The sequence below is a fragment of the Notechis scutatus genome, chromosome Z (genome assembly GCF_049901735.1).
Source record: "Notechis scutatus isolate UNSWTSFEM ecotype Mainland chromosome Z, rNotScu1.2, whole genome shotgun sequence".
NCBI classification, from domain to species: Eukaryota; Metazoa; Chordata; class Lepidosauria; order Squamata; family Elapidae; genus Notechis; species Notechis scutatus.
The window spans coordinates 119526019-119597578 of NC_142025.1; the positions used below are offsets into that span (position 1 = coordinate 119526019).

Here is a 71560-nt window from a genome sequence, read left to right on the forward strand (position 1 = left end):
GTTTCCCAGAATTCAGCATAGATAGGACAAGAACAAATGTACCATTTTTTTTTTAATTGGAATACTTTCTTAGTAGATCATGGGAATGCGGTAGATGTAATATACCTTGTGTCAGGGTTCCAACGGAAGCCCTAATCAAATCATGAGCCTCGAGCCAAACTTCAAAAGAAATCCAATTGTTTATTAGGAGCAACATGGTATTTATCCTAATGAAGCCAGCTTTGCCTCACATACTATGCCCTGTTTCCCCCCTCCCCCCTTGGGTATGTCATAAATCACCTTCTCCAGCCAGAGCATCTTCATGGCTGATATGTCATAAATCACGTTCTCCAACTTTTAACGACTTTCGCAGGCTCTAGAGACCACGCCCCTCCAACTGGATCGGTCACCTCGGAGACGCTTTGGTGAGGTATACCCCCCCCTCCCTATGGCAACTCGAAAGGAGGCTAGGAACGCTTTACGAGTTGACACCTTGATTTCAGCCAAGTTAAAAAAAAATAAACCATGACAAATTAAATTGACAAACGAATTAGAGGCAGACTAGATGGTGTGACAATTAAATGGGAAAGTAATATGCTGACTGAGGAATCCTGGGAGTTGAAGTCCACGGGTTTTAAAAGTTGCTGGTGTTAGATACGCTGCTCTAAGGCATTCAGGGGAGCTTAGACCTCACCATCTTGTGCTTACATAACGAGTCCAGGCTACTTTCCCACTTGACCCCTCTTCCCAGCTGGTGTCAGGATTCCGGCAGTTACCCCCAGCAATTAAATCATGAGTCTCGAGCAAAACTTCCAAAAAGGATTTATTGGGAGTAAATAGGTCTGGCACTGGTGCAGCCGACTCTGAAACCCATCATTCATTGTCACCCTTGACCCTGGTTTCCCCACCCCCACCCCCTGGGTGTATCGTAATTCACATTCCCCAATGGGACACATCCATAGCCCAGAGCCATCAATCATGCTCTCCAGTTAGATCTTTGCGGGGCAAAAACTTCAGTCACCTATTTACTATCTCTGAAAAGCTATGTATGGAATGCACTTTCGGTTTCCCAGCTGCCGCACTGCTCTTTCAAACCCCCTTTTCTGTTGGCAATTCTAAAAAGACCATAGGAATATTTTATGAGCTGAAAGCTGGGAGTCTAGCTCTCCCACAGAATTATTTCTCTTCTAACATTGGGGTGGGATCTGCCGTCCCCTAATTTCCATCCACAGTTCTGGGTGGAGACAGGTATCGATGCAGGTATTGGAGACAGGTACCGATGCAGTCAGGTTTTCCCACAAACCAGGAGCGCTGCACCATCGTGCTCCTCCTCCGCAGAGGAAGGGTTAACCTTGACCAAGAAAGTCTCCTCTAAGGCTTCCTTGAGCCCCCATCCCTGCTGGGCCCAGCCTGCAGCCTCTGAAGCCTGAAGCTGGTTTTTTGGTGTGTGTGTGTGTGTGTGTTTTTGTCCCACCCCGCTGTGTGACCAACAGGGACGGGAAACCTGTAAAGCTTGGATAAACAGAACATAGCACAATGTTCTCTTGTGTTGAATTGCCTTCGTTTGCATAAACTTGGTGCAGTGGGGTGCCAAAGCATTACGAGTCGACTCAAAAAACCCTGGCCCCTTCCGAGGCTCTTCGCATTTTAAAGTGAGAATTTAACCTGGAACGAAGGAGAAAATCCCAGCCAGAGAGAACAACGTCAGGCTTAATTGGACTTAAAATCACCACCACGGTTCAGCTCCCAACATTTCTGCCGCTAAGCGAGACAGCTCTTCGGGGAGTTTTTCAACTTTCCTTGCCGCCGTCGTTAAGGGAATCGCTGCCGTCGATAAATTAGATGGTTGTTAAGTGAATCTGGGTCGTCGTCCCCCCCCGGACTTTGCTTGTCAGAAGGTCACAAAAGGGGAATCACGTGTGATACCGTAGATGCTGCAACAACCATCATAAATATAAATCACTTGCCAGACCTCTGAATTTTGATTATGTGACTGCGGGGATTCTCCCAACGGTCATAAGTGTGAAGAAAAGGGTCATACGTCACTTTTTCAGTGCCGCTGTAACTTTGAATAGCCACCAAACAAGATTGTGAAGTGAGGAGTAAATGTAATCCGTGGAACTGCTTGCCACCAGAAGTTGCGGGTGCCCCCCCTCACTGGAAGTTTTCAAGAAGAGATAGGACTGCCATTTGTCTAGAATGATATAGGGGTTTGGACTAGAAGACCTCCAGGGTCCCTTCCGATTCTTTTGCAGGTACTCCTCAACTTATGATCACAATTGAGCCCAAAATATCTGTTGTTAAGTGAGACATTTTGTTAAACGGGTTTTGCCCCATTTTACGATTGTTCTTGCCACCGTTGTTAAGTGAATCCCTGCAGCGGACAACTTAGTCATGTATCATCACAAAATCTCCAGAACCGTAAAGCCTACAAACTTGACATTTGGCACATCTGTTCCTCTTGGCTTCTAGGGGCTCCCTAAGAAAGGATTTTTCCAAATGACCCTCAGAGCATTTAGAGTATTTCCTGTATGATTATCATTACTGTTATTATTGTTGTTGTTATTGTTATTATTATTATTATTATCAAGCTCCCCCTCCCCACCTGAAAAGAAATCTCTTCCAAAGGCAAAACACAAGCAGAGGAGTTTCAGTTTCAAGCACCAAGCAGCTTTAGTACAGAACAGTTGAGCTAAGCCACGCCCAGGCTCCTTGCTGTCTCCTCCTTGCTCACACAGCAAATACTCTTTCAGTTTCCAAACAGCCCTCAACTCTCTCACACACTGACAGGAGGCTAGCCAGATAAATACCAATGGATGCTGGTAGGCAGAGGCAGAATTTTCCTCCCACAAAACTAAGCCCAACCACATAGCTTTGTAGGGAAGCATAGGTATAGAGCTAGAAATATATGTAGAATAGAATAGAATAGAATAGAATAGAATAGAATAGAATAGAATAGAATAGAGTAGAGTAGAGTAGAGTAGAGTAGAATAGAGTAGAATAGAGTAGAATAGAGTAGAATAGAGAATAGGAATAGAATAGAGTAGAATAGAGAATAGGAATAGAGTAGAATAGAATAGAATAGAATAGAATAGAATAGAATAGAATTAGAAATACTATAGAATAGAAAAGAGAATAGGAATAGAATAGAGTAGAATAGAATAGAATACAGAATAGAGTAGAGTAGAATAGGATAGGATAGGATAGGATAATATATAGAAAAAAGAATATGGAATGGGATAGCATTATTGTCATTTTGAATGTCCACTATTCAACATACATTAAAATGAAATTTCGTGGCATCCAGCTCTCAAAGGGTCACCCCTTCCAATATAAACTACCTGAACATGACCAAAATCAATCAGTCAATATGCCTATGCCCACCTGCCTTATATGACCCACAGCGACCCGTATTCTGTATCCCGTAACAGCATCTCATCCTCCCTCTCCCTCCCTCCCTCCTCCCTCTCCCTCTCTCTCTCTGCTCCTCATGCCAGGAATTCAAGCTGATGTATGGGATGCTCTTCTCCATCCGCTCCTTCATTAGCAAAATGAGTCCTGTGGATATGTATCCTTTCTTTTTTTTTTCCCCACCCCACCCCACCCCTCTGGGCAATCTCGGGGGTGAGGGGAGAGGTTTTCCTTCCTAGTACCCCCCCAAAGCCGCGCCGGCAAGGCTTTTGACGCCTGGCGGGCTGGCGAAGAGGGTGTTTCCTTAATGTCCCGCTCCACAGGAAGGACGGCTTCCTCTCCTTCCAGACCAGCAAGTACAAGCTGCACTACTACGAGACGCCCAGCGGGCTCAAGGTGGTCATGAACACCGACCTGGGAGTGGGCAACATCCAGGACATCCTGCACCAGATCTACAGCTATGTGAGGATTTGCGGGTTGCGCGTCCCCTTTAACAGCACAAGGGGGTCCTCGTCTTAAATGACAAGAACCTGGGGCCCCGAATTGTCCAGCCACTAAGCAAGCCGGCCGCTTGTTAAAATTGAGCCGTCGCCCAACGTAATGGCCGGGTTATTGAAAGCCTGAAAAAGAAAACTCAGGTTGGCTGTGGGAAATTTTTGCCGGTGATTGCTTCCTGTTTTTCCTGTGGAAATCGAAATCGGCCTCTTTCTTGTTTAAAAAAAGAAATGAAGTCTCAGCAAGTTTAGGAAATATTTTTGCACTGTCATCTAAAACAACTAGAGAATCTTAATAAGAGGAATGGAAAAAGGTTCCGGCGATAGAAGGAAAATATTTGTAGCTCAGGGTTAAACAGGGGCCCTTTGTGCTCTCTGAGCTGGGTGGTTTTCTTGCGGACGTTTCATGACCCAACTAGGGAACATCATCATTGCTAGGAGGGGGTGGTGGTGAGGAGGAAGAACTATGGGGTCCTTGATGCTCTCTGAGCTGGGTGGTTTTCTTGTGGACGTTTCATGACCCAACTAGGGATTCTCATCAGTGCTAGAAGGGAGTGGGGTTGGAGGAGGAGGAGGAGGACGAAGGAAGGAAGGAAGGAAGGAAGGAAGGAAGGAAGGAAGGAAGGAAGGAAGGAAGGAAGGAAGGAAGGAAGGAAGGAAGGGGGAAGCGGAGGAAGATTGTAGGGTCCTTGGTGCTCTCTGAGCTGGGTGGTTTACTCTCTACAGAGCAAACTGATGATGTTACCTAGTTTGGTGGTGAAACGTCTGCAAGTCAAAGGTTCCTTTTCATTCCTGCTGGGGCAGTTCTGCACTATAAATGCCTGCTTCATGGGGAGAGACAACAAATTGGACCCTTTGAAGGCCACAATCCTGCTGCATTTTTCCTCTCTCCGGGGTTGGGGGTGGGGGCCGCGTTGGGTGGGCTCGTGGAGAAGGAATCCTGCTTACTGCCCGCCTCTGTTTCTCCCCCTCTGGCTTAGATTTACGTGGAGTACGTGGTGAAAAACCCCCTCTGCAGCTTAAACGAGAGCATCCAGAGTGAGCTTTTTCGGAACAAGCTGGACAGCTTCATCCGGGCTTTGCCCTTCTTCTCGGCTCGCGCCGGCTAGCTCTCTTTTTCTGAACCCACCCACCCACCGACCCGCCGCTCCCGGACTCCACGGAGCACGAACAGTCCAGAAATAGCAAGCCGCATCACTTCCCGTGAGGCTGCCGGGCGTTTGCACTGACTTGTATACCTTTCACCAAGAATTGCACCCTCTGGAGACAGCTGTTTCCCCTCCGAGGAACTGCATCTGGATGTTGCTCCATCACTGGGTATCGCTCTATGTATAGTGGAATATTACGATGATTTATTTTTTTTTGTAATAAATTGGATCTCAGTGACTTCGGGATGTTGTGAACCTGTCCTTCTCGTCCTGCGCCATCTTGGCCCGTCCGTTTGGGTTTGCCTTTGAGAAGTAGCCGTAAGTGTCTTCGTTCAACGTTTAGATCAGGGGTCGCCAACCTTTTGGACCTCAGGGACCACCAAACTCATCATTTTAAATCCCACGGACCAGAGACCCTGGGAAAATCCCCCAAAAAGTCTGCAGGAAAATTCCCCACCCCATTTTCCTACGATCGATCCTTCTTTATTTGGGATCTCAGGATACTGTCTCCATTCTCGGGGGGAGGGAGAGAGAGAGAGAGAGAGACTTTTGGCTTCATGCAAGAAAAGCAGCAGAAGCCCCAGAATTCTTTTTATCTCCCCCAAACTCCGCCATGAAGTGAGTCTTTGTGAGATTTGTCACACCAGCGCAGCCTCTTGGAGCAGGAGGCCTTGCAGGGTCCCAAAGACTCATTTCTGGCGGAGTTTGGGGGAGAGAAAGAAAGATTTTGGCCGCTTTCCTTGCGTGCAGCCAAAAGCAGAAGAAGGAAGAAGCGGAAAGAAGCAGCCCGGTGGCCAGTCCAGGCGCGTGACTAATTGTTCCACTGGTTAATTGAATATTGCCCTCCCCCCACTTGGATCTGAGCCTCTCTCTACATGTTACCCCCTTTTCCTCTTCCTCCCTGCTGCACCCCCTGCAATCTACCCCAAACGGGCCCGGGAGCATTCAGCCAAGAGCCAGGGGGTGCTCTGCTCCCACTGGGAAGTGTTAAATTTTCCACAGTCCCCCATTTTAATTCCTCTTCCAAAGCTCCAGATGTGAAATTCGGCTGACAGTTGGATTCGAAATCTACACTTAACGCTGGCAATGCTAGCGTTAAGATTAGATTTCCCCAGAGCCACTTTGGCTCATGTAGAATTGCATCTGTTGCACAAGCCCGTCTTCGACTTATGACCATCATTGAGCCTGGAATCACGGTCCTAAGTTATTGCGGCCGTTAAGCAGGTCGCCAGGGGGGCCGCACTGCCCGGTTTTATGACCTTGTGTGTGTGGTATTAAGCGAACGTGGGGGTCATTAAGCAAATGCGTTTGATCCCCTTGGCATTTTTGCTGGAAACCAGAAGGAAACACACACACACACACCCAAAAAACCTCCATCAAAATTGTGATTACAATAGAAAGGTGCAGTGGCCTAGAGGTGGTGCTATCGCAATCAGGTGGCTGTGAGTTTGATCCTAGGTAGAGGCAGATATTTCTCTCTCTGGGCACGGTGAGAATATATCTGCTGAACAAAACTCCGCATTGGCGACAGGAAGGGCATCCGGCCAGTAAACACTCAAAACTCCATTCAGTTGCCCAAGACTCCACCCCGCAAGGGATTATGGGGTCATTAAAAGAGGATGATGGTGGTCAAAATTTCATCTAAACTGCCACTGTATTTGGGTGAAGGTTGCGGCTGTCAGAATATCAACATCATGTCGGCGGCGTCTTCCGCTTCCGTCGCTCAGCAACCAGTCGTTAAGAAAGGACTACCTGCTGTTGCTTAAGCGAAAGCCACTTTTATCTCCTGTGATCCTGCACAAATCTCTTGTCTGAAAACACAAGTAGGCCTCAACTTAACAGTTCATTTAGTGACAGTTCGAAGTTACCACGGCATTGAAAAAAAGTGACTTGGGACCGTTTTTTGCATTTAACCACCATTGCAGGATCCCTGCGGTCGTGTGATCAAACAAATTAAGATGCTTGGCCAGGAATCCAGGAAAGTTCAAACGCTGGCACTCGGCGCTCTAGGAATTCAGGGTTTGTTCCCGACAAATGCCCCTCCCCGCAGCCTCTCCTTACGTCTCAGTCCCCCCCAGGTGTGCCTTGTGGAGAGGGGCGGGGCGCTCTCCTCCCGAGTAGCCGGGTCATTCTGCGCCGTTCTCGCCTTCTCTCCACTCTCCATGCTCTTGGATCAGGAGGGGGGCGGTCCTTGCTCATCGCCTGAGCTCTGTCTTCTCCTGCCCCCCCCCCATCCTCCCTGCCCACAAGCCTTGCCGATCCTAAAAGGCCCTGGCCTGACTCAGCCTGCTCCTCCCCCACTTTCCTCCCAAGCCAAGGAAGCCGCCCCTTGGATCTCTGCAGGATCCGGTTCCAGGACACCCCGGGGAAATTTCCAGAAAAGAGCAGTCAGGATATCCGGCGAGATTTTGTACCTGGGACATAGCTGCCCCCATGCACGGTTTGCCTGCGGCTGGCATCATCAGACCCCTTTTCTGATCAACGTGCAAAAGGACCCCCCAAAAATCTGAGGAAATTAATCACCCCACCACCACCCAAGAAAAGTGTGCAGCGGCAGCCAAAAAAGCCAATGCAATCCTAAATTGCATTAACAGACGGATACAATCGAGATCAAGGGAGGTGCTAATACCCCTCTGTAAAGCCTTAGTAAGGCCACACCTAGAGTACTGCATCCAGTTTTGGTCACCACACTATAAAAAAAGATTGTTGAGACTCTAGAAAAAGTGCAGAGAAGAACAACCAGGAGGATGAGGGGACTGGAGGCTCAAACATACGACGAACGGTTGCAGGAACCGGCCTGGCTAGTATAGTGAAGGGGAGACAGGATGGCAATGCCCCAATATGTGAGGGGCTTCCCCAGAGAGGAGGAAGGGGGTCAAGCTATTTCCCAAATCCCCCAAAGGCCAGACAAGGAATAATGGATGGAAACTGATCCAGGAGAGATTCGACCTGGAAATAAGGAGAAACTTTCTGACAGGGAGAACAATCAACCGAATGAAACAGAAGTTGCCTTCAGAAGTTGTGGGAGCTTCATCCCTGGAGGCTTTCAGGAAGAGATTAGACTGCCTTCTGTCAGAAATGGTGTAGGATCTCCTGCTTGGGCAGGGGTTGGACTAGATGATTTCCAAGGTCCCTTCCAACTCTGTTTGTCGGTTACCTGTTAAAAAAGGGGGATTAGGTACCGGCCGGCGACCGAAGGCTGCGAGGGGAGGGGAAAGGCGAGGACCCAATGGAAAACACCAGCGCAGAGACCACACTCAACAGCTGCTAGTCCCACAAATCCCCCACGTGTTCCCCTCCACCCCACCCTGCAGACTGGGGGGTGGGTGGGAAACACAGCCCAGAGAAGCCACTCGGGTTGTTCCGTGCAGAGGCTCCGTTCTCGGGCTGCTGTCCTTCCCTGTGGCGGTTTTGCCCTTTCCCCCCCCCCGCCCCCCCTCCCAGCCATGTTTGCTAGTTCTTCCCGCGGGGGGCCGGCCCCTATGGGCCGGGGGTCCATGGGAGGAGGGGGCAAATTCAGCCTGGAGGAGCTCTACGGCCTGAACAAGAAGAGCAAAATGCGCGGTGGTGGGGACTCCGGCCAGCGCCGAAGCCCCAAGAGACAGGGGGTCCCTCTGGGCCCGGATGGGGAGGCCCTGAATTGTCCCCAGGGAGTGGAGGCCACCAGGTGTTGCCTGGAGAAACGGCGGATGGAGAGCTACCTGATGGAAGCCGGGATGTTGGTGGAGGAAGCCGAGAGGAGCCAAACCAGCATGAGACACAGGTAGGGTGTGTGTGTGTGTGTGTGTGTGTGTGTGTGTGATGGGAAGTGCAGTCCAACTCGCTAGAAAACTCGCCAGCTGAGGAAAAGACCAATGGAGATCTAAGTAGGGCCCCCAAAATGACAGCTATTTGGGTCTTAGAGAGACAGACAGACAGACAGACAGACAGAGACAGACAGACAGAGACGGAGATGGGACGGAGAGAGGGAGAGATCATAAAATCATAGGGCTGGAAAGGACCTTGGAGGTCTTCTAGTCCAAACTTTAGGGGCCCCAAAGCTGGGGTCTTTTATCATCCTGGACAAATTGTTGTTCAATCATTTCTTTAAGATACATAGCAGACGGAGAGAGATCATAGATAGATGGTATATAGAGGTGAGATGAGATGAGATGAGATGGGATGAGATAGATAGATAGATAGATAGGTAGGTAGGTAGGTAGGTAGAGAGATAGATGATATATAAATGATAGATATGGATAGATAAATGATTGATACAGACAGATGATAGAGATGATAGATAGATATAGATAGATAGATAGATAGATAGATAGATAGATAGATAGATAGATAGATAGATAGATAGATAGATAGATAGATAGATAGATAGATAGATAGATAGATAGGCAGGCTGGGATAGATAGATAGATAGATAGATAGATAGATAGATAGATAGATAGATAGATAGATAGATAGATAGGAAGGCAGGCTGGGATAGATAGATAGATAGATAGATAGATAGATAGATAGATAGATAGATAGATAGATAGATAGATAGATAGGAAGGAAGGCTGTGATAGATAGATAGATAGATAGATAGATAGATAGATAGATAGATAGATAGATAGATAGATAGATAGATATAGATAGATAAATGATTGATACAGACAGATGATAGAGATGATAGATGATATAGATAGATAGATGATACATAGAGATAGACAGATAGATAGATAGATAGATAGATAGATAGATAGATAGATAGATAGATAGATAGATGATATATAAATGATAGATATGGATAGATAGATGATAGATACGGATAGATAAATGATTGATACAGACAGATGATAGAGATGATAGATGATATAGATAGATAGATGATACATAGATGATAAAGATCGTTAGATAGATAAATGATAGATAGACAGACAGACAGCGAGACAGAAAATAATTCTGGTGTCCCCCTAGGCTGCAGTTGGCTAGGAAGCGCCTTTCCCCAGCTACGATTCCTTCCACACAAATCCAGAATTGCCTTTTGCAGTCAAAACAGTTTGGTTTGTTGCTTTGCTTTCGTGAAGGGACCAGTTTCGGCTGCTGGTTTTGGATCTCGTGCGAGGATTGCAAATGTTTGTGTGTGAATGCATGACAGGGGTTGCTGTTTGAACAGAGGGTTGGACTAGATGACCTCCAAGGTCCCTTCCAGCTCTGTTTTTCAATGATTATAGATTTTCTTTTTCCTAAAAAAAATCTGATGTTGGGAAAAACACCGATTCTAAGGTACCAATGCAGCCAATGCATGGCTGGGGGATTCTGGGAGTTGAAGTCCATCCATCTTCAAGTTGCTGAGGTTTAAATCCATCCTTGCTACAAAAGCTCCTGGTGTTGCTTTCCTCTCAACTTTAGCAACTTGAAGTTGGATGGACTTCAACTCCCAGAATACCCCAGCCTTTCTTTCTTTTTCTTTCTTTCTTTCTTTCTTTCTTTCTTTCTTTCTTTCTTTCTTTCTTTCTTTCTTTCTTTCTTTCTTTCTTTCTTTCTTTCTTCTTTTTTCTCCTATTGCTTTTTCTTTCTTCTTTTTCTTTCTTTCCTTTTTTCATCTTCCTTCTTTCCCTTCTATCTTTTCTTTCTCCCACTTTCTCCTCTTTTTTCTCTTTTTTTCTTTCTTTTTTTCTTTTTCAATATTCCCAATATGTTAGATTAACAGAGTTGGAAGGGACCTTGTAGGTCATCTAGTCCAACCCCACCCCACCCTGCCCAAGCATAAACCCTACATCATTTCTGACAAATAGCAGTCCAGTCTCTTCTTGAAAGTCTCAAGTGATGAGACTTTCTTTCTCTTTCTTTCTCTTTTTTTAAATATAATTTTATTCAGTTTTCCAACAATTTAAAAACATTAAAAAAAAAACAATTGCATCAGCATTGAAGACATGATTTACATTTCTTAACCATATTCTTATACTTAATTTTCTATTACATTGCAATTATTACATATTACTTTTTCTATTAATTCTCTATTCCTTACTCCTTGCTTATACCACTTGTTACTGGGGTTTCTCTTTAAATCGTATGAAATATTTCACCTTTCTCTTTCTTTCTCATTTCGTTCTTTCTTTCTTTTTCCTTCCTTCCTTCCTTTTTTCTCCTTTTTCTTTTTTTCTTGGGGGGAATTTGAAGAGGGGAAGAGAAATGAGGAGAGGAATAAATAAACAAGTAATATATTTTGAGAAGGCAAATAAGCTTAGAAAACTCAGCATTCACCTGGAAACTATTAATTTGGATAACAACATTTCCATCCGAATGTAGTGCCAGGCCCATATTAAAATAAATAGATGCCATTATTTGGTTAACCTAGAATAGGTTATGTCTGAAGATACAATTGGAGAAATTGCAGGGTTATATGTGTAAAGGAAGGAAATTAAGACATAAATAAGTAGAGAAAGGCCGGATTAGAAAAACTCTTCAGCAGTTGCCACAGAAAAGAAGCTTATGAGAAATAAGTAATGACCATCACACAACAAATCAGAGAACATTGTAAATTTAGTAGCAGCAAGAACCCAAAGGCATTTTTAAAAAAAAGAAGAAGAAGAAGGAAGCATGGTTCAAATCCATTCAGGGCTTTCCCAGTTGCAATCCAACATTCTCTAACGCCAAACCAAGTTTCGTTTCAAACCGCTGCGTGAGGTATGCGCATGTGTCATCCTTTGGCTTTGGGACTTGCCAGAAAGTTGGGAGTATTTTGGGGGAGAGGTCCTGTTGATTCTCACACGTGTATGATAGCTCTGTGTGTGTGTGTGTGTGTGTGTGCGTGTGCTCCCAATCCGAAAGTCCGCAGCCAATGGGTTTGGCGACAACCCAAAGGATCCATCCAATAATGCGTATTTCCTCCTCCTCCACCACCACCACGTAAATCCGTCAACCTAAGATCCGAGGGCCACGCTTTCCAGGACTGGAAAAGGCAGGCCACCGTCTTCGTGGCTGGCTGGGGGGGGGGGAGAAAAAGATTCACATGTCATCATTGTCCTTCTCCAGCCATCCATGGAATGATCCCAAACCCAGGAAAGAGGCTTAACCGGAGAGATTAAAAGCCCAGAAGGACAGCTCCAATTTGGAAAAGGCAGAATGAATTAATCTCCCACGGCTTGGCCTAAATTAATTCAATTCCCATTCAAACGCAAGCAAAGGAAGCTTCGGGGAAAGGAGGGGGGGCCTTGTGATGTGGTTTAGGGACAGGGGTGGGATTCTACCTGGTCGGATTCGTTCTATAGAACCGGTCGTTACGATTCTGCGCAGTTCGGAGAACCGGAAAATCACGCCCCTCTCCTCCTCTCCCCGCCCACTCACTCCTTACCTGGTATGCGCGGCGCCATCCAGCTTGCCTTTGTCTAATATTTGGTAAGTTACTATTTTTCACTCCCCCCCCCCCCACCCCAACGATCAGCTGTTCCGGCTACCAGCTGTGCCAGATGATTTAGATTAGCTAGAAAGCAGGAAATCGTGGGAATTCTTGCTTTCTAGCTAATCCAAATCGCTGTTGTACAGCCTTCACCCATCAGGAGGTTTCCCCGAAAGGCCCGAAAGGCCCAGTCAGGGGGTTGTTATTGAGGGGTTTTTTGGGGGTGGGGGAGTGGGAGGGAACTGGCCTGAGAGCAGAGCCGAACCTTCCTTAGGACCTAAGCATCTATTTTCCAGTGCAGGCAGCAGATTGCAGAAAGGCAGATCTGTGAATGAATCTTGCAAGCAACTCAATCTGCTTTGCCTGATTTTGGGGTAAAAGTTGCTCTTTTTTAAAAAATAATAATAAAAAAATTCAATATTTACACAAATATTTGCAGTGTTTACGTACGAGCCACTCCCACACCAGCCACATGCCCACCAAGCCACACCCACAAATTAGGCCACGCCCACAGAACTGGTTGTTAAGAAATTTGAATCCCACCCCTATTTAGGGAGCGGGGCTACACCGGGGGCGGAGCCGGGGTCGAACTGGTTCCTAAAGAGGGGAATGTTGCTTGAAATTCGGGGGTCTCCGGTGCACAAGCAGCCCTTTAACGTGGCCATTTATGGAGAATTACAACTGTTTGAATGGAGGGAGGAGACATCCTTAGGTCACCTACAGGCACAGGGATCTCTCTGTGTGTGTGTGTGTGTGTGTGTGTGTGTGTGTGTTGGCCCCTACACTTGGACCACAGGCTTCACTCATCCTTTAGCTCCGGAGTCAGCTTCCACACAACACAGCCAAAAAGTTTTGATACTTCTTGACGGCCGGAACATTTCAACGAGCTATAACGAAACGGGATTAACCTCTTCTGCAAACCACCTGAGGGCAGGACAAGAAGCAACGGATGGAGACTCATCCAGGAGAGAAGCAACCTGGAATTATGGAGAAACTTCCTCTCAGTGAGGACAATTAACCAGGGGAACTGCTTGCCACCAGAAGTTGTGGGCGCTCCATCCCTGGAGGTTTTGAAGAAGAGACTGGGCAGCCATTTTGTCTGAAACGGTCTAGGGCAGGGATGGCGAACCTATGGAGCGTGTGCCGGAAGTCGCATGCAAAGCCATTACTGCCAGCATGCAAGCCCTCACCCAGAGCAGGTCTACTGCACATGCATGCGCGCTGCCCACCCGACAGCTGATTGTTGGGTATCTAGCACGCATGTGCAGGGGTGTGTGCAGGGGTGGGATTCAATTTTTTTAACAACCAGTTCTGTGGGCGTGGCATAGTTGGTGGGCATGGCTTGGTGGTTATGTGACTGGCTGGGTGTGGCCAACTCAATATCACTCACATCGACGCACGCATCTCCTCGCCTGGCCTCTCATGACTGTGGGGATGCTGCAGTCGTAAGTGTGAAAAATGGTCATAAGTCACTTTTTTCAGTGCCCTTGTAACTTTGAATGGTCCCTCCATATAAGCAAAGTACCAGAAAAGGAGGGGAAAAAAAATACTCCAGAGAAGTTCCTGAGACAGGAAGTCTAGTCCTGCCAAGAATGTCATAAGGGTTAATGGAGAGGCAGATTCTGTAAGCAACACCAGAATGTTTCCTTCCTGCCTTCCTTACAGGATTAGCCCAGTAATTTCTTCTAACAACCAGTTTTCCAAACTGCTTAGAACGTTAACAACCGGTTCTAGTGAATAGGTGCGAACTGGTAGAATCCCACCCCTGGGTGTGTGTGGGACACACACACACACACACACACATGCGCAAGAGGCGTGGTGCACGTGGGGGTAGTCGCTCACGCATGCGCGAGGGGGCACACACATTGCCTTCTGGGTGCTGGAGCCTCAAAAGTTTAGCCACCACTGATATAAGGTTTCCTGCTTGAACAAGGAGGCTGGACTAGAAGACCTCCAAGGTCCCCCGCAGCTTATTCTATCCCATTCCTATCCCTATGCTACATTCTATTCTAAATTCTATTCTATTCCAACTCTATTCTAATTCTGAATTCTATCCTATCCTATTCAGATCTGGCCTGGTCCATTTCATGCCACTTTGTGGCGGGGGGGAGGGGGGACTTGACTTCCAGCAGGTGCCATTTCCCAGGGCCTGTTTTCCGATTTGCTTTTTTTTCATTTAAGAGGCGAAAAGGATTCGGCTGATTAGGCCACCTAGAGACCCCCGTGTGCCATTATTATTTCCGAAAGCTGAATGTCTTCGGAGTGGGAATTCTTTCCAGACGAGTGATTAACCGGAGTCATTTATTTTCCGGAGGAGAAAAGTTTAATTCCCGCTTTAGCTGTCCCCGAGGAGCCGTTGCTCCCTTTGCAAAGCTTAATCAAGGCGGCTAATGCAGCTCCAGCTCTCCTTTCCCGCTGAGTTGTGACCGGGGAAGGGAGCTCCCTCCGGGGCCAACGCAAGTGACGCCGTGGGGGCGAGGAAAAGGCCCCGTCGAGCCTGGTTTTTTAAAGCAGCCACTTTGTCGCGGGCGGAGGTGCAGGTCTGACGTTTTATTTTATTCTGATTTTATTTCCATCCTGACTCTGATTATATTCGACAAAGGAATCACGGTGGGGCAGGGAAGACAGGAATTTCCTCCTCCTCCTATTTTTTCTCACAACGACAACCCTGTGAGGTGGGCTGGGCTGAGAGAGAGAGAAAGAGAGGGAGGGACTGGCCCAAAGTCACCGATCCTGCTGTCGTGTTTAAGGCGGGACTAGAACTCAGCATCGCCTGGTGATTGGCCCAAAGTCACCCAGCCAGCTGTCATGCCTAAGGCGGGACTAGAACTCACTGTCGCCTGGTGATTGGCCCAAAGTCACCCAGCTGGGTTTCATGGATAAGGCAGGACTAGAACTCACCATCTCTTGGTGATTGGCCCACAGTCACCGATCCTGCTTTCCTGTTTAAGGCGGGACTAGAATGCACTGTCGCCTGGTGATTGACCCAAAGGCACCTAGATGGTTTTCATGCCTAAGGCGGGACTAGAACGCACTGTCGCCTGGGTGATTGGCCCAAAGTCACCTAGATGGTTTTCATGCCTAAGGCGGGACTAGAACGCACTGTCGCCTGGGTGATTGGCTCCAAAGTCACCTAGATCAGGGTCCCCAACCGCTGTCCGCGGACCGGCACCGGGCCGCGGAACAACCCTTACCGGGTCGCTGAGTTGCTGGGCGCCGCCATCTTTTTTTTAAAAAGCGCTCCGGGTAGAAAGTTCACCGGAAGCGCTGTTTCGTCATAAAAGATGGCGGGCGCCAGCGCCCGGTGAGCTTTTCCGGGTAGAAAGCCATTTCTACCCGAAAAAGCTCACCAGAAAGCATGCGCGCCATTCTTTTTATGACGAACAGCGCCCGTGACGCCACCGGAAGCGCTTTTCGCACATAAAGATGGCGGCGCCAGTTGACGCCGTACTGGCCGCGGCGCCCAGCTGATGTCGGAACCGGGCCGCGGCCGAAAAAGGTTGGGGATCCCTGACCTAGATGGTTTTCATGCCTAAGGCGGGACTAGAATGCACTGTCGCCTGGTGATTGGCCCAAAGGCACCTAGATGGTTTTCATGCCTAAGGTGGGACTAGAATGCACTGTCACCTGGTGATTGGCCCAAAGTCCCCCAGCCAGCTTTTGTGCCTATGGTGGGACTAGAACTCACAGTCTCCCAGTTTCTAGCATACTGCTTGACGTAACCTGGGGGAGGAGCCTAGGAGGGGGAGGGGCTTCCAAATTACAATAGATAACAATACTTACCATCCTGGGGCAGCACCAGATGTTATTAAATCTGAAGAATGATTACAGATAATGATAATCAGAGTTGGAAGGGACCTTGTAGGTCATCTAGTCCAACCCCCCACCCACCTAAGCAGGAGATCATACATAGTTTCTGACAAATTTTCTTGAGGTGATTCTCATCTTACAACCACACTTGAGCCCTAACTATCTGTTATTAAGTGAGACATTCATTACGTCTGGCCCCATTTTACCCCCTTTCCTGCCGCCGTTAAGTGAATAACTGTAGTAAATAAGTTAGTCACGCAGTCAAGTGAATTGGGCTCTCCCCCTTGACAGTGAGAAAGTCGCCAAAAGGGGCTCAGGTAGAACTTGGGACACAGCAATAGTCATAAATACGGGTCAGTTGCCCAGCGTCTGAATTTGGATCATGTGACCCCCCTGGGGAATGGTGCAATGGTCGTTAAGTGTGAAAAACAGCCCCTTTTTTCAGTGCTGCCATAATTTTGAACCGTGACTAAATGAACTGCTGTAAGTCGAGGATTACCTGTAGTTTTCCTCCACCTGCACACACACACAACACATACAAACACACACAAACACACATACAACACACTCAACACACACACAACACACTCAACAGACTCACACTCAACACACATACAACACTCAACACACACACAAAACACACACACACACTCAACACACACATACACACAACACAGACACACACAAAGACTCACAAACACACACAACACACATAACACACACAACACACACACAACACACATACAACAAACTCAACACACACATAAAACAGACATAAACACACACAACACACACACAACACACATACACACAAACACAGAATCACTACAAACACATACACAATACAGATTCACACACTCAACACACACATCACACAGACTCACACACAAACACACACTCAACACACACAAACAACACATACAACACACTCAACACACACAAAATACAGACTCACACACTCAACACACACACAACACAGACACACACACACTCAACACACACACACACTCAACACACACACAAAACACACACACACTCACACACACACATACACACCTATTTTTGAGCATCTGATTTTCAGGCTGAAAATGGGACAGGTAAAGCTTTCCCTACTCACCTGTATGCAAAGGTGAAACCTCTGGGCTGCCCCAAACTTATTCCCCCTGCCCTTATCCTGCACGGGCTATGGGGAGGGGGATAACCCTCAGCCAGGGGGCCACCTGACCCCTCGCGGCCAAACTGCCCACCTGGGATCTGACCCCCCCCAAATACCCTGCCCTTCTCTGCCAAGGACGCTCTCTGCAGTGGGAGGGACTCTGCATTTGGGGGATTCTGGGGAAATCGCCCCTGTTTCCTTCGGGTCAGGAATGGAGGGGGCGCTGGAAGGAGATGCCCCCCTCCTCCTCCCCAAGTTTAACTTGAGCGCAGCTCACCTGGCCAAAAGGAAGAGGCTGTGCAAGAGCCCACCAGCCGCCAACAGAGGGCGGTGCAGACTCGCGATTCTAATCCTGCGCTTAAGAGCCGGGTGTGTGTTCCCCCCCGCGCGCATTCATCCTCCCCCACGCACCCCCACCACTTTATTATACTTATCTCCCCCCCTAAGAAAAACCTGTGTGCGTCCTCCATCCCACCCATTCCACGAAGTGCGTAACTTGCAATCCTTTGGATTTTCCAAGAAAGGGGGGGCGGCGGGGAGGATGGAAGCGACTTTTGTGTGTGTGTTTGTGTGCGTGTGTGTGTTGTTGTGTTTTCCTCCCGGGCTTCCTGCAGCTATCCTCCCCTGCGCCCTCCTCCCTCATTTCTCCAGGCCCTGGGATTGCCCCCCACCCCCCAAATCAGTGAAGTCCTGATGTGGGTGGGGGATTTCTGAGCCCCCGCAGCATCTGCTGAGCCGGATCAGCCCCCAACATTCCGGTCGTCCCCCCCAGCTTGTCTTGTCGACTCCCCCGTTGTGGGCGGAGCCGGGATGCAAATGAGGCTGGTCGGCGGCGCAGCGCGGCGGGCGAGGGGGGCGCCCGGTATCCCGAAGCGCGGCGGCTGCCAGGGCTCGGTCCCGTGGCGGCGCTCGGTGGGGCCCTCGTCCAGTGCCCTGCCGGTAGCCAGCCAGATCCCCGAGCTTGCCCTGGACGCGCCCCTCCGGGGTGACCCTCCTGGAGCCAAAACCATGCAAATCTCCATCGCTTGCACCGAGCAGAACCTGCGGAGCCGCAGCAGCGATGACCGGCTGTGCGGGGGCGGCGGGCGGGGGCGGCGGCGGCCACAGCGGGCGGGGGTCCCGGCCCGGGAAACAACGGCGCTTTCCAGCCCCCGGGCAAGGGATCCCGGCAGGCCGGGGGCGTCCGGGCGTCCGGGCAGACCCTGCCCCACCAGCTCGCCTTCCTCTTGCGGGAATCCACCGGGCGAGCCACCGGCATGAACTACCGGTAAGCGGGTTCCTGGCGGGGGGGAAGGGGTTTGCGGGGTCTCTCCTAGACTACAAAGCCCATCGGCCGCGCAGGACTTGACCAGTGGCCGGTGATGCTGGAGGTTTGAAGCCTGGGCTTGTGGGGTGGGGGCGGGAGGGCTGATTGGGGCCGGGGGGAGGGTCGAGGTGGGGAACACCCCTCCCTAAGATTGCTGGACTACAAAACCCATCGGCCGCACAGGACTAGCCGGGCTGGCTGGTGGTGCTAGAGGTTTGGAGTTTGGCCTTGGAGGGGCTTATTACAGCGGGGGGGGTGGGTAGAATTTTAATGAGCCCCCCCTTCCCCAAGGGAACACCCCCCTTCCCTAAGGGATGCTGGACTACAGATCCCATCGGCTGCACAGGACTTGACCATTGGCCAGTGATGCTGAAGGTTTGCGCTTGTGGGGGTTGGAAGGGGACGATTAGGGCACGGGGGGAGGATCAAACTGGAGAACACCCTCCCTAAGGATGCCGGACTACAGAGCCCATCGGCCGCACTAGCCGAGAGCTGGCCAGTGGTGCTGAAGGTTGCACAGACTAAGGTGCAGGGCAAGAGCGGATTGTGGGGAGGGAATTGTTTTTTTTGGGGGGAGAGAGTGAGCGGGATGGATGGGAGTGAGTGGAAGTCATTTCCCCTCCCCCCCAGACTACAGATCCCATTGGCTGTGGAGTACTTGCTAAGTGGGCCGGTACTGTTGCAGTCTAAGGTTGCGGGGTGGGATTCATAAGGAGGGCTCAGCCAGAGAGCACCACTTCCCCGGGATGCTGGACTACAGATCCCATTGGCCACGGAGCCCCCTGCCAAACTGAGCGTCGCAGGCCCTTGAGGGCAGACGTGTTGCACCAGTCCCCGGCGATGCTTGACTGCAAAACCCATCAGCCACGCAGTCTAAAGATTGCGGTCTAAGGTTGCGGGGCAGGGGAGGGATTGTCCCGTTGCCTGCTGGACCGGGTTGTTGTTGGGGGAGACCGATATGAGTAGAAGGAGTTGGGGGCGCTGTGTTCCAGGCCACCCGGATTTCTGGGACACTTTGACAGCAGGAAAAGACTCTGTGTGTGTGTGTGTGTGTGTGTGTGTGTGTGTGTGTGTGTGTGTGTGTCCTTGTGGGGTGGGGGGGGACAGGAAAAGGACGAAAGTGGTTTCTTATTTCCTTGCCAATTTGGGGGTGGGATTCTGGAGTTCTTTCTTTCCAGGATAGGACAGTAGAAAAGGGACCGAGGGGGGCTGAACCCCTAAAACACATGCACACACACACACAACCAGATTCCCAGTTGAATCCTCCTGGATCCAGGCTAGCAGATCCCAAAAGAACCGATCAGGATGTTTCACAAAGGGAAAAAACGTTCCCCCCGTAGCCCCAAAGGGTTCGTGCAACGCCCCCCCAAAACCCCCACATTCCTCCCAGCTTGACCCCACCCCCCCAATCCTTATGTTTCCAAAACCATTCCAACTTCCTGCTTCATTTTTAATGAAAAGTTAGATGGGGGGGGCATGTGTGTGTGTGTGTGTGTGTGTGTGTGTATGAACCTGAAAGTTAATTGACTCGTTCCAAGAAGGCAGGGGGAAAAAAATGGGGTTCTTGCAGATGGGGGCGTGGGAGGGGGAGAATGACCCAAGACTTTGGGGTTCCCTGCAAAAAGAAGGAGGCTGGGGAGGGCAACCTTCCCACACACACACACACACATTTCCCTAAAGAGATGTAACTTGGAGAGCTAATCGACTTTCTCCCACCTGGTCAAGGTGTAAAATCCAGACGTGCTGGATTTCAGCTCTCCCCTGCCCTGGGCAGGAGGTAGCAAAGGATGTGTGTCTCTGTGTGTGTGTGTGTGTGTGTGTAAAAGTGTCCAAGTTTGCCTTCTGCTCCATTCCAGGCCCCCAGAGGACAGATTTCCCTTTGATGATTATGGAGGAGGAGGAGGAGGAGGAGGAGGAGGAGGAGGAGGAGGAGGAGGAGGAGGAGAGGCGGTTGGCATGCAGTGGGAAAGAGGGGGGGGAGTGATGGGCACCCTTGAAGGGATTAAGAGGCAGGTGGCATCATGCCAGAGGAAGAGCTGATAACAGCGGTGCGATTCAAAAAAAATGTGACAACCGTTTCTCTGCCCGTCATGATTTCTTCCAACAACCAGGTCACCAAATTGCTCGGAAAGTTAACAACCGGTTCTCCCAAACCGCTGCAAACCGGCTGAATTCCACCCCTGGCCGATAAGGGTCCTAGTGGGAATCGGTCCTGGTGGAGGGGAGGGTGGTTGCGGCCTGGCGCACTCTGTGAGGGCTGGCCACCCTCCCAGCTGGGAGGTCCGACTCCCTTGTGCCCCTCCGCCCACAAATCAGATCCTTGTCGGGATCTGGCTAGCTTCCAAACCACCGTCCCAATTTGATCCTAAGCGCTGCTTGTGCGTCGCTCCGGGAACACGGCCAGGCGGGCAGATTTAAAGCCGGGGTGGACACAGACGTTTGACGTAACGTTGGGCTCTGGGTTGAGGTGGGGGGAGGGTGGGGTAGGACCCACCTCCAGCAGATGGGGCAGATGAAGGTCACTTTACGGAACCCGATGGCAAGATGCAAGCGCCGTTCTGCAAGACACTGAAACTTGCTGACGGTCCCCGCAGACTCGCATTTCTCTTAAAGACAGAAGGAGCGGGTGGAATGGGATTTAATGTCGGGGATGCACGACCCACATTTAAATCTCCAGCAGTTGTCTGTGGTTTGTTGTGGTTGTTGTTTATTCCTTTTCAGAGAATGAATAAATGTTGTGTATTATGGTAATAGGATATATACAGGGGTGGGATTCTACCAGTTCGCACCTATTCGCTAGAACCGGCTGTTAACAATCTAAGCAGTTCAGAGAACCGGTTGTTAGAAGAAATTGCTGGGCTAATCCTGTAAGGAAGGCAGGAAGGAAACATTCTGGTGTTGCTTACAGAAACTGCTTCTCCGTTAACCCTTATTGCATTCTTGGCAGGACTAGATTTCCTGTCTCAGGAACTTCTCTGGAGTTTTTCCCCCTTTGCTTGTGTGGAGTAACCATTACAGTTACAATGGCACTGAAAAGAGTGACTTATGACCATTTTTCACACTTACGACTGTTGCAACATCCCCACAGTCATGAGAGGCCAGGCGAGAAGATGCGTGCCTCGATGTGAGTGATATTGAGTTGGCCACATCCAGCCAATAACATGACCACAAAGCCACTCCCACCACCTAAACCATGCCCACAGAACCGGTTGTTAAAAAATTTGAATCCCACCCCTGGATATATGTGTGTGTGTGTGTATGTGTGTATGTATGTTTGTTTATAAAGGATTGGGGCGTGACGTCACTAAAAAGAAATGAAAACAGCTGCCCACATGAAACCGGGGTGGTTCGTGGCCTGTTTTCCTCCCAGCAATTAGGAGCGGGAGTGACTCGGTTTCGAAAGTGCAAACCAGCATCTATTTTTAACTTTGTTATTGCTCACAAGAAGCGACTCCCTCATCAAACGGTGAAGACTCACCCTGGGCACTAAGCGGGGAGGAACACAAGGCCCAGGAGGAGGAGCCGCAGCTTTTCAGGGTGTGCTGGAAACTTGGGAAGAATGTCCAAGGGGAATTCACAAGTTCTGGGTACCCGTACATTCCTGGTTTGTCCCTCCACAAAGCAACGAAACCAATGGAAATGCAGCTTGCTCGCCCCTCGTGTGTGCTCTGCTCTGGACCCCCCCCCTCTAAATATGCTGGACTACAACTCCCAGCATACTGGGGGGGGGGCACCAGAACACTGTTGCATGCTGTACAGAGGGCATGGCATGCTGTGTACTTAAAGCTGATATGAAACCCAATGGTTGTGTTGGTGGAGAAAACTTCCGTACAGGAAAACAGGGTAGTCCTCGACTTTCAACAGTTCATTTAGTGGCCAAAGTTACAACGGCACTGAAAAAAGTGATTTGTGACCATTTCTCACATTTACAACCGTTGCGGCATTCCCCCCCTATGCTCCCGTGATCTAAAAATTCAGACACTCGGCCACTGACTCATACTTACGATGGTTGCAGAGTTCCCCTTTTTGAGACTTTAATATGAACAACATCTATTGGGGGAAGGCAGATTCGCTTAATGACCGTGTCGCTAACGTAGCAACCACAGGGATTCACTTCACAAACAAACGGCTGAGGAAGGCCGTTTAAAAAAAAAGGGGGGGCGAATTCACTTCACAAATGATTCGCTTAGCAACAGAAATGGTGGGGTTCAATCATTGTCGTAAGTTGAGAACTGCCTGCAATGGCACATGCCAGTGATCTTGGGGAGGGGGGAGGAAGAGCTGCAGACGAAGCGAGAGGCGGATAAGAGGCAGCTGAGCCCACAGAAGGAATGAGGACATGAGAAGCTTCGCAGACGAGACCCCTAGTTTCTTGGACCCTAAAGGAGAGGTAGGGGGAGAGAGGTACACTCCTGGGAGGGGAGGGGTAGGCGGGCAAGTTAGGGTGGGATTTGCGGTTCAGTGAACCGGACATAAAATTAACGACCGTTTCGCGCGAACCGGTGCAAACCGCTAGCAGCCCACCTCCTGCTCCCTTCTGTTTGCCACATCCACTTTCCTTCTAGTGGGGTTCAGCTCATCGGTGGGATTCAAATATTTTTACTACCAGTCCTGTGGGTGTGGTTTCGTGGACATGGCTTGGTGGGCGTGGCAGGGGAAGGATGCTGTAAACCCCCATTCCCTCCCCTACCCCACTAACCTGCTTTCCAGCTCCGTTCTCCTGTGCAGGGCAACCAAAGAAGACCCAGCCAATCAGCTGGGACTCAATGGGAGGCGGAGAAGAGATGGGGGCGGGGCCAGTCAGAGGTGGCATTTGCCAGTTCTCCGAACTACTCAAAATTTCCACTACCGGTTCTCCGGAACTGGTCCAAACCAGCTGAATACCACCTCTGGTTCAGCTGCCTCTTATCTTGCTTCATCTGCGGCGCCTTTCCCTGCCTCCCAAGGCCATTCCCACAGACCCTGACAGACCACTGTTGCCATCCCCAGTGTCATAATTGAAAGTTGCTCCCACCACCCACCCACCCACCCAATTTCACCTTCTCCTTTGTTTTTTCATTGCAGGAACCTTGGAAAGTCCGGTCTGCGCGTCTCCTGTGTGGGCCTTGGTGAGTTACAAGGGATCGAGAAACATGAGCTGGGTGGCACAGAATACTTCTGAAAAAGGTGGGAGGCTCGTTCAATTTTGGGAAAAACTCTGTTGGGTGTGTGCCTGTTGCTTCATCCTTGGCATTCAACCAGCATCCAGCTCCACCACAGATAAGATGTAAAACAGCCTTTTCCCAGCCTAATAGATGATGGGTATGCAGTAAGCGTAATATATCTTGATTTCAGCAAAGTGGGGGGAAAGTGCTTAAAGTTGCCCAGGTTGGAGACCCCCTGATGTAACTAAAAGCCGAAATCTTCCCTTATTATGGGTGAAAAGTTTGGCTGATTCCCCAGTTCAGAGGAGGACAGTTAGAAAGAGAATCGAGAATTCTCCATCCAAATGTACTTAGTTTTTAATAGGGACTACAGGTATTCCTTGACTTAGGACCTAAAATTGGAACCAGAATTTCCACTGTTAAGCACGGCGGTTGTTCAGTGAGTCGCTCCCAATTTTACAAGGTTTTTTTTTTTTGCCATGGCTGCTAAGTGAATCACAGCAGTCGTTAAATGAATTACACGGTCACGAAGCAAACCCGACTTCTTCACTGAATTTTCACGTTGGAATGTCACAAATGGTGGGGTCACGTGACCTTGAAATCATGAAATCCGCGCTGAATACACCTGATCTTTGAACAAATGACCGTAGGGATGTGGTGATGGTCGCAACTGTGAGGTCCAATCATAAGTCACTTTGTTCAATGCCATTGCAACTTCAAAATGTCGCTAAACGATCGGTCGTAAGTCGAGGACTTCCTGTAGTTCCGTCCCCCCCAAAAAAATTCTTGTCCCTTTCTTTTCTATAAATTTATTTGATAATGTCTTGCCGAGGGGCTACCGTAGTCAGCTTACCATAAAAAGGAAGAAAACGAAAGTGTGTGTGTGTGTGTGTGTGTATGTGTGTGTGTGTAAACTGAATAGAAGCAAAATAGAACAATAAACAATGAAACAGTGAAACAGGAACATAGTGAGAATAATAATAAATAAATCAATAATAAAAATAATAGATAAATATCCATAGTGATCCTGCTTCAAAAAGATCACTTTTAATGAACAATTAACCAGTGGAACAGCTTGCCACTAGAAATTGTGGGTTGCTCCGTCACTGGAGGTTTCTAAGAAAAGATTGGACTGGAATGTTATATAGAGTCTCCTTCTTGAGCAAAGGGGTGGACTAGAAGACCTCCAAGGTCCCTTCCAATTCTCTTCATTCTGTTATTCTATTAATTAACCAGTGGAACTGCTTGCCACCAGAAGTTGCGAGTGCTTCATCACTGGAGGTTTTTAAGGAGAAATTGGACAGCCATTTGTCTGGAATTGTATAGGGTCTCCTGCCTGAGTAGGGGGGCTGGACTAGAAGACCTCCAAGGTCCCTTCCAACTCTTGTGATTCTTTCGCTTTGGGTTCTAGGCCGCTTAAGAGTAGCTTGGCAAATCCTTAGCAGGAGGGGGCAACCCGATCGATAATCCTGTTTCAAACGCCCGTTTTCCCTTGTAGGTACGTGGGTGACGTTTGGATCCCAGATCTCTGATGAGGTGAGTCTCGCTTCGCCCACCTACCCATTTCACGACTGCACACGAAAGATGGAACGGCGTAAAGGACAGGAAGAAGAAGATCTGGCCACCCAGGCAGTGGACAGAGGAGAGGGTCTCAAATCCCAGACAAGAATGTAACAGGAGAAAACATCTCAGCTAAGCCCCTCCCTCGTTCAGACAACCATGAAGCGCATTCAGACATGCAAGATTCTTTAGCTATTGTTGTAACCCGCCGGGCAGCTAGCGGAGCTGGCAGCAGATTTGGACAGTGAGGAGGTTGGCGGGGGGAACCTGGGCCACTCCTGGAGGCTGAGGAAGGCTCGGACGAAGGCTAGGTCAGAATAGCTATGACCCTAAAAATAATCCTGATGTATATGGATTGGTTGTTTTACTCTGGTCTACCTGGTTGGGCTCTTGTAGCAGTGAGATCCTTCTGCCCTGTTGCCCTTCGACCCTCAGAAGGAATCTATTTTGATTCGACAGAATTAAGAACAATTGAAGTTTTGACATCCTGAGGTCCTCTCCTTGCCCTTCGCTGAATTTCGTTCGGGTTTCTCTGAACCGTTTCCTAAAACGGGCTGCCAGAACGGGACACGATATCAGATTAGGTCAGTGTTTCTCAAAGCTGGTCACTTTTAAGACGGGTGGACTTCAACTCCCAGAATTCCCCAGCCAGCCATGGAGGAGGGTAAGTTTCTTAATAGACGGTGGGTATGCAGTAAGATGTAATATATCTTTGACTAAAAAAAAAAGAAAGAAAGAAAGAGCTGGCTGGGGAATTCTGGGAGTCCACCCGTCTTAAAAGTTTCCAGCTATTTTTTTTTTTTTTTTAAAGAGGTCTAGGCTGACCTCAGCTTCCTCTCCAAGTCTCAACATTGAAAAGACTCCCCTCCCTAGCACACACACACACACACACACACACACACACACACACTATGTCCCTAAGCTAAAAGCCAAGATAGAGAGAAGTCATTTCCCCCCACTCTTTCTTAACAGGCAAATTTTAAACGGTTGGTGCAGATTTTCTATCTCTCTGCAAGAGAAGCTTTTACTGGGGAGGGTGGGCGGGCAGTGAAGCCCCCCAGATTAAAAAAAAGCCCCCTCCTCTTTTCCCTCCCCTTTTCCCTTTCTGCTCCTAGGTGGCTGAAAACGTGCTCACCATTGCTTACGAAAACGGGGTCAACCTCTTCGACACAGCCGAAGTCTACGCTTCTGGCAAGTAGGTTGGGCTGTTTGCACCCTTGGCTTTCTTGGGGGTGGGGGGGTGGGAGGGGGAGGGGAAAGAAAATGGGGGCGGGGGAGGACGACAGACAGGATCCATTGAGTGTTTGCTGCAGCTGCTGATGCCCAGGGAGGACATTGAACCGGCGTATATTCTCTCTCCCTTGGGTGAATGGGGGAGGTTGGGTGGCATCACGGCAGTAAGGTCATATGGCTTCTCGTCCAGCAAGCTTTGCCAGGATGGAATAGGGGTTGGACTAGAGGATCTCTTAGGCCCCTTCCAGCCCTGGGATTCTGTGTTCTGTGTTCTCTCCCAATCCAGAGGGAAAAAGGAATATTTCTCCATTGCAAAAGGAACTGAATGGTGTGAGATAGATAGATAGATAGATAGATAGATAGATAGATAGATAGATAGATAGATATAGATAGATAGATAGATAGATAGATAGATAGATAGATAGATAGATAGATAGATGACAGATTATCGATAGATAGATAGATAGATAGATAGATAGATAGATAGATAGATAGATAGATAGATGATAGATAGATAGATAGATAGATAGATAGATAGATAGATAGATAGATAGATATAGGAATAGAATAGGAATAGAATAGAATAGAATAGAATAGAATAGAATAGAATAGAATGTAGGATAGGATAGGATAGGATAGGATAGGATAGGAAAGAATGGAATAGAATAGAATAGAATAGAATAGAATAGAATAGAATAGAATAGAATGTAGGATAGGATAGGAAAGAATAGAATAGAATAGAATAGAATAGAATAGAATAGAATAGAATAGAATAGAATTCTTTATTGGCCAAGTGTGATTGGACACACAAGGAATTTGTCTTGGTGCAAATGCTCTCAGTGTACATAAAAGAAAAGATACATTCGTCAAGAGTCAAGTACCATTAGGTACAACACTTAATAATAGTCATAGGGTACCATAAGCAATCAAATCATAGTAGGAAACAGTCAATATAAATCGTAAGGATACAAGCGACAAAGTTACAGTCATAGAGTCACAAGTGGGAGGGGGTGGGAGATAAGGAGTGATGAGAAGATTAATAGTAATAGTAATGCAGACTTAGTAATTAGTTGGACAGTGTTGTGGGAATTATTTGTGATGGCGTTCAGGGGAAGAAACTCCCCTTGTGTCTAGTTGTTCTGGTGTGCAGGGCTCTATATAGCGTTGTTTTGAGGGAAGGAGTTGAAACAGTTTATGTCCGGGATGTGAGGGGTCTGTAAATATTTTCCCAGCCCTCTTTTTGACTCGTGCAGTATAACAGGTCCTCGATTGAAGGCAGGTGGGTAGTAATGGTTTTTCTGCAGTTCTAATTATCCTCTAGTTCTAATTATCTATGATTGCCGAGTTCCCTTAACTGTAGTTGGCGCTGCCAAGGGCACTTCAACCACAGCCCCCCCCACGAGGCGTTCTGGGCGCCACCCAGCCCCGAGCCAACCCCCACTCTTCCTTCTGTGCCTGGCCTGCCAGCTCCTCCCAAGCATATCAATCGAATAATCGAAATAAAAAGATAAAAGCTTTCCAACTCCCCATGGCTATTCTCCGTCATTACGGGAGATCTATCAAATAGCCCCACCGTGTTTCACAGGCTGTCCAGCTATGCAGGCACTATGCACTATGTTCTCCACGGATGGGGAACAAAAATGCAGCACTATGCACTTTATAGGGAGAAAAAAGTGCTCTTTTCCATACTCAGGAACCCTCTTGTGCACTGTGCATGAACAAAAAGTGTTTTTCTCATGCTTAGAAATCCTCTTGGCCTCTTGGCAGGAAGAAAAAATGGTTTTCCCATGCTCAGAAGCCCTACGGACCACTTTGCAGGAACAAAAAGTTTTTTCTCCATGTGCAGAAAACCCTTGGCTGCTTTGCAGGGAGAAAAACGTGCTTTTTCCATGCGCAGAAGGTGCTTCTCCATGCTCAAAAACCCTCTTCTCTTTAACAGCCCTGTTCTAGGCCAGATGGTTTAGCACTGCTGGAGCCAACCCTTCCTTCCACAAGGCTGCCCTGGGTTTTTATTTTTGGTTTTCCTTGCATTAAGCCAAGCATTGGCTAGGAGCGATTCCCTCTGAATGTGGCCAATTTCCGAATCGGTGACACGATTCTGTCATTCTGGATTTTGGAATCTTTCCAAACGAAGTGTGTGTGTGTGTGTGTGTGAGAGAGAGAGAGAGAGAGAGAGAAAGAGAAAGAAAGAGAGAGAGGAAGGAAGGAAGAGAAAAAGAGAGAAGAAGAAAGAAAGAAAAAGAGGAAGGAAGAAAGAAAGAGAAAGAAAGAGAGAGAGAAAGAGAAAGAAAGAGAGAGAGGAAGGAAGGAAGAGAAAAAGGAAGAAAGAAAAAGAAAGAAAGAAAAAGAGGAAGGAAGGAAGAAAGAAAGAAAGAGAGAGAGAAAGGAAGAAAGAAAAAGAAAGAAAGAAAGAAGGAAGGAAGGAAGGAAGGAAGAGAGAAAAAGAGAAAGAAAGAGGGAGGAAGAAAGAGAAAAAGAGAGAAAAAGGAAGAAAGAAAAAGAAAGAAAAAGAAAAAAAAGGAAGGAAGGAAGGAAGAGAAAGAGAGAGAAAAGAGAAAGAAAGAGAGAGAGGAAGGAAGAAAGAGAAAAAGAGAGAAAAAGGAAGAAAGAAGAAGAAAGAAAGAAAAAGAGGAAGGAAGGAAGGAAGAGAAAGAAAGAGAGAGAGAAAAAGAGAAAGAGAGAGAGAGAGGAAGGAAGGAAGAGAAAAAGAGAGAGAAAGGAAGAAAGAAAAAGAAAGAAAAAGAGAAAGGAAAAAAGAGAAAGAAAGAGAGAGAGAAAAAGAGAAAGAAAGAGAGAGAGGAAGGAAGGAAGAGAAAAAGAGAGAAAAAGGAAGAAAGAAAAAGAGGAAGGAAGAAAGAAAGAGAAAAAGAGAAAGAAAGAGAGAGAGAGTTTTTCAAAGGAGGGTCGAAGAGGGGTGATTCAGGTGGAGCTGAATCGCACACAATCACATCAACGACATCCAGATAGACGGGGCCTTTGCACAAATCGTAGCCCACAGGGCACACGTGCGTGCGCACGCACACACACACACACTTGTGCATTCACATACACACACACACCAATGCACAAACGGGCATCAGTCAACTGGAAGGCTTATTATGGGATTGCCATTCCAGCTGCTTCGCAATTGCTGCAAAATGTCACGTTGTAAGAAGAGAGCTTCCAGTTCCTCCTGGCTAATGGAATGACAAGAGTCGGAAGGGACCTCGGAGGTCTTCTAGTCCAACCCCCTGCTCAGGCAGGAAGGCATTTCAGTGTGCGTAATTCTTGGGGAAGGGAAGAGAGAGAGTCTGTGTGGCTTTTTCCCCCACCCACCCACACCCAACTGGAAACCACACAGCGGCTGAAGAAGGAAAGGAGGCCTCCAAGAGATTTTCTTACAGCCATGAAAAAGCTCCCTTCACTCGGCAGAGGGGGAAAGGAAGGAAGGAAGGAAGGAAGGAAGGAAGGAAGGAAGGAAGGAAGGAAGGAAGGAAGGAAGAAGGAAGGAAGGAAGGAAGGAAGGAAGGAAGGAAGGAAGGAAGGAAGGAGGGAAAAAGGGGGAGGGGGGTTGATCAGGATCTTCCTCCTTCTGCGGCGGGGGTGGGGAGGAAGCTGCCGTATCAGAATTGTTGAATCAGGTCGACTTCAATAAAGGAGAAAATAAATAAATAATAATAAATAAACAATAAAGAGGGCGTGCATAAGCGCACCAATCGTGCCTACCGTCCCTGTCCTGTTGTTTCTTTTATTTTTCTTACATGTACCCATTTCATGTACTCATAACTATGTATATACTTATACCTATTATCTTGTAAGCTATCGACAAACCAAATAAATAAATAATAAATTTTTGTAGCTCAGCGTGGAATGGAGGGGTCCTCGGTGGTCTCGGAGCTTGGCGGTTTTTCTTGCAGGCAGGGCAAGCCTCTGGAATAGAAAGTAAGCGCAGACCCCACTCCCTTCTAGCCCTGATGATGTTCCTTAGTTGGGTCATGAAACGTCTGCAAGAAAACCACCCAGCTCAGAGACCAACAAGGGCCCCACCATCGTCCTCCTCCTCCTCTCTAAAACCCCATTGCCTTCTAGCACTTCTCATGTCACATAGTCACATCCTTCGTTCCCTCCTCCCTTCCTTTCCCCTTCTCCCTCCCTCCTTATCATCCTTTTTCCTTCTTTCCTTCCTTCCCTCCATGTTCCTCCCTCCATCCTTCTGTCCTTCCCTCTCTCCTTTCCTTCCCCTCTTCTCTCCCCTTCCTCCTTTCCCCCTCTCCCTCCTTCCCTCCTCATGAGTATGCCTGTTTTTCCTTCCTTCCTTTTCCTTCCTTCTATGTCCCTCCCTCCCTCCTTTCTTTCCACCTCTTCTCTCCCCTCCCTCCCTTCCTTTTTCCCTCTCTCCTGTCTCTCCTTCCTTCCTTCTTTCCCTTCCTTCCTTCCATGTTCCTCCCTCCGTCCTTCTGTCCCTCCCTCCCTCCTTTCTTTCCACCTCTTCTCTCCCCTCCCTTCCTTTTCCCTCTCTCCTGTCTTCCTTCCTTCCTTCTTTCCCTTCCTTCCTTCCATGTTCCTCCCTCCTTCTGTCCTTCCCTCCCTCCTTTCCTTCCCCTATTCTCTCCCCATCCTCCTTCCCTTCCTTTTTCCCTCTCCTGCCTCCTCCCTCCCTCCCTCCCTCCCTTCCTTCCTTCCGTGTTCCTCCCTCCATCCTTCTGTCCTTTCCTTCCCTATTCTCTCCCCATCCTCCTTCCCTTCCTTTTTCCCTCTCTCCTGCCTGCCTTCCTTCCTTCCTTCCTTCCTTCCTTCCTTCCGTGTTCCTCCCTCCGTCCTTCTGTCCTTTCCTTCCCTATTCTCTCCCCATCCTCCTTCCCTTCCTTTTCCCTCTCTCCTGCCTTCCTTCCTTCCTTCCTTCCTTCCTTCCTTCCTTCCTTCCTTCCTTCCTTCCTTCCGTGTTCCTCCCTCCATCCTTCTGTCCTTTCCTTCCCTATTCTCTCCCCATCCTCCTTCCCTTCCTTTTTCCCTCTCTCCTGCCTTCCTTCCTTCCTTCCTTCCTTCCTTCCTTCCTTCCTTCCTTCCTTCCTTCCTTCCTTCCTTCCGTGTTCCTCCCTCCGTCCTTCTGTCCCTCCCTCCCTCCTTTCCTTCCCCTCTTCTCTCCCCACCCTCCTTCCTTTCCTTTCCCCCTCTCTCTTGCCTTTCTTCCTTCCCTTCTTTTTTCAATTTCCTTTCCTCTTTTCTATATCCTTCCTTCTTTCTCTTCTATTTTTGTTTTCCAGAGCAGAAAAAACTTTGGGGAATATCTTGAAGAGCAAAGGATGGAGGTAGTAGGCGCCCTCCACCCCCCCTCGGTCCCTGCTGGCAGATGGCACCGGAGATGCCCCAAGCCCAGATTGGCAGCTGGGTCCTTTCCTGGGAGGGCAGAGGGTGAGAGTGGGTGGGGCTGTGAGGTCACCGAAGGGGGCGGAGTCGCAGCCTCTGGATCGGGGAGGGCTAATTGAGAAGGTTTCTCCTATATTTCGGTGAAAGTTTGCGCCTTTTGCCAAATTGCATACAGGTAGCCCTTGAGTTATGACAACAACTGAGCCCAACTGGGTCAAGTCGTAAAACATTTCTATGGTCTTTTTAGAGTTGCCAACAGAAAGGGAGGAGGGGGGAGCAGTGTGGCAGCTGGGAAACCGAAAGCGCATTCCATAAATAGCTTTTCAAAGATAGTAACCAGGTGACTGAAGTTTCTGCCACGCACAATTCTAACTGGAGAGCATGATTGATGACTCTGGGCTATGGATGTGTCCCATTGGAGAATATGGATTACGATATACCCAGGGGTTGGGGTGGGGGGAAAACCAGGGTCAAGGGTGACAATGAATGATGGGTCTCAGAGTCGGCTGCACCCGGGCAGTGCCGGACCTGTTCACTCCCCATAAACCCTTTTTGGAAGTTTGGCTCGAGACTCACTCTCGGATTAAGTGCCAGAATCCTGACACCAACATTTATCTGACAAGCGAGATCTATGTTAAGTGAGTTCGGCTCCCATTTCTGGCCACCGTTGTTAAGTGAATCACTGCAGTGGTTAAGTGAGTCACACACAGTTAAGTGAGTAGGGCTTCCCCGTGGGCTTCGCCGATCAGAAAGTCACAAAAAGCGGATCGCGGGACCTCGGGACGCCGGGCGGGACGTCATAAGTACGAGTCGGTTGCCAAGCGTCTTGAGTTTTGACCCAGTGGATGCGGCAAGTGTGAAAAAAGGGCGGTCACTTCGAACGGTCGCTAAATGAACCGTTGTGAGCCGAGGACGGCCTGTATTCCTGGCTGCAGGATCTCGGGGAGCCACTGTTAGCTTACTCCCCCCACCCCTTTGTTTTTTTTTTTGCAGGCGTTCCAGCTACGTGGTCACCACCAAAATTTACTGGGGAGGCCAGTAAGTGCTCCGAGACCTGTCCGTCTGCAGAAAAAAAAATCCACGGAGGAGGGGGTTGGACTAAATGACCTCTGAGGTCCCTTCCAACTCTGTTAATCCCTTAAAAAAGGTTTTGTTTTTTTTTTTGTCCCTTCCGTGCAGGCTTCCGATGGCAGTGGACTACAAGGGCCATCCTCCCCGGCAGTCTGACGCAGGCAGCCGGGCGAGGCGGAGGCCCTGCCTGTGAATAGGGCTGTGTTCCCCACCCTCCCCCAAACCGCCCCCGGCAGTATTTTTCTAGGGGGCTCTCCAAAAGAGTCTTAACTCCCCCTTGAGGATTTTGGGGTGCAGGGATGGCGGCTGGGCCTGGATGTGATCTTTCACTCTCCTTCCCCCTCCCCTTCTTCTTCTTCTTCTTCTCTTCAAGGGCCGAGACCGAAAGGGGCTTATCCCGGAAACACATCATTGAGGGTGAGGAGGGGGGGGCAGGGGAGGGGGCTGGGGAGGAGGGAGGGGCTGAGCCTGGATGGGAGCTGAATCTCCAGGGGGGAAGGGGGAGGAGGGCAATTCGTGGAAAGGGGGAATCAGCTTTTAAGTAGGAGAAGGGAGGGAGGGAGGGAGGGAAATAGATGAGAGGGAGGGAGAAGTGAAGTAGAAGAGAGAGGAAGGAAGGAAGGAAGGAAGGAAGGAAGGAAGGAAGGAAGGAAGGAAGGAAAATAGATAAGAGGGCGGGAGGGAAGGAAGGAAAAGAGCAATACAAGAGAGAGGAAGGAAGGGAGGGAGGGAGGGAGGGAGGGAGGGAGGAAGGAAGGAAGGAAGGAAGGAAGGAAGGAAGGAAGGAAGGAAGGAAGGAAGGAAAATAGATAAGAGGGCGGGAGGGAAGGAAGGAAAAGAGCAATACAAGAGGGAAGGAAGGAAGGAAGGAAGGAAGGAAGGAAGGAAGGAAGGAAGGAAGGAAGGAAGGAAAATAGATAAGAGGGCGGGAGGGAAGGAAGGAAAAGAGCAATACAAGAGGAAGGAAGGAAGGAAGGAAGGAAGGAAGGAAGGAAGGAAGGAAGGAAGGAAGGAAGGAAGGAAGGAAGGAAGGAAGGAAAATAGATAAGAGGGAGGGAGGGAAGGAAGGAAAAGAGCAATACAAGAGGAAGGAAGGAAGGAAGGAAGGAAGGAAGGAAGGAAGGAAAATAGATAAGAGGGAGGGAGGGAAGGAAAGAAAAGAGCAATACAAGAGAGAGGAAGGAAGGAAGGAAGGAAGGAAGGAAGGGTGAGTGGATGGATGGAAGGATAGATTTAAGTACAGAACAATGGGTGGGTGGAAGGGATGGATGAACAAGAGGAAAGGATGGAGGGATTGAAGGAAGGATGAATAGGATGGATTAAAGGACAGAAGAATGGGTGAGTGGATGGGTGGAAGAGTGAATGGAATGGGTAGATGGAAGGATGGGAAGGATGGATTACAAGCTCCCCGATGGGGACCCTCAGCCTCCCATCATCCCCAGCCCTCCCACTCTGGGGCTTCTAATTCCAACGTTTCTCCTCCCTCCCCTTCTTCTCATCCCCCAGGGCTGAAAGGGTCCCTGCAGAGACTCCAGCTGGGATACGTGGACATCGTCTTCGCTAACCGGATGGACGCTAACAGCCCCATGGAAGGTGGGTGGCTTCCTCTCTTCTGGCCTTCTTCCCCCACACACACACCTCAAACTTTTAGGATCGGGATTAAGCGACCCCCAAATTCCCAGCCTCGTTTTGAGTAAGGACCTGCCTCCTGTGTGTCTACCCTGAATAAATGCCTTTTTTACCACTTGCCAGGATAATTCCACCACAATTTAAAAAACAGCAACACACATTTAATACACAGAGGCACACACACACACACACACACACACACACACACACACACACACACTCTTCTCCGGCAGCTAAAAGAAATACCCCAGATACACATTTTGCAGGCGGGGTAGTCAAAAAGCAGCCAAGATGGCAGCCATAGTGCCCGGGCCATCTTGATATTTTTTGGCCGGATCTTGTAGATCTGTCTTCACAATGCTGTTTTCTTTTCAAGAGAAAGAAATAAGAAATAGGAAGGCCAAGAACTTAATTGCAAAGGAAGAAGAAGAAGAAGAAGAAGAAGAAGAAGAAGAAGAAGAAGAAGAAGAAGAAGAAGAAGAAGAAGAAGAAGAAGAAGAAGAAGAAGAAGGAGAAGAAGAATGAGAAGAAGAAGAAGAAGAAGAAGAAGAAGAAGAAGAAGAAGAAGAAGAAGGAGAAGAAGAAGAAGAAGAATGAGGAGAAGAATGAGAGAAGAAGAAGAAGAAGAAGAAGAAGAAGAAGAAGAAGAAGAAGAAGAAGAAGAAGAAGAATGAGGAGAAGAAGAAAGAAGAAGAAGAAGAAGAATGAGGAGAAGAATGAGGAGAAGAAGAAGAAGAAGAAGAAGAAGAAGAAGAAGAAGAAGAAGAAGAAGAAGAAGAAGAAGAAGAAGATAGGGAAAAGCAGGGGGCTAGATCTGTGACTTATGACCATCGGTCCTCGCACTTATGACCATCCCCATCGCCATGTCATCAAAATCGGGGCTGGTAATCTATGACAGGTCACGTAATCATCATTTAGCACCTTTCCAGCCGGCTTCTGGCCGGAAGCCAGATTTACAGTAATGATTCACTCAACAAGTGCCTTGACTCGCTTAACAACCATTGCAAAAATGGTTGTAAAATCAGACGTGACTCCCTTAACAACCGCAGTTTTGCTCTGCTCTTGCGGAGACGTCCCTTTTTAGGGAAGCCAATGGCCTCTGTTCCCCCCCCCACACACACTTTTTTTCCTAGGTAGGGGATGCAGGGGAGGGGGTGAACTGCCCCAGCCCCCCGATTTCAGCGCCCAGTCAACCAGGCTTGGCTTTGCAAACTCCAGCATGTCTCCTTGGTTCTTCCTTCCTGCAGAGGGTGACCTGAACTTCCGAGTGTTCTTGCTGGAAGGTACTATAGATCCCCTCCTTGTGAGCCCCCCTCACCCATTTCCTGCCCCCCCTCTTGTCTCTTGCACCCCGAACTTCTCAAGCCGTTAGAAAAGGGGTGGGGGGTGAAGAAAAAAAAAAACAACTACAACAGTTACGTGTATAAGATGAGTCTTTCTCAGCCCCTGGCCCTTTAAGGTTGGGCGGACTTCGGCTCCCGGCAGGGGGAATTCTGGGAGTTGAGGTCCACCCTGTCTTAAAGGGGCCGAGGCCGAGGAACACAAATTTGTAGGGGCTGTTAAATCGGCATTTTTTTTTCCCCTCCAAGAGCGAATGGCATTTTGGGGGCGAAACATGGTGTGTCCCCCCGTTGTCCTCGTCACACCTTCAGTGAGGAGACCCCAAATTCTAGGAAGGGCTTTTCGGGTGGGGATGTGTTTTGGGTTGCCTCTCAATGGGGATTTCCCGCCCCCCCACAACTTTTAGCAGAAAGGGGTTAAATTCAAAGGGTCGGATTTAAATGTATTAGTTTTACATTCCAGCCAGGAATTTTTTTTAAAAAAGTTCCCTATTCCTATTTCTTTTTTATTATTATTATTATTTTTATTTATTGGACTGCTGTCTGAAATCATGCTGACTCTAAGTAGCTGGAAGAAATAGAAGAAGAGAAGAGAATTTAGAATAGAATTTAGTATAGAATACAATTTAGAAGATAATAAAATAGAGTAGAATAGAATAGAATTTAGAAATTAGAATAGAATAGAATAGAATAGAATAGAATAGAATAGAGTTAGAACAGAATAGAACAGAATAGAATAGAATTAGAATAGAATAGAATTAGAATAGAATAGAATAGAATAGAAGATGGAATAGAATAGAATATAGAATAGAATAGAATAGAATAGAATAGAATAGAATATAGAATAGAATAGAATAGAATAGAATAGAATAGAATAGAATATAGAATAGAACAGAACAGAACAGAATAGAATAGAATAGAAGATGGAATAGAATAGAATAGAATAGAATAGAATAGAATAGAATAGAATAGAATAGAATAGAATATAGAATAGAAAATGAATAGAATAGAATAGAATATAGAATAGAAATGAATAGAATTAGAATATAATAGAATAGAATATAATAGAATAGAATAGAATAGAATAGAATTAGAACAGAATAGAACAGAATAGAATAGAATTAGAATAGAATAGAATAGAATAGAATAGAATAGAAGATGGAATAGAATAGAATATAGAATAGAATAGAATAGAATATAGAATAGAATAGAATAGAATAGAATAGAATATAGAATAGAATATAGAATAGAATATAGAATAGAATATAGAATAGAATAGAATAGAAGATGGAATAGAATAGAATAGAATAGAATAGAATAGAATAGAATAGAATAGAATATAGAATAGAAAATGAATAGAATAGAATAGAATATAGAATAGAAAATGAATAGAATTGGGGGAGACCCTTGTACTATAATTAGGCTTTAAGGTGCATGCAAAAAGTCAAGGAGGCAGATGTGGGTACGACCAAACCTATTCCCGCTTCCTGGGCTTCGCTGTTATGGCCGTCCCTTCGCAGGCAAAGGCCGCGGGGTGGAGGTCTCTTTTGGAACGTGGAAATGTGGGGACTTTTCCCCCCCTAGGCCAAGAGGGCAGGAATCTGGCTCGTCAATAGGAAAAAAACCAAGTAGTCCTTGACTTACAACCGTTCATTAGTGACCGTTGGAAGTTTACAACGGCACTGAAAAAAAAGTAACTTAGGACCGTTTTTCACACTTACGACTTGCAAAACTCTCCACGGCCACGCAATCACAATTCAGGCTTTTGACCACTGACTCACATTTATGACGGTTGCAGCGTTCCGGGGGTGGGGGTCACATGATCCCCTTTTGCGACCTTCCGATGAGCAAAGTCGGGGAGGGGGAGCCAGATTCGCTTAACGACCGTGTGACTTGCTTAACAATCGCAGCAATTCATCGAACAACGGTGGCAAGAAAGGTCATAAAACGGGGCAAAGTTCACCTAGCAATCGTGTGTCTTAAGGACTGCACCGACTCGCTTAACAGTGGTGAGAAAAGTCATAAAACAGGGCAGAGTTCACTTAACAACTGTGTTACTCATTTAAGGACTGCACTGATTAACTTAACTGTGGCAAAAAAAAAGGTTTGTAAAACAGGGCCAAACTCTGAATACCCAGCAGTGAAACTTTCCCAGAGCTACCTGAAATAATTTGCTTTTAAAACAATCACAGAAAAAGAAAAAAGAATGCTAATTATCATGAAAAATAATAAATCAGAAGGACTTAATAACAAAGGGGCAAAAAAGTACACGCAGTCCTCAATGTACGACCACCAGTGAGCCCAAAATTCAGGTTGCCAAGGGAGAAATTCATTAAGTGAGTTTTCCTCCACGTTACAACCTTCCTCGCCACGTTTGTTAAGTGAACTGCTTCAGTTGTTAAGGAAGTCACACAGTTGTTAAGTGAATCCGCCTGCCCCAATGTAAATCACATGTTCATGGGGATGCTGCAGTGGTCATAAGTGTGAAAAATAATAGTCCTAAGTCACGTTTTCCAGTCCCGTTCTAACTTCGGTCACTAAATGAGCTGTTGTAAGTCAAGGACTACCTGTAGTAGAATCTGGGATCCGGCCTGAGAGGTCTGTCCTGCCATTTCCTCTTGTCTTGAACCCAGGACTTCTCTTTGCTGCCCATAATAGCCTCCTAACTCTAACCAGCCCTAATCTACTGTCCCCTGTCCTAATGTTCCCTTTATTTGTACCCAATTTATTTATTAATAATCATGGTTATACTTATATAAGTAATTCTGGGAGTTGAAGTCCACAAGTCTTAAATCAGGGGTCTCCAACCTTGGGCACTAAGACTCATGGACTTCAGCTCCCAGAATTCCCCAGCTGGCTTTTCCCCCTCACTTTGCTGTAAGTCAAGATCTATTACGCTCACTACATACCCACCGTTACCCTCCATGGCTGGCTGGCTGGGGAATTCTGGGAGTTGAAGTCCACGAGTTTTAAAGGGACGAAGGTTAACAAACCCTTCCTTACCCCATCTGTATGTTTTCCCAAAGAGGAAACCCTACTGACTTCAGTGGGGCTTACTTCCACCTTACTCATCTAGGTTAGTCCCGCTGTACTTCCGTGTAGGCAGTAGACACGCATAGTGTGTAGTTTGCAAGCTTTGTGGGCCCCCCTGTCTGGAGTCGTGTGTGGCTTGTGCTGCCAACAACCAGAGGCACCTCCGGTTTAGCTGCTATTTAGCATTTCCACCACTATTTAAATAATCCAGAAATCCTGATAGCAGAAACATCGTTCTACCTGGAAAGTACCTGGTTGTGAAATAAGCACAGGTGTTCCTCGACTTATGATGGTTCATTGAGTGACCACTCAAAGTTACGTGCGACAAACTTACCAGCTGCAGTGATTCACTTAACAACTGTGGAAAGAACTTCATTCAGCAAAATTCACTTGAGAAATGTTTCAGTTAGCGACCAAACATTTGGGTTCCGTTGTGGTCGTAAGTCGAGGACTACCTGTAATAAGTCAAAAATAAATAACACATTTTAGGGTTAAAAACAAGCTGTGATGAAGGACGAGGAGTTGAAAGAGTTGGCAGCCTTATATGGTGTTTTTCTGACTGTCCTTAAATGCAAACCTTTTATTGCCTGGGTTTTTTTTTTTAATAGTGGACTCACTCACATTTTGCAAAGTTCTTTGAAATGTATTTCACACTTCCTCTTCCATTTTTTTGATTTTCCTTAAGGAAAAATGATTAAAAAGAGGTGGTGATTATTTTCTTTATGGAAAATGATAAAAAAAAATCTAATCTGTTTTCCATAAGGTGATGCTAAATTGAAAATATAAGGTGATAATGGACTCGTGCATTCATGCATTAAACTCAGGGTGTATGTGTGTGTGTTGTCCAAACTGTGGTTTGTTGAATCAACCACAATGTTTGGGTTCATTCACTAAAACAAGCACTGTTGATGCATAAATACGTTGTTTGCTGGGACTTTGTAACACTGGTCTACAGAGAACTTGGGACAAAGTTTTTTTTCCAATTTCCTAGACTTTGTTCAAAATAGAAATGTCCACAAAGTTGATCAGAAACATAAAGATGGATTTGTGGTTGTGATTGCTGTCTTAACTTAGATACCCTCCATGAATATAACATTCAGGCTGTAGATTTTGAAGCAGCCACTGAAATCGTTGTCTTTTAATCTCGGCAACTATTCCTGGGGATTGAAGTCCACCAATCTTCAAGTGACCAAGTTTGAAAAACGCTTGATTTTTTCCAACTTCTGGATGGGGGAAACTACAACTCCCCGGAGGCTCAGCATCCAGGGGGGACTCATGGGAATTGAAGTCCACTCGTATCAACGTGGCTCTGTTGGGGAAAGCTCTTCAACTCCTGTCTGCGGGTCAGGATGTCATTCCCACCAGTTTCTGGAGTTGAAGCAGAGCGAGATGGAAAACTTCTCAAGATATTCAACCTATTTTTCCAAAGCACCAGAAAGCAGGACGAGAAGCGACGATGCTAACTAACCAAGGAGAGAAGCAACCTAGAACTAAGGAAACATCTCCTGACAGTGAGAACGGTTAGCCAGTGGAACTGCCTGCCTCCGGAAGTTGTGGGTGCTCCAACATTGGAGGCTTTCAAGGAGATACTGGACAATCCCTTGTCTGACATTGTCTAGGGTCTCTCTAGATCTAGACCCTAGACAATGTCAGACAAGAGATTGTCCAGTCTCTCCTGGACAGTCCCTTGTCTGACATTGTCTAGGGTCTCCTCCTTGAGCAGGGGCTGACTAGAAGACCTCCAAGGTCCCTCTCAACCGGTGGTGGGAATCAAATAATTTAACAACCGGCTCTCTATCCTAATCATTTGTTCCAACAACCAGTTCACCAAACTGCTCAGAAAGTTAACAACCGGTTCTCGCGAACCGGTGTGAACCGGCTGAATCCCACCACTGCTTCCAACTCTTGTCATTCTGTTCAGACGATGTTCTGCATCAAGCTACTTGCCTTCGTTCACTTTTTCCTCCCTGACCTGTTTTATTGAATATGAAAGGCTTCCCATCTTTGAAATGTGAGGGTGGGGGGGAAAAACACACACAAAAAAAGAGGGGAAATATACTTTAGTGCTGATCTCTCTTTATGTTTTCGTTTTTCCTGCCAGAGATCGTCCGAGCCATGACTTACGTCATCAACCAAGGCATGGCCATGTACTGGGGGACTTCGCGCTGGAGTGCGATGGAGATTATGGTAAATTCTGAACTTTGGGGGGAGCGGGGAGTGAAACGGGCACGGTAAGTCGGTCCCTCTCTTTTTCCCCCCAATCTCTTCTTCCTTTCCCCTCCTTCTTCTCTGCTACGTAGGAAGCTTACTCGGTAGCCCGGCAGTTCAACCTCATCCCACCCGTGTGCGAACAGGCTGAATATCATATGTTCCAGAGGGAAAAAGTGGAGTCGCAGTTGCCAGAGTTGTATCACAAGATAGGTATGAAGGAAGGAGGAAGAGGGGCTTGGGGAGGAGGGGTAAGGGAGGAGGGGGTCTCAGGAAGGGAACCCTTTTCCCTTCCTGCATGATAGTTCTTCCTTGTCCTCCCCTCTGTCTATTAATTGCAACCCTGGTTTGACCCAGATCAATATTTCCTTGGCAACTTTAAGACTTACGGACTTCAACTCCCAGAATTCTCCAGGAAGCCACGTAGGGTAACTTTCTTAATAGACAGTGGGTATGCAATAAGTGTAATAGATCTTGATTTCAACAAAGTAAAAAAAAGAAGAAGAAGAACTGGCTGGGGAATTCTGGGAGCTGAAGTCCACACGACTTAAATCAGGGGTCTCCAACCTTGGGCACTTTAAGACTTGTGGACTTTCAACTCCCAGAATTCCCCAGACAGCCACGTAGGGTAACTTTCTTAATAGATAGAGGGTATGCAAGTAAGCGTAATAGATCTTGACTTCATTCAGCAAAGTGGAAAAAAAGAGCTGGCGGGGGATTTCTGAGAATTGAAGCCCACCCATCTAAAAAGTTGCTGAGGCTATTGACCTCCATGTTGATTGGGGAAATTCTGGGAGTTGAAGTCCAACCATCTTAAAGTTCTTAGAGTTGGGAAATGTTGACCTAGATCGAGGGTCTTCAAACTTCTGGAGTTCAATTCCCAGAATTCTTGAGCTAACATGACTTGGAGGAGGAATTCTGGGAATTGAAGTCCACCAGTCTTAAAGTTGCCAAGTTTGGAGACCTCTGACCTAGATGAACACAAAAGGAATTTAGTTGTGTTTTTACGGGGTTTCACAATTGGTTTGCCTCCTACCTAAGAGGCAAACTATGATTCCTAAATACAGTACATTGCAGAAGTGAAGGTGGCTTATTTTAGCCCAGGGTTAATGGGTTAAACTGGCTGATGCTTGAAGCATCTGGAGATCCCACGTTTTAGAGTCACAATAAGATGGAGAGAAAGCTGTGGGAGATACCTGAAGATTCAGTGAGAGGAGGTTCTGTTGTCCATCCTGACCCCACCTGCCCCATTTACCTTCTTCAGGTGTGGGAGCCATAACTTGGTCTCCGCTGGCATGTGGACTCATCACGGGAAAATATGAGGATCGCGTGCCAGACAACTGCCGGGCTGCCATGAAGGTAGGATCCCAACCATTCTTTTTTTTGTTGATAGGAGCCCAGAAGAACATCTGTAATAACACTCTCACGTTCTTCCCTCTATCTTATCAAGTTGCAATGTCCTTGAAAGAGAAATCTTTCACAGTTCTCTCAACTTCAAGTAGAATATTTTCAAGCCTCTAGTTGGCAGTGTTACAAAGTTTCTTTGTTCTCACTCCCCCCCTTTCCCAGATAGAACGTAATAGAAGTTAAAAAAAGGAAAGAAAATATATATAATGTAATGTAATGTAATGTAATGTAATGTAATGTAATGTAATGTAATAATATAATAATATAATATAATATAATAATATAATATAATATAATATAATATAATATAATATAATATAATATAATATAATATAATATAATATAATATAATATTATAATATAATAATATAATATAATATAATATAATATAATATAATATAATATAATATAATATAATATAATAATATAATATAATAATATAATATAATATAATATAATAATATAATATAATATAATATAATATAATATAATACAATATAATATAATATAATATAATATAATATAATATAATATAATATAATAATATAAAATATAATATAATATAATATAATATATATATAAAAAAAAAAGATTACTAAAGGGAGCCTCTAATCTAAAAAAAATTAAAAATCAAAAAGAGAAGAAAGAATAACTGTATATATGAAAAAACCAGTCCAGTTAACAGAGCTAAATCACGATAGAAGTCCAGTAGAAAAAAAAAGTGAAAGAGTAAAAACCCAAGCCTCACTTTGACGTTTCCATTTAAAAACCGCCGCTTACTCAGTTCTGTCAAAACTTTTACAGATTTCCCTATTTCTTAGGGTGTCCTCTAAGTCTCAGAATAATAGTAAAAAAAAAAAAAAAGTTCTCACCCAAGCCAACACACTTTCTCTTTCAGTCTCTTCCGTTCCGGAGCTGTCCCAACTTCAGCAGCTTAAAGGCTGCCTCTCAGCCGCTGGCAAAAGGGCTTCTCCTGGATCAACCAGGGACTTTGCGATGTCCCTGGGATCCACAGGATGTGCCCTTCACTATCACCCTCTCTACGGGACGGTTTAGGTCCATTTGGACCGACCAGGGGCTGAGATATCGGCTGCAATCTTGGAGCTCGATTGCAAACCGTACCGTCGCGACGCCAGCGACGCCCACTTTCAGGATCCCAACCATTCTCGATTGCTGAAATGCAACACAGCCTCCTCCAGCAGGGGTTCAAGTCCTCCCAGCTCAGAATCTCTTTGCTAAGAATTTCTGGGATTGAAGGTTGTCTTCTACTGTAGGTGTGGAGATCTTCCAGGGTCTTCTGGTCAGCCTGGATCCTGGGGGTGGGTCCATAACCTCTGGAATTGGCCGAGGTCCTTCTGCCTTCAAATGATGAGGATGATGATGGTGTGATAGCCATTCAGTTGTATCCGACTCTTGGTGATTCTATTGGCCAGGTCTCTCCACCTCTTCCTCTCGTGACTTTTATTGTTTCATTGAAGTATCAAATACAAAGGAAAATAAAACATAGGAAATTAGGGGAAGGAAAAAGAGAGGGGGAAAGAAAATATGAGGGATAAAAGGGGGAAAAAAGTATTGACTTCTGACTCTTTTTAGCACAGTAGAACAACCTCAACTTTTTACTTTTAAAAAGTTAGTCTATAACTAACCATTTCTATATAACTAGAAGATATATAGTATATAACAAGCCATTTCTATATAACTAGCCATTTCTATATCTATCTATCTATCTATCTATCTATCTATCTATCTATCTATCTATCTATCTATCTTCTTAAGTTTTCGTGGGTATTTATATGTATGGTATTCAGCTTTGTTCGGTATTTTCCACGCCATTATAGTTGTGCTTTAAAGCTGTAGCAACGTCGCAGAATCTCATCTGCCATCATCAGGCTTCTGTATAGTGTTTGTCTGAGACTTTCACAGTCGCTTGTTTTAATTTAGTGCTAGCCTACTGCTGTGAAGAAAAACCATTCTGGCACAGCAGTAGGCTAGCACCAAATTTAAAACAGAAACGGCTGTGAAAGTCTGACTCACAGACGATCACAATATAGAAGCTTGATGATGGCAGATATGTAGGTCTAGGTGTGTTCGGGTCTTTTCCTGTAAGATTAAGAGTATCTTGGTGACGCCGGGCAAGGTCCCACTCGCCATCCTCAGGCTGGTGCTTTCAGCTTCGTGCCAGTGCAAGCAGTGTGATCGAGCTGCTCGCTCTCTATAAATACTGGCGGAGGGGCTGGTGTGCTGGGCTGGTTGGCTGCGCTGCTGCCTCTTGATTGGTTGATGGAGTTGATGTTGGTATAATGGGCTGTGTGATGGCCTGGTGAGTTTTGTTGTGGAGATAGTACCCATCAAAGAAGCCTTGACAGCCATCCGAAACAAATACAACCCCCCCAAACACATCCTAGATCTGACCAACCACTGCCTAACCAACACATACTTCATCCACAATGGACAAAGATACAAACAGATAGATTGGTTGATGGAGTTGATGTTGGTATAATGGGCTGTGTGATGGCCTTGTGAGTTTTGTTGAGTTTTCTTACACGGGAAAAGACCCAAACACACCTAGACCTACATACCTGTACCCGTGAAAATCTATGAAAACATATATATACATATATACATATATACATATATACATATATATATACATACATACATACATACATACATACATATATATATATATATATATATATATATATATATATATATATATATATATATATATATATATATATATATATATATATATATATATATATATATATATATATATATATATATATATATATATATATATATATATATATATATATGGATCTTTACTTGCTTTTCTCTCGCGCAAGATTCACTGAGCTGATGTTAGCACGTTTGGCGAACCCTGCCGCCACTCAGGCTGGTGCTTAGTGCCAGTGCAAGCAGTGTTTGCACTGCTTGCACTGGCACTAAGCCAGCACCAGCCTGAAGATGGCGAGTGGGACCTCGCCAAACGCTGCTCAGATACTTTGAATCTACGCGGGAGAAACCCGAATAACCAAAGATCCACATACAAATACCCAGAACCTCAGAAAACAAATATATATATATATATATATACACACACACACACACACACACACACACACACACATATATATATAAAAGCAAAAGGCCCCTCCTCACGCATCATCACAAAATCTCCAGAACCGTAAACCCTACAAACTTGAAATTGGGCACGTCTATTCCTCTTGGCTTCTAGGGGCTCGCTAAGAAGGGATTTTTTCCAAATGACCCTCAGAGCATTTAGAGTATTTCCTATATTATTATTATTATTATTATTATTATTATTATTATTATTATTATTATTATTATTATTATTATTATTATTATTATTATTATTATTATTATTATTATTAACAGGCTCTGATGCTAATGAGTTCTACTCCCCCTCCCCACCTGAAAATAAATCTCTTCCGAAGGCAAAACACAACCAGGGGAGAGGAGTTTCAGTTTCACAGCAGCAAGCAGCTTTAGTACAGAACAGTTGAGCTAAGCCACGCCCAGGTTCCTTGCTGTCTCCTTGCTCACACAGCAAATACTGTTTCAGTTTCCAAACAGCCCTCAACTCTCTCATACACTGACTGGATGCTAGCCAGATGAATACCAATGGATGCTGGTAGGCAGAGTCAGAATTTCCCCCCCCTTATTTCCCTCCCAAAAAACTAAGCCGATCACATAGTTTCGTAGCAAAGCACGGGTATCAAACTAGTGTGTTTGTGTGTGTGTGTGTGTGTGTGTGTGTTTGTGTACATATCTAATATCTAACATGTATATGTAATCGGCAAAACCAAAGTTTCCTTTTTGATCAGCACAAAATCCAGAAGTGATTTCCAAATTAAAAGACATAATTAAATATATTCTCTTTGAATAAAACACTGCAACCATTTCTGCTTTACCTTCCTTGCTGTGGAAATAGTGTTTCTATTCGGATTTAATCATTTTTGTCAACTATCACCATTTATATTAAGAAAATTCACCATATTCTTTTGCGTGTCCTCCAACCTTGCAAAGACTTCTTCTTTGAGTTTTATATGCTCTGGCTGGTATCAGCTTTGAAGGGTGTCCAGCCATCATGGGTTTTTGGCCACCTAGTTTTCTTTTAACCACTAATTCTTCCAAACATAATTGCTTTTTCCGGTAAAATCCCCCCCCCCCCGTATGACATGGCCAAAGTAAGTGAGATGCAGAGCGCCTTCAAGCCACCGTCCTCAACTTGGGGCCTTCAACTTGAGCAGGGGTTGGACTAGATGACCCACAAGATCCCGTCCAACTCCGATTATCTGTTATCTGTAACTACATAGGCAAACTTGGAGCGCACTGCAGCTACATAGCCAAAAAGGTATTAAGAAGTGTTAACCTAATCCTGCGTAGCTTTTTCTCCAATACTATTACACTACTAACTAAAGCATGCAAAACATTTGCTAGACCAATTCTCGAGTACAGCTCATCTGTCTGGAACTCGCATTGCATATAGGATATTAATACAGTCAAGAGAGTCCAGAGATATTTCACGAGAAGAGTTCTTCACTCATCTACCCGCAACAGAATACCTTATGCCACCAGGGCTTGACATTTTAGACAACCTAGAACTACGCCGCCTTCAGTCCGAGCTAAGCGTAGTACATAAAATTATTCATTGCAATGTGCTACCCGTCAATGACTACTTCAGCTTCAACCACAACAATACACGAGCACACAATAGATACAAACTCAGGGTAAACCGCACCAAACTCAATGGCAGGAAATACGACTTCAGCAACAGAGTGGTCAATGCCTGGAATTCACTACTTGACTCTGTGGTTTCTACCCCAATCCCCAAAAACTTTAACCTTGGACTTTCTACTGTTGACCTCACCCCTTTCCTAAGAGGTCTGCAAGGGGCATGCATAAGTGCACCAGCATGGCTACCGTCCCTGTCCCAATGTTCCCCTTTTATTCATATCCATTTCATGTGTTCATAATCATGTTTATACTTACACCTGTTATCTAATACTTGCTTGACAAAGAAATAAACAAACAAACAAACTGTTAGGGTTTACAGATAACAGATAATCAGAGTTGGAAGGGACCTTATAGGTCATCTAGTCCAACCCCCTGCCCAAGCGGAAGACCCTCCACCATTTCTGACAGATGGGAGTCCAATCTCTTCTAGAAAGCCTCCAGGGATGAAGCTCCCACAACTTCTGAAGGCAACTTCTGTTCCATCGGTTGATTGTCCTCACTGTCAGAAAGTTTTTCCTTATTTCCAGGTTGAATCTCTCCTTGTTCAGTTTCCATCCTTTATTCCTTGTCTGGCCTTTGGGTGCCTTGGAGAATAGATTGACCCCCTCCTCCTCCTCTCTGGGGCAGCCCCTCAAATATTGGAAGGCTGCTCTCCTGTCTCCCCTGGTCCTTCTCTTCCTTAGACTGGCCATGCCCGGTTCCTGCAACCGTTCTTCATATGTTTTAGTCTCCAGTCCCCTCATCATCCTGGTTGCTCTTCTCTGCACTTTTTCTAGAGTCTCAACCTCTTTTTTATAATGTGGTGAGCAAAACTGGATGCAGGACTCTAGGTGTGGCCTTACTCAGGCTTTATAGAGTGGTATTAGTACCTCCCTTGATCTTGATTGTATCCCTCTATTAATGCAGTTTAGGATTGCATTAGCTTTTTTGGCTGCTGCTGCCCACGGCTGGCTCCTATTTAGCTGGTTGTCCACTAAGACTCCAAGATCCCTCTCCCAGTTCCTGCTACTGAGCCTGGTTTCACCCAGTCTGTATGTGTCCTTTTGGATTTTCTTGCCTAAGTGTAGGACTTTCCTTTTCTCCTTGTTGAATTTCATTTTGTTAAATATGGTCCAGGGTTCAAGTCTGTCAAGATCCATCTGGATCTTGAGCCTGTCTTTTTGGGTGTTAGCTATTCCTGCCAGCTTAGTATCATCTGCAAATTTGGTAAGTTCCCCTTCTATTCCCTCCTCTAAGTTGTTAATGAAAATATTTTTATCGTTCATGTGTGGGAAGAAGGCACCACGTTGGAGAAGGTGGCATTGACAGGGCAAAATTCCTAACAATATTGGTTTGCTGACTCCCAATCATTATTCCATTCTAGATTCTAAATTTCCTTTTGGTTTTTTTCACTAAGCCCAAGGAGCGCTAAGCCCTTATTATGCTTCATCCCGATCATGAGCTTAGCGTCATGAAACTTGGATCCAGAAGTGAGGTGAAATCCTCTCTTTTAAAAAAATTTATTTATATATTTTCTCTTTGTATACAATAATTGCTTAGTGAACAGTGTACTGTCTGGGTCAGTTTATTTACATAACAATATTAAATTCCTAATTTCTACTTCTATTATCCAACCATTGATCAAACAAACCCCAAGTTTGAAAATATTCTGTGTCTTCTTTTCTTTTATCTTCATTGTTAGTCTGTCCATTTCTGCACAGCCTAATTTTTTTTAATGATCTCTTCTTCTGTAGGTGTTTCCTTTTTTCCAGTACTGCACAAATACAATTTGTGCCACTGTCAAAACATGTAATATTAAATATACATTTCCCTTATCATATTTTTCTGATATTATGCCTCACAAAAAACAATTCTGGTTTGTATATATGCTGCCTTAACTCTTTTTTCCAACCATGTATGTATTTTCGCCCAGATTTATTTATTTATTTATTTATTTGCTTTTGGGCATGTCCACCACATGTGGTAGCATGTGCCCGGAATTTGATTTCGTTTCCAACATTTAGCGGACATGTTTTTAAACATGTTGGTTAGTTTTGCCGGTGGTAAGTGACACTAGTGAAATCACCTCTTAAGCTCTCCTCCCCCCCTACCCCAAATTCTGTCTTCAGCCGAGGCTTCATTGTATCTCCAAGTCTCACAACTGACTCATCAACCTAGGAGATCCTTTTTAATCCCCAGAAGGGTTAGGGTGGGATCGTTTTGCTCCAAACAGATTGTCAACTCGTAAAACATTCCTATGCCTGTTTTCGAGTTGCCATAAACAAGGGGGAGGGGTGGAACTCCGAAGGAGCATTATGGCAATTTAAAACCCAGAAATACATTCCTCTCTTATCTTTAAAAGGTTGTAGCTAGGCTACCGGATCTTCTTCCCACTAAAATCCTTCATTGGAGAATGTGGTTGATGACATCCAGCCCATGGACATGCTTCATTGGAGAATCTTATGATACACCCAGGGGAGAGGTTGGGGGGGGGAAACAGGGTCACAGGTGACTGTAAATTACGTATGCCAGAATTGGCTCCATCAAGGTTAATGCCGGCATGTTGCTCCTAATAAATCTTTTGAAATCTTTTGAAGGTTGGCCCGAGGCTCATGATTTAATGAGGGCAATCGCTGGAACCCTGACACAGATATTCAGTGAGCTAAGCTGAGGTTCACAGCCTGCTGGTCAATAAGGACCCTCCGTGACGCTCTCGGCCCTCTCCTCCTTTTTCAGGGCTACCAGTGGCTGAAGGAGAAGCTGCAGAGTGAAGATGGGAAGAAGCAGCAAAGCAAAGTGAAAGCGTTGCAGCCCATCGCCGAACGCCTGGGATGCACCGTGGCGCAGCTGGCCATTGGTGAGGATGCTGGAGGATGGGTGGGTGTGCACGTCCCCTTTTTGTAACTGTAAGGTCCCAGAGTTTACCTGAGTCTCCGAGGCGCCAAAGATAGTGAGACTCAAGGAGAGGCTTTAAAAAGCAACAGCTTTTATTTGTACAAAGAAGAGCTGGGTAGACTTATTCCACGTGCATACAGACAAAAAGTATGCAAGGAAAAAAAGCCGCGCCTAAGTGAGTGTAGCCCCAATGTCTTATACCCAAATTTAGCCAATTAGAAATAAAAGTTTGTTACCCAACATGGCAATGTCTTGTCCATGCCTCCCCCCCACCGTGCAATTATCCATGGAGCATCCTTTGTCCATGCTCTGTCCATGCTCTTTGCTATCTTACAGGACATTCCTTGTAGCCTTGTGTGTCCGTGCTCCTAGGCACCCTTCTCTGGCCCTGTTTGCAGGGGTGGGCTTCGAAAATTTCAGCAACCGGTTTCTCTTCCTGGTTGCTGGGTGGGCGTGGCCTATTTGGCCTCCTGCACCGGGGTGGGGGGGCATTTTCATCCTCCTCCATCCTCAAGCCTCTGGGAAAGTGAAAACGGCCTCCCCAGGCTCCGGGGGCCCTCCGAAGGCCGTAAACGGGTCCATTTCTGGCCTTCTGTAGCCACTGGGAGGCCTGTTTTTCGCCCTCCCTTCCGCGTGGGCCCTGGCATCCAAAACCGGCCGCGTGGTGACTCCTGGGAGGGAAGTGGGGGGTGGGGCCAGCCAGGGGTGGGATTTGCCGGTTTGCTGAACCGGTAATTAAAAATGATAAAATTAGTTACCGGTTCACCCGAACCAGGGTGAACCGGTAGCATCACCCAACCCTGCCCGTTTGTCTATGGAGCAGGATGTTCCTGGGCAACTGTTTTGTTCTGTCTCACCTAGCTTTGAAGCGAATAACAGAAGCGAGGAACCAGATAGCAAAGGATACAATTCTTAAGAAGGGAGGGTTACAGAATTAAATCCTGACGAATAATTCCTAACCGTAGCAAAATAGCGCGAGCAATTCTTAACAGAAGCAAACAGCAAAGGTTAGACTGAGTGGTGTCACGGTGTCCCTTTATAACAACACCCCAAGGCAGGCGTCGTTCTTCTCCGTCCGGGGATTCGGACGAGGCCTTCTCCGTGGGGCTTCCGTCTATGGGGGACGAGGCCCAGCCCCGGCATTTTCTGGCTAACCACTGGCCCCAGGGTGAAACGTTCTCCAAGCAACGGGTTAAGGTCTTTTGAAAATCATTCGGAGGAGTGCGCAACTGCAGGCTGCCCACGGATTATATTGCACGGCCATTTTTTGTCACTGCGTTCCTCAGTGGTTGGGTTGGGTATTCATTTTGCAGGTGCTCCAACACCGGAGGTTTTTAAGAAATGACCGGGCAACCATTGATCTAAAATAGTATAGGGGTCTCTGGCTTGAGCAACGGGTTGGACTAGAGCAGTGGTCGCCAACCAGTGGGAAAATTTGGGTGGTCCACAGAGAAATGTCACACCCCCAAAGCAATTAATCCAGGCTGTGTGGGAACACAAGGCTGTGCTACCCACATGGCCCGCAGGGAACACAAGGCTTGTGTCGCTTGCATTGCGGACAACACAAGGTAGTGAGGGAAGGGGGAAAAGGGCGGAAGGGGGGAACTTGCCCCATTCCCCCACGCGCCTGGCCTGGCCACCGGGCTGCTTCTTTCCGCTTCTTTCTTCTTCTGCTTTTGGCTGCACGCAAGGAAAGCGGCCAAAGTCTTTCCTTCTCTCCCCCAAGAAATGAGTCTTTGGGATCCTGCAAGGCCTCCTGCTCCAAGAGGCTGCGCCGGTGCGACAAGTCTCACAAAGACTCATTTCTGGCGGAGTTTGGGGGAGAAAAAGAAAGAATTCTGCGGCTTCTGCTGCTTTCCTTGCATGAAGCCAAAAGTCTCTCTCTCTCCCTCCCTCCCCCTGAGAATGGAGACAGTATCCTGCGATCCCAAATAAAGAACGATTGATCACTAGGAAAACGGGGTGGGGAATTTTCCTGCAGACTTTTGGAGGGTTTTTGCCAGGGTCTCTTGGTCTGGAGGATTTAAAATGATGAGTTTGGTGGTCCCTGAGGTCCAAAAGGTTGGCGACCCCTGGATTAGAAGACCTCCAAGGTCCCATCCAACTCTGTTATTCTGTTAAGCAAGAAAAGCCACCCCAGGAAAAGCCACAATTCTAGTTTAAACCGCGGAAGCGGAAAATAGGCAAGAATGGTGATTCCAAAGAGTATCTGAGACGAGTGAAAGTGTGAATAGATGTGATTATGTCAGAAACATTCTTTTGGTTTCTGATGCTTTAGCTGTGACCCTCTTGGGCTGCGAAAACGGCCCCTGGAGCAGATTCACAGCAAGGAAGGACCTGCCGAAAACGGTCTCTGGATGCACCGGAGATGAGACGCAGTGATCACACTCACACCTGAGCAGTGATTTTAGAAAGGTGGGGAGAAGATGCTAAACTTGTTCCTTTCTGACCTATTTCTGGGCGGGGGATTTTTCTTCCCCCACAGCCTGGTGTCTCCGCTCGGAAGGGGTCAGTTCCGTGCTTCTGGGGGTCTCTAGCACCGAGCAGCTCATTGAGAACCTGGGATCCATTCAGGTGAGGAGAAGGAGGCCCCGGGGGTGGTCTTGGGTGCTTGGTAGTTGTTTTGCAGACGTTTCATGACCCAGCTAGGTAACACTATCAGTGCTAGGTGGGGTTAGCGGAGATGGGAATGGGAGGAGGAGGAGGTGGGAAGGGAGAGGAGGACGACGACTGTGGGGTCCTGGGTGCTCTCTGAGCTTGGTAGGTTTTTTGCAGACGTTTCATGACCCAACTAGGGAACACTGTCAGTGCTTGGGAGGAAGTGGGGTTTGCAGAAATGGGAATGGGAGGAGGAGGAGGGGGGAAGGAGGAGGAGGAGGACTGTGGGGTCTTTGATGCTCTCTGAGCTTGGTAGTGTTTTTGCAGACGTTTCACCACACCCAACTAGGTAATATTATCAGTGCTAGGGGAGAGAGTGGGGTTTGCGGAAATGGGAGGGGGAGGAGGAGGCCAGGGATCTGGGGATCGATCGCTCAGTGGGGGGGTGGGGGCTGCATTTAACCCTGTAAAGATGGAAGTTATGGGTAAAGACAGTCTCCCTCCCGCCCTGCTATCCATGTTCTAGATCCAGCTGCTAGATCGAACCACCAGCTTCCCACCACCAGCTTCCAAGCATCCCTGAGCCCCTCTCAAGCCCCCCCAAACCACTTAGAGAAAATCAAGCATAAAGGGGTTGCAATCAAGGGGGTTCTTGGGGGAAACTGCAGGCTCACCTGCCCCTTCCTCCCAAAGGTGTGCTTTTTAGCCGGCTTGCCATTTTGCACTCGTGAAATTTTATAAGGTACCAGGTAAAGGTTCCCCTCCTCGCACATCCGTAGCTAGTCGTTTCCGGCTCTGGGGGACGGTGCTCATCTCCGTTTAAAAAAAGCCGAAGAAGAGCCAGCGCTGTCCGAAGACGTCTCCGTGGTCCTGTGGCCGGCAGGACTAAACGCCAAAGAAGGCGCACGGAACGTTGTTCCCTTCCCACCAAAGGGGTCCCTATTTTTCTACCTGCCTTTTTTTTTTTTTTTGCGCGCTTTCGAACGACTCGGTTAGCAGAAGCCCGGACAAGGAACGGGAGCTCACTCCGTCACGGGGCGCTAGGGATTCAAACTGCCAATACTGCCGGACTTTCTGATCGACAAGCCCAGCGTCTTGAGCCACTGAGCCACCACGCGTCCCTGTACTTTATTTTAGAGACCCTCCCTCGAAACAACCCAGAAGGCAGCCGTAATAATAGATGTGATGCTGGGGTTGGGAGGAGCATGTAGCCAATTTTGTTTTCTCTCTTCGTGCTGAGCCCCCTCCCCCAATTTCTCCCCGACAGGTCCTGACCCAGCTGACCCCTCAAGTCATCCAAGAAATTGACGCAGTCCTGGGGAACAAACCCAACGCCAAGAAGGAGTCCCGGGCATAGGAGGGCTGGCGTGGCCCCACCAGACTCGCCTCCCTCCCGCTCCTCTGAGGACCCCCCCCGTGTCCGTCTCCCATCCCTCCCCACCCCTGCCCGCCACCCACCAGCTGCTGCCTTCGACAAGGGCGGGGGTGGCCCAAGACGAGCTGCTTTGCGCATGAACTACAAAATATCCATATTCTTCCAAGACAAGTGAAGCAGAAAGTTGCATCATCCTGCTCTCCCACCCGCGGAGGGGCTGCTTAGTCTCGAGTTCAAATCTATGGCATGAGCAATCGCGCTTGGCGGGGAAACACCCCCCCCACACAGACGGCCTTGGCCTGGCTGGGCCGGTGCCCGGGCTGCTGCAAGTGCAACCCCTTTTCCGTACGGGGAGGCCTGGCTTCCTCCGGAGGGGTGGTTGGAAGGGGTTGGGTGAGGGGCAGCAACCTAGAGAAATAAGCACAATCTCCGTCTTAAGAGAACCTCGGATCCGTCTGGGTGTTAAGGTAGCCTCGGTTTCCACTGCAACCCTCTGTCCCTTGCGTGGGTCCCCTACGCCCAGTGGTGGGATTCAACCGGTGTAACAACCAGGTCGGTGAGCTGCGCGTGCACTGCGTTTGAAAACCACAAATCTTCAGCTCTAAAACTAACCTGCTGCAGCCCCCGGTGAGTAAAACAGCTGTGCTGCCAAACAGGGAAATATAGGACTAGCGCTGGGGTGGGTGGCCGGAGCCAACAGATTGCCGAAACAACGGGTTCACCTGAACCGGTCCAAACCCTCTGAATCCCAACCCTGGCCTACGTCCTGTGTTTGTCTCTGGGTTTGTTTTCCATGGCTTGGTTTCCCTCCTCCCTTGGGAGATTTGTGGCCCGTGGCGAGCCGCTTTCCCCAATCAGGGTCTCCTGTCGGGATGGCGGGGGGGAGACGTCCTGGAGGTAGTCGTCCCAACGCACGCCTGAAAAACCACAAAACCATCCCCATTTGCAATACAGTCTGGGGTGAACACCAGCATTGTCGTCACCGAGAGGCATCGCCCAAGGGCTAAGATTGGCCTAAACCAGGACAAAAATCACCACCCACAGTGGGAGAAAAACAGACCTCCCCTTAAAATCCAATTTAATTTTTTTTTCCCGAGTTTGCTTTTTTTTGTTCTCAGTCTTTCGTTTTTGTTTTGGTCTTCCTGGTTATTCCTTCCGTCGCTCGTGCAAATAATTTGTCCAGCCGAGCCTCGGGATTTCCCCTTTCCATTCTTAATTGAGCCTGGCTGTGATCTTGTCATCAAAGCCTGGCTTGTATACGTTAGGAGGGTGTGCATTTTGAAAGTGGGGGGGGAAAGGAAATCCTACAGTCATAAGCCAGCATCTCGTCCCCTTTTTTTTTTGACATCCCTGGTATCTCAAGGCAGGTGACCAGAGAAGAGAGGGGAAAAGCAATCCCAGAAGGAAACTGAGTCAGGACTTGAAGGACGTTCACCCTCTTCGGGTTCTGGGAGTTGAGGTTCGCCCATCGGAAAGTTGTTGGGTTTGAAAACCGCCGCAGTAGAGCTGGTCGGTGAGGGAGGGATTTGGATTCCTCTGCTGCCGCCAACAGGAAAGCAAAATTTGCTCCCCTGAGGCAGTGATAAGTTGAGAGGGAAGAGAATGTCTCCCTTCCTCCTGGGGTGCGCGTCCCCCAAAGGATCCTGTGGGTCAGGGGGACTCCTGAGGGTGCGGAAACCAGTTCTGGTTCTCAGCTCTTCAGTCTTCCTTCCCTTCCTTTCCTTCCCTGTCTCTTGCCCTCCCTCTTCCCTTCCTTCCTTCCTTCCTTCCTTCCTTCCTTCCTCTTCCCTTCGTTCCTTCTTTCCTCCCTCTTCCCTTCGTTCCTTTCCTTCCCTCCTCTTCCCTTCGTTCCTTTCCTTCCCCTCCCTCTTCCCCTCCCTCTTCCCTTCCTTCCTTCCTTCCCTCCCTCTTCCCTTCGCTCCTTCCCTTCCCCTTTCTCTTCCCCTCCCTCTTTATCTTTTCTGTTCCTTCCTTCCTTCCCTATATTTCCTACTCTAGATAGCTCCCTGAGCTGGGTTATTTCCTTGCAGGTGTTTCATTACCCAAACTAGGAAACATCATCAGTGTATCTGGAGTAGCACTGATGATGTTCCCTAGTGTGGTCATGAAAGCCTGCAAGAAAAACAACCCAGCTCAGAGACCACCATGGATTTCTCATTCCAACCGGGAGCTACAACTATACTCCATTGTCGGTATTTCCTGTCCCCTCCTTCCTCTGATCCTTCTTTCCTTCCTTCCTTCCTTCCTTCTTTCCTTCCTTCCTTCCTTCCTTCCTTCCTTCCTTCCTTCCTTCCTTCCTTCCTTCCTTCCTTCCTTTCTGTTGGACTAGATGACCTACAAGATCCCTTCCAACTCTGTTTTTCTGTTATCCTTCCTTCCTTCCTTCCTTCCTTCCTTCCTTCCTTCCTTCCTTCCTTCCTTCCTTCCTTCCTTCCTTCCTTCCTTCCTTCCTTCCTGTTGGACTAGATGACCTGCAAGATCCCTTCCAACTCTGTTTTTCTGTTATTCTGCTATCCCTTCCTTCCTTCCTTCCTTCCTTCCTTCCTTCCTTCCTTCCTTCCTTCCTTCCTTCCTTCCTTCCTTCCTTCCTTCCTTCCTGTTGGACTAGATGACCTGCAAGATCCCTTCCAACTCTGTTTTTCTGTTATTCTGCTATCCTTCCTTCCTTCCTTCCTTCCTTCCTTCCTTCCTTCCTTCCTTCCTTCCTTCCTTCCTTCCTTCCTTCCTTCCTTCCTGTTGGACTAGATGACCTGCAAGATCCCTTCCAACTCTGTTTTTCTGTTATTCTGCTATCCCTTCCTTCCTTCCTTCCTTCCTTCCTTCCTTCCTTCCTTCCTTCCTTCCTTCCTTCCTTCCTTCCTTCCTTCCTGTTGGACTAGATGACCTGCAAGATCCCTTCCAACTCTGTTTTTCTGTTATTCTGCTATCCTTCCTTCCTTCCTTCCTTCCTTCCTTCCTTCCTTCCTTCCTTCCTTCCTGTTGGACTAGATGACCTACAAGATCCCTTCCAACTCTGTTTTTCTGTTATTCTACTATCCCTTCCTTCCTTCCTTCCTTCCTTCCTTCCTTCCTTCCTTCCTTCCTTCCTTCCTTCCTTCCTTCCTTTCCTTCCGTCCTTCCTTCCTTCCTTCCTTCCTTCCTCTCCCTTTTCCAGGAATGAGCCATCTCTTTTAAAAGCAATAATAAAAGTGCCCTCGGGGTCAAGAGTCATGTGGGGACAGTGGGGAGAAAGGAAGGACGGCTACTGCATTCCCACACCCTACCCACTTTGCACTTCCTCTTGCTTTGGGCCCGATGCCTTGCGCTGGCTGTGAAATTTATTCTAGGGTAGCGCCTCTGCCTCTTCCCTGGGTCTCTGCGGAGGGCAGCAACAGGGGGGGGGGGCATCTGCTGGTCAGAACAGAGACAATGGTGGGCTTTCTCACAAGAAATACGCCCCCCCCCTCTTTTCATGCAACCGACAAACCCTCCAAACCAGAGGCTCCCATTTTTTCCATCTTGGAAATGGCAATAAAAAAATTCAGAATTGCCCATTTGAACTGGTAAAAGATGGCACTTAAGTTAACTCTCACAACAGATTCTTGTATTTGAGTAGGGTTTTTTTCCCTGTGTGTAACTCTGGGACAGCCGTATTGCACCAGAAATAATTTTTAAAAAGCGGATTTTTTTTTCTTAACTGTGGTCACTTTAAGACTTGTGAACTTCAACTCCCAGAATTCCCCAGCCAGACAGCCATAGAGGGTAACTTTCTTAAGAGAGGGTGGGTATGCAGTAAGCATAATATATCTTGACTTTGGCAAATTGGGGTGTGGGGGGGAAAGAGCTGGCTGGGGAATTCTGGGAGTTGAAGTCCACAAGTCCTAAATCGGAGGTCTCCAACCTTAGGCACTTGAAGATGTGTGGACTTCAATTCCCAGAATTCCCCAGCCAGCCATGGAGGGTAACTTTCTTAATAGACGGTGGGAACGCAGTAAGCGTAATATATCTCGACTTCAGCAAAGTAAAACAAAAAAGAGCCGGCTGGGGAATACTGGGAATTGAAGCCCACCCGTCTAAAATGTTGCTGAGGTTACTGACCTCCATGTTGATTGGGGAACCATGGGAGTTGAAGTCCACCTGTCTTAAAGTGACAAGGTTGGGAAAAAAAGGTGGATTCAGCTTGGCCAAAACCCTGCGGAGAAACCTTCCTTCTTAGTATCTTACGTCTCCAGTCTCTAATCTGCATGTACCCCCACAACCATTTTCCAGGTGAGACCACCCATCGCACCTGATTCACAAACCACCTCTGCTCCTCTTCCTCGCCATCCAGATTGGGGGGGCTGGCTGTTCTTAGCAAGACACCCCACCCCCCGTTTTCTGGAGCGTTCAACTTTTTGATAGCTAGGAAGAGTTTCGGCAAGTTCAGGAGGTAGCTCGTGATAGAGCTATTAAAACTGGAAGAAAAGAAAAACAACAACAACCCAGCACCAGTAGCATTTCTACCTACAGAACACAGAGAGACCCTTAACTGAGAAATGTTTTGAAAAAGAAATGTGTTTTTACAAAAAAAAAGAGTTTAAACTTTTAAAAGAATCCAGATTTGTACCTGCTGAAAGCTCAGGAACAATGCACTTTTACTGTTTGAAAAGAGGGGATTTATTGATTTATTTAGCGTATGGCAGAGGAGAGGGGAGATTTGAAGGGAATAAAATGGGATATATTCAGTTTTCAGGGGGAAATAATTCACTGTAAACCAAATGACCGAAGCCCGACAAAAACTGAAGCACTAAAGGGCTCCGGTGAAGAGGAAATGAAGAATTTTGAAAAGTTTATTCATCTCTGGAGAAGAAAAGGTGGAAGGGTGTGAATATCTCTCCCAGCTGTCTCTGGAAATTCTCAGTCACCCGAGTCATAGTTGTCGCAAAGGTGCTTTTTCAAGAGGCAAGTGGACTTCTTTTGTTTTTCCTTGAAGACGTTTCGCTTCTCCTCCAAGAAGCTTCTCCAACTCTGACCGAATGATGGAGGATGGAACAGTTTATATTCCTTGCAGTCCTCTGGTTGTTAGCACTCTCTCTGGGAGTCATTGAGGTCACTTGGGGGTTTATCTCTGCCCTCTTCCACTTTCAACAGAGTGGGGAGGGATGTGACCTCCCCCCATCTCCTGTTTACAACACAGCTCCTTTCAGCAATTCCAAGAAGGCTGAATAGAATAGAGCTGGAAGGGGCCTTGGAGGTCTTCTAGTCCAGCCCCCTGCTTCAGCAGGATAACCTATACTATTTCAGATAAGTGATTGTCTCTTAAAAACTTCCAGTGATGGATCACCTACAACTTCTGGTGGCAAGCAGTTCCACTGGTTCATTGTCCTCCCTGTTAAGAAGTTTCTCCTTCATTCCAGGTTGCTTCTCTCCTTGATGAGTTTCCATCCGTTGCTGCTTCTCCTGCCTTCAGGGGCTTTGGTAAATAAGTTGACCCCCCTCTTCTTTGGGGCAGCCCCTCAAATGCCCTCATGTCCCTCCCAGTCCTTCTTTTCTTTAAACTATCCAAACCCAAATCCTGCAGCCGTCCCACACCCCTTTGCGCTACTCGGGTGACCCTAAGGACACAGATAAAGCCTCCAAGTGGCCTCAATGATTCTCAGAGAGAGCGCTAACGACCAGATGACTGCGAGGAATATAAATCCTTCCATCCCTGCACCATTCGGTCAGAACTGAAGAAGTTTCTCCGGGGCGAGAAGTGAAAGGTCTTCAAGGAAAAACAAAGGAAGTCCAGTTGCCTCTTGAAAAAGCACTTTTGGGGGCCACGCCCAGTTAAAAGTTAGCCTTGAAGTAACCAAGCTTGCGGGGAGAGGAAAGCCTGAAGGAGGGGGGGAGGGGGGGATAAAAGAGAAGAAGTCATCCTTCCTCTTCCTCCTCTTCTTCCCTCAAGCCAAACAGCCTTCTTCTCATTCCAGTTCTATCCCCCCCACCCACCCCGCTCCAGCTGCTTCTGCAACCTGGCCAATTCTACCTGCCTGGCTGTACCTGGGGGCGGGGTGATGAGCACCGTAGTCCGGGGCCCAGAGTTAGGGATGGTGTGGTGCCGCTCCCCCTCCATCCGCAGAGACCGCTCTGGGGGAAGACATGCTTGTTAATTAATAGAATGGGCCCATCTAGCTACTTCGAGGTTCTTTTGTTTTTCTTCTTCTGGATTGTCAGGGTGGGTAGGTGGGTGGGACGGAGTGAGGGGGGGCATATCTGAACTGTTGAAATAAACAGCAGGTGATGAAACCGGCCTGGGTCTTATTCCTCGTTCCGGCATCCCTTCGGAAGGGGCAGGGAAGCCGATTTAGCCAGGGCCTGTTCTCAAGTTCTTGCGATAAATGCAGTTATAGAGAGCGGGTTCGGTGTAGCGGTGAAGGTGCTGGGCTAGAACACTGGGAGGCTGTGAGTTCTAGTTCTGCCTTGGGCATGAAAGACAGCTGGGTGACTCTGGGCCAGTCAACAGGGGGTTGGGAGTTCTAGCCCCGCCTTAGGTATGAAAGTCGGCTGGGTGACCATCAACCAGGAAAGGAAAGAGGGAGGGAGAAATAGGAAAGAGGGATAAAAGGAAAGGAAGGAGGAAGGAAATGTTAGGAAAAGAGGGAGGAAAGGGAAGGAAAGAGGGAGGGAAGGGAAGGAAAGAGGGAGGGAGGAAAGGAAGAGGGAGGGAAAGGGATAAAAGGGGGGAGGAAAGGGAAGGGAGGGAGGAAAGGGAAGGAAAGGATAAAAGGAAAGGGAGAAAAGGAAAGAGGAAGGGAGGGAGAAAAAGAGGGAGGGAGGAAAGGAAAGGGAGGGAGGAAAGGAAGGGAGGAAAGGAAAGGAAAGAGGAAGGAAAGGAAAAAGAGGGAGGAAAGGAAAGGAAAGATGTGAAGTTGCTTGAGCAAAGAAAAACTGACCTCCCATTTTCTCCTGAGATTTATACTAGGACACTGCGGTGTCCCTCCACAAACGCAGTGCGCTGCGTTTTCTCTTTCCTTTAAGTATAAACTGGACAAGATGCAAATTACCAGCCTCCAAAAAATACTCCAGCAAAAAAAAATGAAAATAAAAATGATGGGTTACTGCAGGCTGCCCAATTCCTTGAAGCCTCAAGTCCACCTGAAAAAATGAGATGGGTCCGGGCGATTAGAGACATCGTGACAAATTTAGCCTCTCAAGGTGACGCTGACCATACCAGCTTATATTGCTGCCTTTTTCATAGGGCCGGGCACATTTTTAAACCTCCATGCGCCTGCGTTTACCCTCAGTAATCAGGTCAATACAGACAGTGGTGGGATTCTACCAGTTTTAACAACCCGTTCGGTGAGCGCACGCTTCGCGCAACATTCAAAGACCGCCCTAAAACGTACCTTCTACTCCAGCGCTGGTAAGTAAAACAGCTGAGGCGTGGGAATCCGCTGTGCCGCACCTCAGCTGGGCAGCAAAACTGAAGAAATATAGGGCAACGGCAGGTGGACGGGGCCAACCGATCGGCGTTCATACCTGTTCATCTGAACCGGTGCGAACCGCTAGCAGCCCAGCCCCTGAATGCAGGTAGTCCTTGTCTTACAACCATTCATTTAGTGGGCAGGCTTTGATCACGTGACCACGGGATGCTGACGATGGTGGTTCAGTGGGGAAAAACGTTAGCCGCTTTTCCCACTGAACGATGCACCGTCACCACAGCATTCCCCGCGCCACACCACCAAAATTCAGACGCTTGGCAGTGGACTGGCCATTTGTGATGGCCACAGTGTCCTGGGGGGTGGTGGTCATGCAATCCCCTTTTGCGACGTTCTGGCAAGCAAAGTCAACGGGGAAGCCAGCTTCGCTTCACGACCGCATTCCTAACTTAAGAACTGCAGCGATCCCCTTGACAAATGTGGCAAGGGAGGTCATAAAACGGGACGGCCCTAACCTCGCTTGACAACGTCTCGCGTTAAGCCGCAGAAACACTGGGCTCGATTGTGATCGTTAAGACGGGGACTGCCTGCAATCTCTAAGCTGGCATGAAACTAACCCTTACCCTGGTTTAGCAAGTGAATTTTTTTTAAAAAAAAATGTGTGTGAAGCTGAATTTTTTGGCTGGCCTGCTTCAGGGGGAACCGACACACTCAGTTACGCTGCCCTAAGGCAGCTCTGCCGTTCAGATGCCTGGATGTGTTTCTGGATCGTGTCCTAACAAGCATCTTCATGTGATGCTCGGCTTCCTCCCCAGGCTGGAGAAGCACAGCCAGCGCACGTGTCTAAGGGCCACTGGCACTTCCTTTTGCACCCTGCAATTAACATTATTCAAAAGGAAGCAACCACAAGCATCTCGGGCACAAATTGGATGCCTTCGGCAGAAGAGGCGTTGCTATTGGCTCGTTTGGGCCATTCCTGCAAGGCAGGGTGGAAGCAGGTGTCTATCTCACCTGGAGCTGGAGGAGGAGGAGGAGGAGGAGGAAGCCTCCTTTTATTTTCCCCACGACAACCTTGTGAGCGGGGGGGTTTGGGCTGCGAGAGAAGGAACCGGCCCCTCTTAGATCGACAGATTCTGGGAAAAACCTTTGCAGGGACTCTCGTTAATCCTGGAAAGTAGAGAAGGGAAGCGGGAAGTCGTTGGAAGAAGAAATTGCACAGTTGGAGGGGCGGGGATGCTCAGCAGCCCATAGGCTGGGGATGATGGGAACTAGGTTGCCAGTCAGGGCAGCAGAACTTGAAATAGGAAATAGGAAGGCGGGGGGAAGGAAGGAAGCCTTCATGTTAAGGAAACCTCCTGATGGTTGATCCAAAGTCACCCAGGCAGCTTTCATGCCTAAGGCAGGACTAGAATTCACTGTCTCCCAGCCTGCTGCTTTCATCACTAGTCCAAACTGGCAATCCATAAAAACGGTTGGTTCAATCCAAGCGGAGAAAGTCACGGATAGACACCGAGTTGCTTAGTTTATTGGAAGAAACCAGAGGACATGTCTCAAAACAGTCAGACCATTAGAAGGAAAATGAATGCGAGCCACAAGCGTGCCAAACAACCCCCGAAACCATAAGCTGTTGTTACAAAATAAGCAAAGCGCATTGTGTGCTTGTTGTCGCTTGAGTGTGCGTCTGAATAATTGATGACTAATCCAGCTGAATGGTCTTTCTTTAACTGGTTAAACCACTTCTGGACAATAAAACCACTTCAATTTCCTTCCGCCCACCAAGGCGTGATTCTGAAGTTTTAATCTGGCTAGCATATCCTGACTCTGCATGTATTCGCTCTAAAACTTGGGTAGAAAACAGCACCTACTCTCCACCCCACCAGAAGAATGAAATATTTTGAGAGATATTAAAAAGGCAGAATATTATATTTCCCTAAAGGAGAAATGGAGAAACATGTTTTTAAAGGCAGAAAGCATGCCCCAATCTTTTTTTTTTAAATATCTTCAAAGCAGAAACTGAGCAGGCCAGCTTTTAGAAATGCAGGATATTTTGAAACAAAGGCAGAAGGGTAGGATTAGAAGCAGTTCCTCATCCAAGATCCAACACAGGACATTAGCCATTAGGCACAATAGGAATTGTCCGACACCCTTTCAGAACACCAGCCCCTTCGTTGCACCATCCCAGAGCAGTCCAAACTTCAAAGTCACAGAAACCTTGGAACAGGTAAACAATAAGCCAGAGGTTGACCAGATTAGCTCAAACACCTAGGATTTGCATTTCCTCTTTTGCCTATAGAGCCAGCTATGACCCCTACATGACCCCATAGGAATCTGACAACAGCCAATAGATAGAATACATGTTCTTGCACAGGAACAGGAAGCTCAAGTGCAAAGCCCCGAAGAAGGTATAAAAACCCACCCACTCTCAACTTCATTTTGTCAGCTGCACCAGAATCACATGTGGGTTCTGCTTCATCAATAAACCTTTCTTTCCAATCAACCTCTGTGTTGTTTCTAGTCTTCCAACACTTTGAAGCTTCGCAGTACCAACTTGTTATTGAGCGGCATAAAACTAACTTCATTTCTGTACTTGGTCTGAAATACGTTAAATGTTTTCATTATTAGTTCATGATAATAATATTATGATTAGTCCTTGACTTATGATGACTATAGAACCCACGATTTCCATTGCTAAGCCAGGCAGTCGTTAAGCGAGTTTGGCCCAATTGTGCAACTTTTACCATATCTGTTAAGCAAATCACTGCCATTGTTAAGTGAATCACACCGTCATTAAGCGAATGTAGTTTCCCCACTTGATTTTTCCTGAAAGGGCATAGGGTATAGGCATTCTGAGTATGGAGTTGGGCTAGAAAACCTCCCAGGTCCCTTCCAAATTTTGTTATACATGGCAGTTGCCAAGTGTCCCTTTTTTTATCTCATGGCCACAGGGAGGCTGATAGATAGATAGATAGATAGATAGATAGATAGATAGATAGATAGATAGATAGATAGATAGATAGATAGATAGATAGATAGATAGATGCATAGATAGATAGATAGATAAGATAGATAGATAGATAGATAGATAGATAGATAGATAGATAGATAGATAGATAGAGAGAGAGAGACAGAGATATAGATATATAAATATATAAATACAGATATATAAATATATATAGATATGTATACACACATACATATACACATAGTCATACACACATACATACATATATCCGTCCAACTCACACGCAGTGTTGATGCCCATCAAAGAAACTTTGATGTTCTTAAATTTACAGAGAAACAACACATCAGGAATGAGTGTCCATCTTTTCCCAATTTTATTTAAAGCCTGAGGTTTTAAGCAGCTGCTGCTTACGTCTGTTCATAAAAGGAGTTGTCAGAAAGGAGTTACATTCGGATGCTTGACAGCCGGTTCCTCTTTACGACGGCTGCAGTGTCACATGATCCCCTTTTGCGACCTTCTGACCAGCAAAGACAATGGGGAAGCCAGATTCACTTAACAATTGTGTTACTAATCTAACAACTACAGTGATTCACTTAACAACTGTGGCAAGAAAAGTCATTAAAATGGGGCAAAACTCACTTAGCAAATTTCTCACTTAGCAACTTAAATTCTGGGCTCAATCATAAGTCAAGTATTACCTGTATTTGATTTCTGGCAAACCACAGACTAACATAGCTCTCCTTCTACAGCAGGGGAACAAGATCATTTAAATGTGGGTTATTTAGCCCAGAATTCACCCCAAATCGCTTTCTGCCCCCCCACACCATCCCATGAGGAATAACAACTGAGATTGTGATGGCAAAATGCGCAGTGTGGAATTCATGACATTCACGTTATCCGATGTTGTTTAAAGTTTAGTACGGCGAGGAATAAGAAGCGAGGCAAACTTTAAAATGCAATGTCAGTAATTTGACATGTAAATTATAAGCATACAAATTTAATAAATAAACAGTCATGGGACTGGCATCTGCTGATTGGCAAATCCAGGTTTCGTAAAACTTATCTTCTTCTTTAGAAAGATGTTGACTCACCCAACCTCGTCTTGCTGGTAGCAACACCAGGTCCTGTTTAACTGCCTTGCTAAATTGGCCTTTCTTTCATTCCTTTTCTCAATTTCTTCCTCCCCATTTGGTATCTTTTCCATTAAAGCCGCTGATCCTACAAATGAGAGGGGAACAGAATGAGCAGAGGTGGGCTGCTGCCGGTTCGCACTGGTTCAGGAGAACCGGTAGTTAAGATTTGGCGAACCGGCAAATCCCACCACTGACTGGCCCTGCCCCTGCTTGGGTTTTTTTGGCCTGTTTTCAGGCCGTTTTTCAGACTGTTTTAGCCCGAAAATGGTGTGATGAGTGACATCACCTACCCAGTCACATGACCAACCAGCCACAGCTATCCAGCCAGAGAACCGGTCGTTAAAAAATTTGCAGCCCACCACTGAGAATGAGGAGGATGCAAAGGAAATTAAAAAGACACAAATGCACAGGTATAGAATAGGTGGTACCTGGCTCAAAAGCAGTAACTGTGAAAGCAACTGGGAGAACGAATGCGCAATCACTTTAAATATGAGACAGCAGTGTCAAAAAAAAAGCCAATGCAATCCTAGCCTGTGAATCAACAGAGGGATCAAGATCACGCAAAGTACCACTTTCATTAAAGACCACGTTATGACGGCTTGGTAAGGCCACGCTTGGAACCCTGCGTCCAGTTTTGGCCAGCACAATATAAAAAAAGATGTTGAGATTCTGGAAAGAGTAGAGAGAAGAGCAACAAAGATGATTGGAGGACTGGAGGCTAAAACCTATGAAGAACAGTTACGAGAATTGGGTATGTCTAGTAGTTTAATACAAAAAAGGGACCAGGGGGGACACGACAGCAGTCTTCCAATATTTGAGGGGCTGCCACAGAGAAGAGTGGGTCAAGCTTGTAGTGTACTCATGTACATACTTCTAATACCACATTCCTATTGGGTAGCTAACATAACTTAACGATTGGTTAATAACGACAGTTTTGGATTGGCCGCCTAAGCGGCGGGAAGTTTAAATAAATGCCATTGGTTGCGAGCGCGCAGCAGCCGCTATAAAAAGGCTGCGGCTCGACTTTAGTTGAAGTTACTGAATGCTAATAAAGAGCTGAATTCAACTCCGGTCTTCGAGTCTGCTTTGTTCTGGCGATAGAACACTGGCGACGAAGGTGGGATCGGTGGAACAAAGACCGTAAGCACGTGGCAACGACAGCCGAAAGACCCACGAGATGGCGGCAACAATTCGCCACCGCACCGTTCAACCCAGCCGAAGAAGACTGGGAGTCATACATTGACAGATTCCTGATGTTCTTAGAAAGCAACGAACTGCAAGGAATCACCGACCAGAGGAAGAGAGCCGTATTTCTAACGCATTGCGGCCCGACTATATTCAAAATGGCCAAGGCATTAGCAAGACCCAATGATGTTAAACAGATGGCATGGTCAGACCTGAATCGAATGCTGAGAAACCATTGTGCGCCTGTCGTGTCCAATCTCATTAGAAGACATGAATTCTACAAGCGCGACCAACAAGAGGGCGAAAGTATTGGGAGACTTCGTAGCAGCACTAAGGGACATTGGGGGGGCATGCGAGTTCCTCAACATGGATGAAGCCATGAGGGATCGCATAGTCCTTGGATTGAGAGACGCTACCCTACAGAGCAAACTGCTAAACCGACCCAACATTACGCATAAATGAGGCCATCGCCCGAAGCAACCGCCGATGAAGCAGCAAAGAAGTCCAGGCAAAAAATGAAGCAGATGAATACAACCAACAGCCCGAGCCAAAATAGAGAAAATAAAACAGAGGGAGCCCAAAAGCATACTACCACAACCTCTCACCATGAAGATATTGAATCATCAACCGATTCCGAAGAAGAAGACGAAGAGGTAAACAGGTTCCATTCAGAAAGAAACAGGAGAGAGAGACGAGGGAGAAAACCTGAATTTCACTGTGCGGGATGTGGGAAACCACCGAGGTCTGAATGCCGATTCTTGGATGCCACATGCCGGCATTGTGAAAAACGGGGCACATTGCAAGGGTCTGCCGAAACAAAAGAGCTATAGTCCAAAGAGACACGGCAGTACCACCACCACCACCCCAGAAACAAAGAAAGGCCAACCGGAAGTCGCTGGAGCCGAGATCATAGAAATCAATGGCTCAACGAAAAGGAAGAAACGCATCAGACAATCACTATTGGGACGGCCAGAACAACAAACACTAAGAAGGTTCAAATCAACGTCCAGATAGAAGGGGAGCCATGTGAGATGGAAGTAGACTCTGGTTCGTATTTATCAATGGTATCATGGAACACAATAAAAAACTTGATACCAGACATACAAGGAAAAGAACTCGAAGAGCAAAGCCTGATCATCAAAGACTACCAGAGTAACAAGATACCTGTGGTAGGATTGGGACATTTCAAGGTAAAGTTTAAAAAACACACCGAAATTCTCTCATTGACCATCGTTGACCAAGATCGCCCCAGCCTGCTTGGTTTAGAATGGTTCGAGCCTCTAGGAATCGAAGTGACAGGAATCAACACCGTCGCCATGACGGACTGGGAAAAAGACCTGATGGAGGAATTCCATGACGTATTCGACGGGACCTTAGGCAAGTACCGTGGGACCCCTATCATTTAGCCTAAACCCGAACATAGCCCTATCAGGCTTAAAGCCAGGCGCGTACCATTTGCATTAAAGCCTAAAATTGATGAGCAACTGAACAACCTTATCGCACAAGGGGTGTTAGAGCCAATCGACCATGCGAGATGGGAAACCCCGATTGTAACCCCATAAAACCAGACGGGTCTGTGCGCATCTGTGGTGACTATCGGCCACCCTGAACCATGCATTGCAACAGAGCGCATATCTCGTCCCAGTATTCCAACATCTGCTGCACTCATTGGGGGGAGGAAAGATCTTTGCGAAGCTCGATCTTGCGCAGGCATATCAACAGTTACCAGTTGATTCCAAGACGGCAGAGGCACAAACTATCGTAACACATAGAGGAGCCTTTAAATGCAACAGATTACAATTCGGTGTCAGCGTGGCTCCGGCGTTTTCCAAAGCCTGATGGAACGCCTCCTCCAAGGATTAAAAAGGGGTGGTTCCCTACTTCGATGATGTACTAATATCAGCCAAAGATAAAAAACAACTAAAAGACCGATTAAGGGCAGTCTTGTTGAAATTTAGAAGCCGGACTCAAAGTCAAAAAGAAAAATGCCAACTTGCCACAAATCAGGTCGAGTTCCTGTGATACCTTATTGATGAAGCAGGAATCCACCCGACAAAAAAAATAAAAAATACGAGCAATAAAAAAGCTCCCAGACCCCAAAACAAAATGGATTTGCAGGCATTTTGGGACTCATTAATTTTTATCATGTCTTTCTGCCGCAGAAGGCAACAATAGCGGAACCACTGCATAGACTCCTCGATAAAAAAGCTATCTGGAAATGGGGCCACCAAGAAGAAGCCACATTCCAAAGAATCAAGGACTTAATCACATCTAAATCTGTATTGATCCAATACAGTGACACACTACCCCTGACTGTCACCTGCGACTCTTCACCTTTCGGGCGTAGGCGCAATACTCAGCCACACACTACCAGGCGGCAGAGAGAAGCACCGATCGCTTTTATTCCAAAATGTTGTCCAAAACCGAAAGGAACTACAGCCAACTGGATAGGGAAGCCTTGGCCGCCATCTCGGGGTAAAACAGCTTCCACGAATACCTGGCTACGGTAGGACATTTTCCTTAATCATCGACCACAAACCACTACTGGGAATCCTGGCCGGAGACAAGGCCACCCTCAACATCCTATCCCCAAGAATGACAAGATGGTCGGAATTTCTGCGCAGCCTACAATTACAAGCTCCTTTATCGACCAGGAAAAGCCATACCCCACGCAGACGCATTAAGCCGTTCACCACTGCCAGGTCACGATGACGACCCAGCTCCCACCACGCATACCCTACAAATTGAAACGATTCCTAATTGGCCCATCACCGCATCGGATATAGCAAGGGAAACAGCAAAAGATGCACTGATGGCCCAAATACTGAACTGGGTAGGACGGGGCTGGCCGGAAAACAAAAAAACGGAGACTTTTAAACCGTTTAAAAACCGGCAAACTGAATTGTCAATTGAGAAAGGATGCATATTGTGGGGAGATCGGATAGTTGTTCCCAAAAAATTACAAGAAGACGTGCTAAACATGTTACACGAAGGACACCCGGGCATGGTAAAAGATGAAGTCCCTGGCCAGAAGCTACGTCTGGTGGCCAGGAATAGATAAAGACATTGAAACCTGGGTCAAAACATGCAACAAATGCCAGTCATCCAGACCCACTCCCCCTTCGGCACCGGTTCTTGACTGGGAGACACCCAGAGGCCCCTGGTCAAGAATCCATATGGACTTGCCGGCCCCACAAAAGGGTATACTTACCTGGTACTGTGGATACCTACTCCAACTGGTTAGAAGTCAGCATCATGAGTTCAACAACGGAAGCCGTCACCAAACAACTAAAGAAACTTTTCGCCACCCATGGTCTACCAGATGTAGTAGTATCGGACAATGGGCCACAGTTTACAGCCTTGGCTTTTGAACAATTCCTCGCAGAACAAGGAATAAGACATGCTCTGACAGCGCCAGTTCATCCGGAGGCAAACGGAAGGGCGGAACGCATGGTTCGTTACACAAAAGAAGCATTAGAAAAACTTGCAAACTGTAAAAATAAGAATGCTTTTAACTTTTCTTCCCTCTTTTTCCTTTTTTCTTTCTTTTCAATCTTTTCTTTTCTTTCTTTTCTTCTTTCTTTTTTTTTCTTTTCTCGTTTATTTGGGTATGTATTGTTGGTTGTTTTTAATTGTAAAAACTAATAAACTGTTTTAAAAAAAAAGAAAAAGAAAAACTTGAAGGAAATGACATGCAAGAAAAAATCAACACTATGCTCACCATCCAACATATAACGCCATGCACAGCAACAAACAAAAGCCCAGCTGAACTGTTAATGGGCAGAAAGTTGCGCTCCTATTTGGACAGACTACACCCCACTTACAACCCCGAAAAGCCACCAGACTCTTCCAGTAAGTACCGCTCCTTCTTGCCAGGCGACCTGGTATATACCTTACCGGAGAACCGTTGTGGTTCCCGGCAACAATCACACAAATTACAGGTCCCCGATCATACCAACTAGTAATAACTGACGGCAGATCGTGTAAAAGATACATCGATCAATTACGGTCACGATACATCGAACGCAACACCGACACACTCCGCAACATGGAACAAAATCTTCTACAAGCACCACCAGAAATTAATAAAAAAACCAGAGGGGGGGGGACCTTTAAATAATAAAGGAAATGAAAACCCTCCAGTAACAAACCACCAACCAGAAGCGGAAAACCCAGGAAAAAAATAAAAATTACTTACAATTAGATGAAGTCGAAAAAAGAGAGCTGAAGGAGAACCAGGAAAGAAGCAGCCAAGCCGACTCTACCTGCCCGCACACCTTGCCAGAGGAACAACAAGGACCATCCAGTCAACCCAACAAGGCACGGCGGGAGCGGCATGGCTGGGGCACCTTCCAGGAGGTTCCAAGGAGAGGAGCGGAGAGGACAGCGGGCCTGTCCGAACCGGCGGAGGCCAACGCAGAGACTGAACTGCGCAGGTCAACAAGGACTCACAAAAGCCCCGCCTACTTGCGCGACTACGTCACGTAACATTGGAGCAAACCAAGAGGGGAGGGGTGTAGTGTACTCATGTGCATACTTCTAATACCGCATTCCTATTGGGTAGCTAACATAGCTTAACGATTGGTTAATAACGACAGTTTCGGATTGGCCGCCTAAGCGGCGGGAAGTTTAAATAAATG

The 71560-nt window shown here is 46.9% G+C and overlaps 2 protein-coding genes across 2 annotated transcripts in view; both read left to right on the plus strand.

Annotated features, from left to right (window-relative positions):
* The window catches only part of TRAPPC1 (trafficking protein particle complex subunit 1), an 11348-nt gene extending 6075 nt beyond the window's left edge, over positions 1-5273 (plus strand). Inside the window, exons 3-5 of the mRNA XM_026689157.2 lie at positions 3477-3547; positions 3714-3852; positions 4865-5273. Of these exons, the coding sequence (XP_026544942.1) occupies positions 3477-3547; positions 3714-3852; positions 4865-4993 (339 nt within the window). The 3' untranslated portion in view covers positions 4994-5273. The remainder of the gene's footprint in view (positions 1-3476; positions 3548-3713; positions 3853-4864) is intronic.
* Positions 5274-18204: 12931 nt separating this feature from the next.
* On the plus strand, positions 18205-55344 carry KCNAB3 (potassium voltage-gated channel subfamily A regulatory beta subunit 3). The gene is given in 16 exon segments (XM_087945610.1): positions 18205-18457; positions 18460-18640; positions 23744-23787; positions 25322-25359; positions 26499-26578; positions 31860-31904; positions 32956-33000; positions 33407-33450; positions 34540-34626; positions 35910-35945; positions 41137-41222; positions 41336-41456; positions 42508-42602; positions 50130-50250; positions 52774-52862; positions 54154-55344. Coding segments are annotated over 16 exon segments (1278 nt in total). The 5' UTR covers positions 18205-18381; the 3' UTR covers positions 54244-55344.
* The last annotated feature ends 16216 nt before the right edge of the window (positions 55345-71560 follow it).